The sequence below is a fragment of the Sander lucioperca genome, chromosome 18, assembly GCF_008315115.2.
Source record: "Sander lucioperca isolate FBNREF2018 chromosome 18, SLUC_FBN_1.2, whole genome shotgun sequence".
Classification (NCBI taxonomy): Eukaryota; Metazoa; Chordata; class Actinopteri; order Perciformes; family Percidae; genus Sander; species Sander lucioperca.
The window spans coordinates 18,090,165-18,159,043 of NC_050190.1; the positions used below are offsets into that span (position 1 = coordinate 18,090,165).

The 68,879-nt window shown below is 40.4% G+C and overlaps 5 protein-coding genes and 1 long non-coding RNA gene across 7 annotated transcripts in view; 1 reads left to right on the forward strand and 5 right to left on the reverse strand.

Annotated features, from left to right (window-relative positions):
• Window positions 1-6,836: 6,836 nt before the first annotated feature.
• On the reverse strand, window positions 6,837-21,351 carry eif4eb (eukaryotic translation initiation factor 4eb). Its single transcript, XM_031288602.2, has 7 exons — window positions 21,129-21,351; window positions 19,726-19,829; window positions 16,809-16,904; window positions 16,596-16,659; window positions 13,715-13,828; window positions 7,730-7,869; window positions 6,837-7,641 (listed from the first exon to the last, which is right to left on the reverse strand). Exons 1-7 carry the CDS (start codon window positions 21,300-21,302, stop codon window positions 7,527-7,529), a joined length of 807 nt encoding a protein of 268 aa, XP_031144462.1. The 5' UTR covers window positions 21,303-21,351; the 3' UTR covers window positions 6,837-7,526.
• Window positions 21,158-31,980, forward strand: metap1 (methionyl aminopeptidase 1). The gene is made up of 11 exons (XM_031288598.2): window positions 21,158-21,408; window positions 23,186-23,237; window positions 23,429-23,538; window positions 24,031-24,091; window positions 28,482-28,573; window positions 28,672-28,755; window positions 28,884-29,022; window positions 29,847-29,978; window positions 30,530-30,673; window positions 30,787-30,852; window positions 31,576-31,980. The coding sequence occupies exons 1-11, from the start codon at window positions 21,292-21,294 to the stop codon at window positions 31,740-31,742; spliced, it is 1,164 nt and encodes a 387-aa protein (XP_031144458.1). The 5' UTR covers window positions 21,158-21,291; the 3' UTR covers window positions 31,743-31,980.
• Window positions 31,981-34,675: 2,695 nt separating this feature from the next.
• Window positions 34,676-55,984, reverse strand: LOC116042449. The gene is made up of 3 exons (XR_004103229.1): window positions 54,463-55,984; window positions 38,484-38,488; window positions 34,676-34,687 (listed from the first exon to the last, which is right to left on the reverse strand). It is a non-coding gene; the product is annotated as an uncharacterized LOC116042449 (long non-coding RNA).
• On the reverse strand, window positions 39,470-45,480 carry LOC116042447 (alcohol dehydrogenase 1-like). The gene is made up of 9 exons (XM_031288601.2): window positions 45,323-45,480; window positions 44,142-44,243; window positions 42,938-43,079; window positions 41,767-41,854; window positions 41,000-41,219; window positions 40,496-40,756; window positions 40,166-40,298; window positions 39,901-40,039; window positions 39,470-39,795 (listed from the first exon to the last, which is right to left on the reverse strand). The coding sequence occupies exons 1-9, from the start codon at window positions 45,338-45,340 to the stop codon at window positions 39,762-39,764; spliced, it is 1,137 nt and encodes a 378-aa protein (XP_031144461.1). The 5' UTR covers window positions 45,341-45,480; the 3' UTR covers window positions 39,470-39,761.
• On the reverse strand, window positions 47,701-52,005 carry LOC116042446 (alcohol dehydrogenase 1). 2 transcript variants are annotated; one of them, XM_031288600.1, is made up of 10 exons: window positions 51,880-52,005; window positions 50,730-50,831; window positions 50,140-50,281; window positions 49,844-49,931; window positions 49,318-49,537; window positions 48,904-49,164; window positions 48,679-48,811; window positions 48,148-48,286; window positions 47,952-48,021; window positions 47,701-47,886 (listed from the first exon to the last, which is right to left on the reverse strand). In XM_031288600.1, the coding sequence occupies exons 1-9, from the start codon at window positions 51,895-51,897 to the stop codon at window positions 47,988-47,990; spliced, it is 1,137 nt and encodes a 378-aa protein (XP_031144460.1). In that variant the 5' UTR covers window positions 51,898-52,005; the 3' UTR covers window positions 47,701-47,886; window positions 47,952-47,987. The 2 variants fall into 2 exon arrangements, with proteins under 2 accessions (XP_031144460.1, XP_031144459.1); XM_031288599.2 differs by having other exon boundaries at window positions 47,701-48,021; window positions 51,880-52,004.
• Window positions 55,985-56,254: 270 nt separating the features above from the next.
• LOC116042444 (serine palmitoyltransferase 2-like) overlaps window positions 56,255-68,879 on the reverse strand; it is a 21,106-nt gene continuing 8,481 nt past the window's right edge. The window contains exons 5-12 of the mRNA XM_031288597.2: window positions 67,795-67,919; window positions 67,049-67,142; window positions 65,172-65,277; window positions 63,263-63,482; window positions 62,245-62,371; window positions 60,519-60,654; window positions 59,804-59,933; window positions 56,255-58,011 (exon numbers count right to left, since the gene is read on the reverse strand). Of these exons, the coding sequence (XP_031144457.1) occupies window positions 57,892-58,011; window positions 59,804-59,933; window positions 60,519-60,654; window positions 62,245-62,371; window positions 63,263-63,482; window positions 65,172-65,277; window positions 67,049-67,142; window positions 67,795-67,919 (1,058 nt within the window). The 3' untranslated portion in view covers window positions 56,255-57,891. The remainder of the gene's footprint in view (window positions 58,012-59,803; window positions 59,934-60,518; window positions 60,655-62,244; window positions 62,372-63,262; window positions 63,483-65,171; window positions 65,278-67,048; window positions 67,143-67,794; window positions 67,920-68,879) is intronic.

Below are 68,879 nucleotides of genomic sequence, written 5' to 3' on the forward strand. Positions count from 1 at the left end.
AATATGATGCATAAATATCTTTCGTTCTGTTTCTCCCTCTCTCTCATGGGCTAAAATATAAATTTCCTAAGTCATATTAACTTCCACTGCTCGCTTTTAATGCAAAGTGTACAACTGTTCGTTTTTGCAGATGACAGTGACTCAGTGAATGGTTTCAGTTAAGAGCAGTAGTTCATAAATGTATATATTTTTTTTTTTATCATTCAGTCGGTCCGCTATTATCTGCCACGCTTTTTCTCGCGTTTTTTTTAAATTTTTTTATAGAGGATGAGTTTCCTTCTCTACATATTATATGCCTTGCTCCCTTGTGGACATAGAAAATAAAGACACTGAAGAAATTGGACTCTAAAAACTAGAAACTATAAAGATAATTAAGTGATAAATTCCATGCACACTGTAAACATGAATGGAACAGAGTATATTCATCAGTTATCTCCCCCCCCCCCAGCTAAATATAAGGTCAAAAAACAGTTGTTACATGAATGTACAGTAGACTACATCACCAGATAGTTACTGGTCCAGTGAACTAAGACTATAATTTGGGAGGATTGTACAATTAGGATATGTTCTTTAAATTGTACAATCCTCCCCAATTATAGTCCCAGTTTACTGGACAACACAATTTGTGTGCTAAGAATGCCAAATACAATGCACATGGAAGTGGAACAAACATGATCCTTATTGTTAAAGAATTAAAAAAAAATGAATCAACTAAAATAATTCAAGGTGCATTGGTCAACTATAGAAATGTACAGCATTGTATGTATTGCCCTTAGTAACAGACTTCATTTAAAACACATTTGAAATTGTATCTAATTATCTCAACAACTGCCATAATATATTCATCAAACTTCTAACAACAATATGAACAGCAGTCTGCATACAGCAATATAACAGTAACGATGACTGTCACATGAATAATTATTAAAAAAAATAATGGTCACAACTTTAAATAATAACAGTACTTAAAGGAACAGCAATATGCACCTGTTGTATTTTAATCCAGGCTGATAACAATAGGGTAAAACCACTGCTGGGTGATCAGAAAAGGCTCCAGGATTAAATAAATCCTGACTGTTAGCCTGGTCGGGAGCAGGCTAGCTGCACAGAATAAATCTCCATGGTGATTTATGTGCCTCCACTTTCGTGAAACCGAGTCAAGGCTTAAATCATCCAGGATAACTGATAAATCCCAGTTTAATCCCTTATCTTGGTTTTGTGAAACAGGCCCCGAGATTGAGAAATCACTGTGTTTATTAGCACTATGCATACTACAATAAATGTCAACTTTTCAATTAGCAAAGGAAAGAAGAAAAGAGCAAAGAGGTTTGTTGCAATGATTAAATGAGAAAAAGTCAGATTCTGAAACTCACAAAATGACCACACACCAAAGGCAGTTGGGATAAAGATTTCCATGTCTTTATTTTTTATTATAAAGCAGGGGCCCGTTTCAGGAAGGAGGTTTAACAAACTCTGAGTCTAACCCTGAACTCTGAGTTGATTTACCCTGAGATGGGAAACTCTGAGTTTTCGGTTTCAGAACAGCTGATATGAGTTGGTTCAATCAACTCGGAGTAGGTTCACGCGCGTGCACCACCACAATAAAAAGGCAGCATGAATGGAGCCATGATACTACGATTCACCATGGTAACAACCACAAACAAACGGGTCGGCGGAAATACTCATGGGCACATACAGCGAGTTTGAACCAATACATCCATGGTTTGAACATGTTTTTATTTAAAAAAGCAACACAGCGGCTGCTGTAAAGGAGAGAGGATTGGTGGGGGAATTGCTGCTAGAGTAAATGCGTAAGTTCCAATATAGGTATTAATATCATATTTAATCATAAGTATAATATTACTGGTGAAATGGCATTGAAAAAGTCCTAGGCCTACTAACCCGTTCTGAGGCTGCAGCACCATCATTAACACAATTATAATTCCTAATCTTTTATATAAAAGGGTTTACATCATTCACCTGCAATACTGTGGATTTTCTTTTTAATGTCTCTTACTGGTTTGTGTCCAGGGAACACTACACTACCTGTTGAAAAAACATTTCAGAGCGAGTCACTCTTCTGACGGCGCTTTGTTATACAGTGGCTTTACTAAAATGCTCCACATCGCCAATGTTGTAAAGAAAACTGCTGTTTGCAAAAAAAAACGTAATGTGACACAAATAATCTACTGGGGTGTAGTAGAACATGCACGATGGGTGACGTTAGTGAAATGAGGACAGATAAGGTTATGTAGGCTACATAAGAATGGGAGGACGATACTGCTCAAATAGGAAGTTACCTGAAAATTAAGATGTCGGGGCCTCAATATCATCTCCCGACATGTGTTTAACACCCTGCGAAGTAATACAGCTTCTTCATCAACGGGATCGTCGACAAAAGGAAATACCATGTTTTGAGAAAAAAAAGCTTTATAGTCTGCTTAACACAGTTAATAAACCGACCGTTTTGTTTTTTTATTCATGCAGTTAACAAACTGCGGTAAAATGCGCCTGATACAGACTGAATGACTGAATGAGGAAATGAAAGAGTGCTGTGTCAGAGGGAGGAGACTGAGAGAAACTCGAGGTTTCTTGAAGAAAACCTGCTACCAGGTTAGGTTCACAGGCTCAGTTACCAGAGTAACTGACTGAGGTGAAGTTACCTGTCTTTCTGAAACGGGCTGGAGTTACCCCTCTCTCTCAGGTTTTATTAACCTCTCTTTCTGAAACGGAAAACTCAGAGTTTTCCTCATCTCAGGGTTAACAAACTCAAGAGTTTTCACTAAACCTGCTTTCTGAAACAGACTCCTGGTCTAGGTGGTAGATAAATAATGTGAAAGTATCATCATAACCCTAAATCCACAGAGAAACGCACGCGCACACACACACACACACACACACACACACACACACACACACACACACTTTCCTTGGCCGTGTACTGAGATTTCAGGCTTTCGGAATTTCATACCTTTTTTAGAGAGTGCATTAAAGCAAGACACACAGTTGGAATGTTGCCAAAGGGAACAAAAAGCTCTACTCATCCCCTAGGATCTCACAGACAGTTGAAAGTAAAGATAAATAACTAGGTGCTCCAAGATGTGCCTTAAAGGTGATCGATACAATGATAAAATCAATCCCACACTGCACTGTAAACCAGCAATGTGAAGCTAAAATGGGGGATAATACGGTGTTTCTTTATTTGGGACTTATATACATTACAGACGCTGGCTCAGGTAGTTGTACAGGGAGTTTGAATCAATACTTAAAACCCCACCATGTGTACAATGACTGCTTCACACTGCACGATTGTGTTCTGTGTTTATGCAGTGATTGTGTCTCATGGGTCCTTCATATACCATAAGTATATGTGTCCAGGCTTAAAATATAATCCAAGCATTCTCAAACACAAGGCTGCAAAAACTAAGGCTAATTGCCTCTCTGATTAACCTGTTCTTTAATTTAATCAGGGTTAACAAATCCCACCATTGATCCCTATACTGTTGGGAGAGATATGAGCCCCCAAACAGACCCTGGGGAAATTGATCAGCCATAAAAAGAATGGTAAGCTGATAAAGCATTGAGCTTCACTAATGGCCATGGCTTAGATCCTACACAGTGTAATGTCGTAATTATAGCTGCTGGCAACATCATATGTAGTACACATTTCCTTTCTGTTAAATGTGTAATCTCATTCATAGTATACACTGTTTCTAGACCTCACTATTCACCCACTACACTGCCAGTCATACCAACACACAAAGGTTTATGCTTTTATTGATTGTCTGAAATTCCCTCTTCACCTCTGCACCAATGCACACACACACATTTTTTCAGCTTGTGCTGCTGTCTAATTTCTTTTCCTCTGAATTGTGAGCTGCCACCATTAAAGCCCCACATAAGAAATACCGAGGCAGACAGACAAGACCACAGTGTAATCCACACAACACTGAGCCCCTAAACCACTGCCTTTTAAGTTGAAAGCCTGCAGTATGTAAACTTACTGCTGTAAACAAATCCATCCCTATACTGCCTACTGGCACTTACAAGTACCAGTTTAAAGTTATATTGGGCTGCAGCTCCCTCCAGTGTAAAGTGATGGACAGCAGTGAAATGATTACCTTAAAAACCTGCCTGGAGCCACAGCATCAACATAAATCCCCCAGTGAAGCCTTAAAACAAGTGAACTGGATAAATATTCCAGTGATACTATTTTGTTTAGGCTCTTTTCTGCTAGATTGAGGTCGGCATTTTATAAGATTGCTTTAGCAATACTATTTCTTTTGTAAGTGTATTCTGATTTTAGCCTTCATTTCATATTTCCCCTGCTGGATTATGTCCTTCTGCCTGATTGATTTGACCGGTTATCTCACATCGGAGGGTTTTGGGATTTTGTCTGTGTCTCTGATTGGAAAACAAGGAGGTCCTCCTGTGGCAACATGGGGCCAGCTGGAGACTGAGAAACTGTGCTCAATTCAGTTAACCTCAGATTGCATTCATTGCTGCCAAGGTTAGCCTGTAACCCCATTTAATAAAGTGACCGTGTCAGTGGCCTTTTGTTTACCTGTCTGCACAGACTGGAACATGTGGTTTTATTACTATTCACAGCAGAAAGAATCTGCTGGCCAATATAAAATCTGTATTAGTGGACAGTTTTTAATAAATGCAAGATGTGGACAAACCTGCATTTATTTTTTATGATTGTTGCAAAACACATTTCACTAATGCCGTAACTTTACAAATAAAACAATGTTTCATTGTATTTTGTATGTCAAAGATGCAAACCACAGCTTCTTAACACTGAATATATAGGTGATTAAATATTTTGTCCACTCAGCACCTCTCAGTATGACACAACTCAACATCACAACTACAGCCTCCAAAATGGCACTAAAGCCAAATCAACACCTCTCAGCTTTTTTTCTTTTTTGGGCATTTTTAGGCCTTTATTTGGATAGTACAGCTTAGACTTGAAAGGGGAGAGAGAAGGGGAATGAACAGCAGCAAAGGGCCACAGGTCAGAGTTGAACCTGCGGCCGCTGCGTCGAGGAGTAAACCTCTATATATGGGCGCCTGCTCTACCAGGTGAGCTAACCAGGGGCCCGCCGCTCAGCTTTAACAAAAATATGTATATAATAACCTTTATGAAGGTAGGTCTCATTGTGTCATTGGAGGGCTGTTGTATTACACTGCATCCGTTTAAGATAGGTGTACCTGCTGTAATAAACTAGCAACTGGGTGTACAGTATATGCCTTTTTTTTATTTATTTTTTTATACATACTTTATTAATCCCGCAAGAGGATTTTCATGACGATTACTAAACAGATGAATTAATTATCTGATATCCATTCTGCATTCTAAATGAATACCAATCACAAAGGATGAGAGGCATAGCGAAGCCGATGAGTTATTTGATATTTCAATTTTTAATATTTACACTTCAGATAACATTCTGTAACATTATGAAAATGAAGCCACCAGATCAGACATAAAAACATCTTAAAAATGTTGTTTATTGAAATTAAACTGAATGGTTGGTATTGTTTTTAATTAATGTTTAACTAACCCCCACATGATTTGGTTATACAGGTGTTAACTACCATATTAATTTCAGTTGGCATGTTGGAGTTTGCCTTATTAATATTTGGACTAGTTTTGTACACTCTCATATTGCTTTTATTTTGTCTGTTGCTTTTATTGCGAGGCACTTTGTGATGTCTGCTCTAGAAAGGTGCTATAAACATTCATTTCACTCACCACTGTGTTTATCATTTGAGTCTGTGCTTGCAAAGGATCTTACATAATAGATCAGCTGGCCTTTAAAGGTTACTGCAAAACTTCAACAAGGACCTAATGAAGCTTGATCAGTCACTTAATGCGTCATCAGATCAAGAAGGACCTGGTTGTAGATGCTTCGTCTGCTGGCTTAAAGAATGCCGATCCTTGAGAGTGTGATGACATTTGTCATGTTGAAGTGACATTTATAAAGGTGGCAATGAACTGAGATGGGAAGCCATGTTGCCCAAAGTAACCTTTTCTTTCAAAGTTCTTTTTATACTGACATTCTAAGGGATCTCTGGATGATGGGGTGGAGGTGGGTAGGTGTGAATTTGTCACTTTCACTAAGGCAGACGGTGAATCCCAAGCAACTTGGAAGCTGAGGAAGAGACTTCCTGTTTCCCTGAGATTTTCTTTCCTTTAGTGTTCTTATTTTCAGGCTGTTCTCATTCACTGTTCATATTTATACCTGTGAAAAGTAATGCACTAGTTAATTAGTATATAATCGTGAGCCAGGACGTGCAGGGCTGCCTCTAAAGTGGAAGTCAGGCGACGTAGTATAGAGAGCGACAACGTTTGAGTGGAAGAATGAGTCAAACAAACACAGGACTTTCACCCAGTAGACAGCTGTTCGTGTCCCGTGTGAAAGCAAAAGTCAGCCTTGACTCATGGTCATTTATTATTATTTTTTACATAACTTATACACTTATTTTAAACCAAAGCGCAATCTTTTCCTAAACCTAACCAAGTAGTTTTGTTGCCTAAACAGATTCTGAATTGCCGGGGCTTGCGCAGGCGCACTTATCATGTTGATGGACATTGGATAACACACCAAAAATTGTGCATCATTACGAATACGAACCGTTTTGATATTTTATACAGCGGGAAAGTAGACCATCGGTAGAAAACTATTTGATGGTCTACTATAAATGTCCTCAGCAACCAAAAGTCAATATCCTACAATACAGCATCACTGCAAGTCAAAAGGCAAATCATTTATAACAAGGAATGTACCAATTACAGGTTGCAAAAAAGTATTACACAGTTTAACAACTAATAATTGCAAAACCAATGTTTTAATTATATTAACACTCAAAAGAATATGAGCCATGAAGTACTTTTAAAAGGTTGATTACGTGCAACAGTTCAAGGCATAAAAAGCATAAAACAAAGGTCTAACAATCTAATCATATGCAAGCAAATTATTAATAAATTAGTCTGGCTCAATGGCTGTATATTGCTGGGATAAAGCCTGACGTCCATCAGATGTCCCTTCCGCTATCCCCACTATCTATGTTGCTAGACAGATAAGCGGTGTAGGTCTGGCTTTGCCAGACTAATAATAAATTAAAAGGGTTTACTGTCATTCAGTATTACGGCAAACCAACGATGCTGTAGTAAATGGGAGAGAAATACACTTTCTTTTTTGCATTTCAGGATTCCTTGACGTTAAAGAGAAAAAAAAAATCAACACATTTCTTCAGAAGAGTATGCAGCACTCTAAATCTCATCCACTACATTGCCTCTCATTGTTAGTGTTTTGGAAGATACATGTTCATCTGTTTTCCATGTTGTTTATGTAGTACAAGTCCTGGGCAGGTCATGGAAACATTTGGCACGCAGTCTTGGATCGTTTTTTTTTCTTCTTTTAGATTGCATTCCGCAGAGTCTTTGCAGCAAAGTAAACATATGAAGGAACAACAAAGAAGACAAGAAAATAAAAGAGGCACATAGGGGGGCACATTTCTCAAACGACAAATTTGTTCTTGGTGGTTGAACCGCTTTTGGTAGCTGTGTCTGCATGAGATTGGTAGCCAATAGTCATCTTCAGGGGAAGGCCCAAGCGCTCCTTGTAAACTCTCCTGTTGACAGGAAATGACACCATAAGAAGATGCAGAGAATGCTATCACCTGTATATATAAATACCTTGATACTGAAGACACGCCTCACCCTATGTGTGTTATAGCATCCCGGTTGTCATAGTCTGATGTCCAGACGGCTATTTTATCTCCTTTTGTGCGGATGTTGACCACAGCGCCGCAGACCTGGTCGCTGTAGTCGTCAAAGGCCTCTCCGACTAAGCACAGGAGCTGGTGAAGGGATGGAGAGGAAGAAAAGCCATTGTCATAACATGACATGCAGCAAAGGGACGCAGGTCGGAGTCAAACCTGTGGCTGCTGCGTCAAGGAGTAAACCTCTATATATGGGTGCTCTACCAGGTGAGCTGTCCAGGCAGCCCCCTTGTAAATTTTTTATATAAATATAGTAAAGACCAATAATTCAAACTCATATTATCCCCATGGTATGGCATTCCCGACAGAACCAAAAGGTCGTTTCAACACACAGTAGCCTAGACAAGAATATAAAAGCCATGCACAGGACTCAGACTGACAGAACAAAGTACAAGAAGGAAGATCAGCCTCACCATCCCAGATCTGCCAGATCTTAGACATTTCAGTCACAGATTCACTCATAAAATTAGTTTGGGGAAATGTGGTATGTTAGTGTGTCGGAAATGCAAACTCATTGGGTAGTAGGAAAACATATTAAACTAAGCTGGGCAAAAGCAACTTCAAGAGGCTGTAAAGTAACAAAAATGTAACTTTTCTCATAGAGAAAGGTTATTTTCCGTCTGTCAATACAAACCATGTAAAATGAATGATGGTGCAGGGCTCTTCTTGCTTACCGGCGGGAGTGCTGCTCAGCAGTGGAGCGCAGAGAATTTATAAATGAGATGACTGTTTTAATAAATAGTATGACCACAATACACTTTCCTGCCACCAGCGGCAGCACTGAGTGCTACGCTGCTCAGCAGCACTCCAGCCTCCTGCCATTTTTTCCTAGCTTATAGGTCGCTAAGAAGACCTACCGATTAGTTTGGATTTTCTACATTCTTCCTGTAACACATTGTATGAGCAGATCTGCAAAGTTCAGGCAGATATCCATGCAGGTGATGGACCAGGACATCACCCTCCAAGACAACCCAGTTTCACAGCTCAACATACTGTATGTTCATTTAAAACGGTCCACAATTGTTTAAAGGTGCCCTGCCATACAAAACATCTTTTACTTGTATTTTTTGAAATATATTAGGTCCATATGTGTTTGTGTTATGTCGTGAATGTGAAAATGAACTGCTACCTCCTCTGTCAGCTCTAGCCACTGAAAAGAAATAAGCGGAGAAATCAGGCCAATTACAAAAGCTGGTCAGTCTGACATCATGTTGCCTGAGCTCATTACTAATTCATGAGCTCGTCCAGTTGCGCTGGGTAAAGGATGCTGATAGCCAGGCTCTCATTGGCTAGCTGCTAGCCAATCAGAGTCAAGCAGCTTAGCTCACTGAATATTAATGAGAACTGGCACAAATCGAGCAGAGTCTTCCTGCAGGCTTTCTATACCACGCTAGAATGGCTCAAAACAAGGTAACCAAGGCATTTTTTCCACAAAAAAATGTTACAGAGTCCATGGTAGAACTTGGACATTACCACAAAGTAACGAAATACGTGTGGCAGGGCACCTTTAAAAATATTGTTACAGCTTTAAATCTGGTAAAAACAATTAGTGAGAATGTCATTGAAAAAGAGAGTGACCGCTTTCAGCCCAGTGGTTGGTTGCAGTATTGCCAATAAAGGAAGTGTCTGCTAACTGGCAAGTCTATACTTGCTAGATGACTGTATCACTGTCAGTGACCTTTAAAGCAGCAAGAGAGCTCGCCACAACACTGTGTGGACTGCAGATTTAGCAGCAAGCAAGCCAGTTTTCAGTTGCTCTCATTTGACTGTGTTGTGGCCCCTTATCAGCTCAGCAAACGGTCAAGGCAATAGTATATTTTTTATTAGTTTGTTAGATCTGTGGCTCACTGCACTGGTATGAAGATGTAATCATCACACATTTCTGCAGTGTAATGATAGAGTAGTATGCAGTAGTGCTGGGCGGTTTGTATCACGGTATTTTTTAAGATTCTGGCGGTTTCATGGTATATCAAGGAATTTTCTTTCTTTTGCTTGACTGGGGCTTGACTGGGTTTATAATGGTTTATTCTACTACTATCAGTACATAGAATACATAAAAAAATCATTTAAATGTCATCGTGTTTACTTAAAGCTTTGATTACTAAAGGCTCCACAACATTATACAATAACGTTATAGAATCTAAACTATTTTTAGTAAGTAAAAAAGTAAGTAAGTAAAATAAACTTAAATAAAACACATACCAACTTTAAAGGTCCAATATGTAATATATTTACTGTAATAAATCCAAAAAATAACCCCAATGCATCATCAGATATTAAGGAAACATGCTAAGTTGAAATACTATCTTTTCTGACAACAATGCTAATGCCAGTATTTTCTCCTTTTGAAATTTCCGTTCCGTGACGGAATTTCTGTTTGTGTTTTGGCCTGTGTGTTGTTATCAACTGCCCAGTTTGACAGCCAGGCCAGGTTCCCAGATATACCTGCAAAAACGTAAACCCAGCACGCTACAGCTGTAACGTTTGTACAGCCATGAAAGCAACAAACAAACAAACAGGATCAACGGAGATAGATTGTACCCGACCTAAAAAAAACCTTGGCATGTTTCTAACAGTTGCGTGACCAGAGACGTAACAAACCCCGGGTAAATATTGGAGATGTATTTGAAAGATGGAGACAGCTTAGAGCCCAAAAGAATGCAGAGTTGGCTAATTTCCTCCTGAACAGGTAAGCATTAGCTTCAGGCTAATTTATCACAGCTTCTAGAGACGGGCATTTTATGTCATTTCAACATTCGTGTAGCTACTCACATTGAATTATATAGCTAGAGTACCCGAGTTGGTTACTTGCAAAAACAACTGAGACACAGCCGGTAAAGTGATCCCGACTGGTATTCCGGGGAGGCAAGACATCTTAAATCCAGTGCTGCAATCATTGCTCTGAACCCGGCTTTCTTGACAGTCTGTAGCAGCAAGTAACGTTAGCGCGACCGGCAACAGTGGCTAAATTATGTGGGATTTTTTAAAAACACACAGAAACATGTTGTTCTGCTGTATCTCCGGTCTTTTTTCATCCTCTATCTTTCTTCTCTGTTCTTGAATGTGCAGTAACGACCAGTGCCTCTCCCAGCTTAACAGACTGTTATGCTACCCGGCAAGCTAGCAGCTATAATGTCACCCAGCATGCCGTTCGGCGGTGTAAATATACAACTATTAGTGTTAAAAATTGTTTATGTCACAAATTGTTGTGTGCTATGGTGTTTTATCATGTTAAAGTGAGTTAGTTATGGGTTATTAATTGTTGTGTTATAAAGTTCATAGGTGTGATTGGCAAAGGACAAAAAAGCAGGAAAATATACGGCGCACCCATGACGCTGCGACAGCCCCCTCCCCCCCTCATTTAAAAAAAAAAATAAACCATTAAATGGCACTTTCTGGAGAGTTTTGTGCAAAGAAATGGAGAAATTGAGTCTTACATGATATGTAGGTATTAGGGCATTTAGCATTTACATTACTGTTAATCAGTCATCACTTGATCACACATTGCATTACCTTGTTATAATATAAATAATAGTGCCACATGAAGAGACAGTGCAGCATATGACAGTAGCAACAGCTGAGAAGATTTGGGTCTGTGGTGACCAGGTCCACCTCACACAAACTTCCTTCTCCTATTCTTTCTCCTTACTACCACACCCACACCCACCCACATTACCACGCCCATGCAGCCCCACCCACGGACATTTACGGATTTTTAAACATTTAATGTAACTGGCAAACAATGCTTTCTACTTTTTAAAGAGCACACATTTATAACAAATTTTTATTTATGCCGTTTGTATGCTGTTACTGTCATTCTCTACAGTATGTAGGTATGTAGTATGTATGTTGTCACTGTCTGTTCAATTGTCCGTGTTTCTCTGTTGACACTGTACATATTAAGTTATAACTCTAACTCTGCAATTTAAATGTTTTTTATGGCTGTCTGTGATTATACTTCAGGGTTTTTCCTTGCTCAGAATTTGTCTTTGCGGGAACACACAAAGCAGGGGGGGGAGGGGGTCTGGGGGTCCTCCCCCAGGAAATTCTGAGGGTAAATGACTTCAATTCCTGCATTCTGATACATTTTTAGGCACCAATTTATGGTAAAAATGTCAATATTTATTGCAAGGAAATCACAAAATTCTGGTGGCAGGTAACAATTCAAAATACAAAATATAATGGAATATTATTATATTCAGTAGTCCAGTAAGGAGGCTTTCACATCCAGGACATGGGCCGGATACAACAACACTTGACCCTAAAGTCCAGTTGTTTGTTGGATTGACTTAGGCTACTTAATCAGTGATGTTGAATATAGCCTTGAGTGTAACAGACCACCACAGTTCATACATACATGTGAACCGCGGATTAATTGCAGAGTTTAATCTACATAGTGTAAAACTACTACGTGAATGGGGCACAGCAGAAAGACAGAGCAGAGCGACGCTGCTTGTTCAGGGTTTTCATGTGTACTCCTATAGGCCGACACTTTGCATCAGGCGTTAAAACCAACTGTACCGAATTAGACTACTATTTAACGCGAGATGTTTTTAACCGCTAATGAAACTGTCTCAATTTAATACTGATGCCGTCAGACGGCCGCGCGGACAGACAGCAGTCGGAGTTCCGGCAGAGCTCTGCGCCGGTCAGCAGCGGCTTCTCACTGTACAACCAGTCCCCCAGAGCAGCATGATCACCGGGAGGGTACAGCCTGAACCCTGCAAACAGAGATCCCGTTTGAAGGTGACATGATTGATTTTGACTGAACGTCTCAATTTAAGTAACCTCTGATCGGGTCGTAGCAAATTAAGTAGCTACACTAAGTTTAAGATTAGGTGTTGGTCATTCTCAACACCTTTCTACCCCCACACACACACACACACACTTATCAACTCTGGACTCTGTGCTGCTGCCAGCCTGTGTAACGTACGTTACTCACCATCGATCGACTGTTAGCTTCAGCTGGCTAACGTTAGCTGTCAACCTCCCGACTAGCTAGTGATCTAGCGAGGATTAGCCCTTCAGACCGCAGTGGACTTCAGTGGACTCTCCATCCAATATCCCGACTTCGTCTACCACAACTGCCGGACTCTTTCAAATACATGTACTCCCTGTCTCCGCCGATCACTTGGTAGCGTTGGTCAGCTGTCAGCTTACGCCAGCTAGCTTCTGTTAGCTTCGACCGACTGACGGCTCGCCCAGCACATCTTTTCGCTGTAGAGCTCTTTTAGCCATGTTTCCCGGCTCAACACTAAGTTAGTGTGGGCCACTACCTTTCTGCACTGCCGAAAATGGTGCTCCTAAAATATTCCTCACTGCAACTTCTCAACGTCATCTGCTACATCGCTTCAGCTTGCATTGCCAACATGCAACAATATTGTCCCGTTGTCGGCTTCAGCTAAGAAGATAGTTCGCCCCCACACGTCCAAAATTCTTATTCAAATAACCTTCCGCAAAGATTGCAGGCTCTTTGGTGGAGCTCTGCTTTGAATGAAGTTACATCGTGACAAATTAATGGACCACTTGCGGAGTGATATGAAGACATGAGTCAGAGTATGTTTACCAATACCCCCGACCTGTGCCTTGCGACACCATGCGGATTTGCATGATTTACGAGAGCTTCATTTTTCAGGTCAGAAAAGCCGGATTTCCGGAATTATCCGGAAGAATCACACCCCTGAAAGTTACTACCATGAGTGAAAAGGGTACGCATGCAGGGGTCCCGTTGTCAATTCACTCGCAGATTACATTGGCCCATATGGGAAATGAATACCGGTGTACGGTATAAACCGGTATACCGCCCAGCACTAGATGCAGGTGATATATGTGCTAGCGAGGCTCAAAAATCAGTAACAGCATCACTCATTTGAGTAACAGCACTGAGTAGGATATAAAGCACAGCAGCTATAGCCAAACCTACAGTTTCCAGCCAGAAGCGGTCCAGGTCTAATCTCCTCTGCTGCTTGTTGAGTGTGATCAGCCAGCGCCCGCCGCGCTTGTTCCTCTCGTCCTCCCACATGGGTTCAATGCCATCCTGCAGCAATGGTTAAAATTGTCAATACACATCCCAAACCACTTCACCAAAACTTCAAAACAACATTTCATGGTGAGATTTCAACACTGCCTGAAGAAAGGCATCTTTTTCAACTGATGACATTTGTTAATCTAAATTAAAGGTTTGCAGCTGGAATACTAAAAAGGTAGCAAGAACAAAACATGTGTGCAGTGATGGTTCAATACTGGGTTAACGTCTTTTTCTCAAGTTGCAGTTTTGCCCTTTCTCTACATAAGCTCTGCCTCAACAGTCATGACTCAGATAGCAGGGTTTTTGTAATGAAGTGTAAAACTTAAACTGTACAGGAGCTGATAAACTAACTCCCCTGCTATGAATACAAGTTCACTAGGTAGTCTTAGCCACAGGGGATCCTGCTAATGATTTAAATTAAAGCACACAGATAATAGACCGCAGTCATACTTGTTTGCTGCTTTTCCATTCATCATCACCATCACCTATCTCCCACGGTATAATTAGTGGCTGCTAGCCGCCTCCTGCCACTTAAATCACTACACTTCCACACACGCTTCTCATTTTCTATCATCACATCTGGTTAAATTAGCTCTTTTACTGATGAGCTTAGTTGGTTGGGACAGATTTAGTCAGAGAGACTCCTGTCTAGTAATAATGCTGTTGTCCTGACTAAAACTGTGTTGACAATTCAATCAGGTATTTTTCTGTTTGCATGAGCTATTGCCCATACATACAACAGGCAAAAGATGGCATTTTCTCCTTGTACTTCAAGTATGAATGTTATCAGCTGCCATACGTAAGGGCCCGGGCCTTGGCTTGGTTTGCAAAATATAATGTCTCATCATGTAAATATGGTCTTCCACTTTGAAACAAAGATGTTTATAGCCTTATAGATGGTTCTTTTATTTTCACTGAGTCAACATCAGAAATAAGAGAGAAAACACTGCTGTCCTTGTACATACTGTTAAATATAAACACAAGCAAATGTCGACGGATCTCAGCACCAGAGAGGATATTGGCATGCAAACATATTTAAAAAACAAGTTTTAATTAAAGCTGCAAGCAGCGATGGACGTGCCCTCGCGCCTCTGCGCGTGTCGGGGTTACTGGCGGACGGCGCTCCTTGCGACCATGCATTTGCGCGGCACTCAGACACCGCAAATCGTCACCAATGAAAAGGGAACTCCCTGCTGAGTTCAACGATACCTCACACAAGACTCTTCGTCATACTGTTCATTAGCTGTGAAAAGGGGCGTGGCTACATTTTAGGGGGCAGGTCAAACCATCATCAATTAAAAAGGAAGTCTCTGCTGAGTTCAAGGATACCTCACACAAGACTCTACCTTAGATGGGTCAGCATTTATGAAAGGGGCGTGGCTTAACCATAGGGGGCGGGCCAAACCATCACCAATGAAGAAGGAAGTCTCTGCTGAGTTCAATGATACCTCACACAAGGGTCTACCTTAAATGGTTCAAATGTTATGAAAGGGGCGTGGCTTAAGCGTAGGGGGCGGGCCAAACCATCACCAATGAAGAAGGAACTCTCTGCTGAGTTTAAGACACCTCACACAAGACTCTACCTTAAACGGTTCAAATGTTATGAAAGGGGGCGTGGTCTGAGTAAGTGGGCGTGGTTAAAGTATAGGGGGCGGCTCAGTATCACGTGTCGACCCCATATTATAAGTTTCATGTAAATCGGATGATGTTTGTCATATAAGGCGCATTTCCTGTTGCCAGTGGGGGGGCGCTATGACCAAAAGTAAATATTGGCCTGGAGATGTCCTCAGAGCTGGACCCTTGTCAATCGTGAGAAATTTCGGGCAGAAACGACAACGTACACTCAAGTTACTTAAGTAAACTATTTCTTTGTTCATCGCTAAACACTCAAAATGGCCGCCACGCCACACCCACACTGTATAACTTTTAATCTTTAAGGTGTTGAGATGGTACAGACCAAATTTGAAGTCCGCCGGATGAAATCTCTAGGAGGAGTTCCTTAAAGTATAGCACCTTGACTTTTAGGCCTACTTCCTGTTGCCACTAGGGGGCGCTATGACTTTAAGTAAATATCAGCCTTCATTTGTCCTCAGGGTTGGACTCTTATGAATCCTGAAAAGTTTTAAGCCAATTGGACAATGTACACTCAAGTTACACCCACTTCCTGTTTTGATGGCGAAACGCACAAAATGGCCGCCCCGCCACGGCCACGCCCTATGACGAAAGGTTTTTCTTTTAACAACTTTTCATCTTTAATGTCTTAGGATGGCACAGACCAAATTTGAAGTTGATCGGATGAAATCTCTAGGAGGAGTTCGTTAAAGTACGACAAGTGGAAATGGCCAAAATCGCACTAATTTCGAACTTTGAAATCAAAATGGCGGACTTCCTGTTGGGTTTAGGGTATGGCTCCAATGACGTTTGTTGTACATCTTGACATGTTACATATGGGTACCAACTTTCGTGAGTCTACGTTAAACGCACTGCAGGTGCTAAATTTTTTTAACTTTGTAGGGGGCGCTAGCGAGCCATTTTTGTGCACCTATTCCCGAAACCCTTAAAATACGTAAATCTTCACCAGACTTGATGCAACCGCCAATTTTGGTGAGTTTTTGAATATGTTAAGCCCCTCAAAAAGCCAATTCATTTGCAGAAAATAATTCCTTCAGTTCCAATAGGGCCTTCGCCGCTGTCGGCGCTCGGGCCCTAACTATACTTTAATCTGTACATGAACTACTCACATTTACATGAATGTATGAAAATAAATCAAATGTACCTTAAAAAGGGAGTAATCACAGCCTGACATGAGGTTGCTTGACAACTGGATATGGTTGTAGAGACTGAAATGAAGAGAGCACAGCATTAACAGAACATGTTGATCTAACAGTATTTCACAACACAGTCTACAGTTGTGACATTTCACTGCTTCAGTCACTCCATAAAAGGAAAAGGAAAAGAAAAAGACATGGAAGGATGTATTGCTCCTTACGCCCAGAAATCCTCAACTGTGTCGAATTTAGAGATGAGTCGCAGGTTGGCCTGCCATGTTTTGCTCTTGTCATTCTTGAAGAACCACAGGGACCAGCTGTTGGGCGAAAACAGAAAAGGAATTTGCATAAATGTAACAAGCCCCTAATTAAAACACGTGGTAAACAAAAGTAACCGAAAGCCATTGAGCTTCAGAGCAAATGAGCGACGTATGGATGCACCTGGATGATGCCGACACAAACTGTTCAGTAAATCACGCCATCACTTTCTTGGTCCAATTAATTGTGAACGCTGTGTCATACTTGTTCGATGCTGAATCCTCTAATGGCTCAGTGACTGCCTAAAGCTCTTTGGATTGAGGAATAATAAAGAAAACTGTGGCTGTTGACACTATTACAGAGACATTAAAGCAGCTAGTCTGTCAATGGGTTTGGGTTGTGTTTTTAAATGAGAGCACAGTCCCAATGAATGCCAGGAAATGGAATAAGGTAACTGATACAACAAATGTAATTCCCTTGAGTGGCATTGTATATGCATGACAGAACGTCTGATGACCAAATATGACATTCCAACAGTCGGTGAGCTTCAGTTTATGACACGTTTGTGTATTCCTTGTTAACTTGTCTGGTAAAATATTTGAATGTTTGATTAAAGGCCATAAACTGAGGCAACATATATTTTATAGTCTCTTAGATTAACCTCTACAAGGTTAGCCTCATGCAGCCCATAACCCTGACTGTACCAATGTATCCAATTAATTGTCAATTTGTGGGAATACGTAGCTATTAAAATGCCACCGATGTATTTCAAACCTTACAGCTGAGCTGTGAAACACCAGTCAAGTGTTTACGGTCCAACGGCTCCTTTAGCGGACAGACTTTCTGCTGAGTGTTTTATTTTTCTTATTTGACCTTTTTCGACATAGATATCCATGTGGAATTTAAATGTTTGTAAAATATTCAATCGTTGCTCATTTGTATTCAGCCTACTAGGGAGTTGGAAGCTATCCGGTTACGGATTGAGAGAAAAGCACTGAAACACTCTGGACAGGTCACCAGACCATCACAGACAATCAAAGTCTTACTGTGGGGAAATAAAGTCTCCCATCCGGCAGACTGCATTTGTTTCGAGTGTGAGAGAAAATCCACTTTTAACACATGAAGAACATGAAAACACACAGACAGAAACCGGGGGCCACAAGTAACGCAGCTAGCCTAACCACTGACTCACTAACTACAGGCATCATATTATAATCATTAAATTATATATAATATATTTTTGTATATTAAATTAGTTTTTACAATACGCCAAGAATTACATAAATTATCAATAAGTAATCAGTCAATCGTATTGATTTTATTTTGTCTTTATTGTGCGCTGTGCACAGACCATTTAGTAGATTGCTCAGCTTCCTCCTGGTGAACATTGTTTTTGGTGTATTTGAGCCTTCCACTCAGTTGTGTGGAGGTAGGGTCATTGAGTTCTTAAACTATGCTTAGAGATCAAACAATTACGTGACGCATAAGTCACCTTCTTTTCTTTGTTGTTGATGAAGCTCCACACGCTCACATCTGGGTGCAGCCCAGTGCAACCAGTGGGCGATCAGACACTGGTGTATCTGAAAAGTAGTCTAGAAATCTAGATGCACCCTAGCGGCAGCAAATGTAATTTGCAGCCAGGGTCAGTCTAGCAACTCTTTGATGGCTTGCGAGCTGGAAAAGCCAAACTCTAGCCGGGCCAATCACATCGTGTATAGAGTCGGTGGGCGGGCTTAACATAATGACAGCAGAGTTACAACGGTTCCGCGTGAAATCCCCGCAACTTGAAAACAAATAAGATGGCTACTGCTGCTGGCGAACAGCGGTCTTTCGAATCGGGTTTGGCCGCGACTCTGGAAGACTTGGAGTTAAGCTTTTCTTTGAGAAAAGAACAAAGAACGGCACTGAAGTCATTCTTAAAAAAGGAAGATGTGTTCGGAGTTTTGCCGACCGGATACGGCAAAAGTTTAATCTATCAACTAGCGTTGCTCTGGTTGGTTGTAGCGCTATCCTATTGCGTGCAGAGGGAATTTGAAAGACAACTGTTTATCCTGCCCCTCGGATTGAGCTCCGTCAATGGTGAGTTCCCAGACCCAACATCTTGATGTGGGTCTGGCTTGTCAGGCTATCTGAAAAGGGCCAATATATGTGATCTGATTTGCCTCAAAAGTGAAAGTCTAAGCAAATGGCAAATGTTCGCTTTAATTACATTTTTGACCCACATTGTGTCAATCAAAAGCCTTTCAATTCAACAGGCAAATCAAAGCAATTATTACAGTATTATTAAAACTAAAAATATTTTTAATACCAATTAATCAATTAATTTAAGTCAAAAATGTCCATAACACGTTCTTAAAGCCCACGGTCTTCAAACATCAACAGTAAACAGTAACATTAAAAATAATCGATTATAAGTATTGTTGCCAGTTCATTTTCTGTCAATCCACTCATTGATTAACTGATGAATTGTGTTCAGAAATGTTGGCATAAAAACACTAGACAGCCATTAACAGTTATGTAAAGGCAAAGGGAAATCCTGAAAATGATCTAAAACTCTATTTTCTTACACTTAAATGATCCCAACATTGCAAGGGATATTAATATGGTGGGTTTATGGCATAACATTTTTTTTTAATATTTAGTTTCTGTTTGCATAGTATACATATACTAGTATAATATATAAAAGTATACAGTAGAGTAAGTTCTGCAGCACTAAAACTAGATTATTTTTTGTCACAGAGCGAATATGATTGTACTGCTTTAGAGCGTGACCGGACATTACCTATCTGCTACATAATTTAAAAAAAATAATATGTGCAGTCTAATTATTGCCATAATTAAACTGGCTTCCTCAAATACATTTTAAAATGTGACCCTAACCTGTTCTGGAGGGGGTGTTTGATGTAGGCCTCTGGGTTCACAATCTCTTGTCCAGTTTCCTCAGCTCCATCTTCATCAGGCTGATTTGAACTTGGGTTGGTTTCCTAAAAAGCAGTGAGGTAGAGGGGATGCATTTAAGGAAAGTAGGAAGTGGTTGCTATCCCCAGTGCAAATGACCACACTTTCTAGTGTAGCTCTAACTGGGGAAATAATCTTGCAACAGTAGCATGGCGTCTAATCTCTTGAGCAACAACTTTCCATTTGTTGATTAAGTTACATAACTGAACCCTTCTGCCATGGCAACTAGATGGTGGTACACTTAAATACGAGATACAATTTAAACAGAGCCCATTTGACAAAAAAATAGGGTTGTTACTCGCAAATTAATTTGCTTTATCGTTAAAAACAAAAATCCGTGACGTAAGCGTTCACTAGTGAAACCCGATGTAACATATGGTACACATTTGTCATGTGAAGCTAGAGTTGAACTAATTTTAATTTTACTGATAACATTTACGTTACCCACTACAGGTGACATGTCATTTTTAAAAGTGGTGACGTTAACCTAATTATTGGGCACGTCATTATTATTCCCAAGATGTTTATTAATTAGCAGAAATAACACCACGCAATTTCCATTCATATATCTGCCATTTTAAAATTTCACGGTAACGTTAATTTGCTTGCTTGGTACAAAGTATCCGCTACATTATGACATGACCTTACAGCAACCAAAAAATTGGACCTAGTCTTCAATTTGGCATGCATTTTATACAGCAAATAGTGTTTATTTGAAGAAAAAAAAAACTTTTGTTTTCTAGCAAAAGTTTCTAGCTGTTTTACCATCATGTAGCGTTAGCTATGTTAACGTTAACATCAGCCACTAAGTACCTAGCTAACTTTGCATCGTAGAGGTCAGGGAGCACTGTCAACCAATTTTGACAGTGAAATTGTAGCTACAAAAACAAACTGCTATTTCTGTTTGGTGGCTTATATTACATGCCGAATTTACTGTTAGTTCATAATAATCATACATGTGATGAATAATCGTCACTCGGGTATATACTTTTGCGGTTAACCTAATTAATAACAAACAAACTAATTTTGCAATGGAACTTGGTGTCGTTCTCTATGCAAAGGTGAACGGCACGTCGGTTAGTTGTAACGTCAGCCTAAAGTTGGGAGATCTCGACTCACAAGCATTCCTCTGTTACGCTTAGGTCGTGGCACAGAAGACACACTTTAAACTAGTCAAAACAGCACGTATGATTGTAACAACTATCAATTTACTTTTGAAGACGAATGTGTAAAGGTATACATACACTTTAAATGTGAACTTGCCCTATAATAAAAGCAGGAAGCCCCCTAAATGTTTTGATATGTTCTTTAGAGAAAGTGCTCACCGGTTCGGCGGTCGCCATCTTACAAATCTCTGTTAGGAAAGTGTCCGTTGATTGGACGATTGGACCGAGCTGTGCAACGTGACGGCCCTGCTGCGGACATGCGCTGTGTGCAGTCGCTGGCTGGCTGCTTCTCTGCGACTCCACCCCTCCTGCAGACGAAGGCATGGCGAGCATCGAGGCTAGAAGGGAGTGTGAGACAGATGGCTGCGGCCAAGACGCCAAACTTCAGTGTCCCACATGTATCAAGCTTGGTATTCAAGGCTCCTATTTCTGTTCACAGGTACCGCTGCTTTTTCGGCTTCTCCGGTTTAAACGTCGGCTGTAGCCACATACCTAGGCCCTCTGTCCTATCACGAGGCTGCTAGCGTTAACTGTCAAGCTAGGTAGACATGTGTAACGTTAGGTGCTTTGTAAACCGATAATAACGTATTTGGTTAACGTTAACGGATGCCATCTGGCTGTGTAAATGTTATACAGATTGCATAGGATGAATAATGCACTCAGATACTGATGCTATGTCCGTAACGTTAACTGTAGGCCGAGGGAAAACGTTTTAACGTAACGCTAGCTAACTGTTGCCTGATTAGCTAAAGTAAGTGATATTGTGCCTGCTCAAAATGAAAAGCATTTAGTGTGGCGTTTTTTTTTTTTTTGGCTGACCGCGTAAAAGTGATATGAAATAAATGTGTATTGGGTAGGAACCAGGTATTCTAGCAATGCAATAGACTGCATACAATAAGTTGTGAAGTGCGGTGTCACGGTGTTTGACCCTCACCCTGGTACTTTCTCTTCTGCGAGATCAAACCCCACTCACAAATTTGTCAGTTTAAAGATGAGTTTCTTATCGTCAAGACCTTCATACATAGCCGAAGCCCTTAAGGGCTCAACAGAAGCTACTCTCCAATACAGATGTAAACATCAGAGTAAACACAGAGGAAAATGTGAAGATGGCTATGACCTATGGCTACGATCACGACTATGTAGACAAGCAAGGCCATCTCTGTGTCCATCTCCATCTCTACATTAGAGGGGGCACCGAAGCAGGCGTGGAGGAATTGAACACTAACTGCGAGTTCTCTGCTGGGCATCCTGCTGTCCAGTGTGCAGGCGCCCGATGGTGAGCTGGGTGGCCTCCATGCCTGCGTCGGTTTCCAGCGGGGATGTCGGGGGCTGTTGTGTCCTTTTGCTGAGACTTGGCTGGATCCAGAGTGCCGGTGCCATTCAACCAGGGGACTCTGTTTTTGTGTTTCAATCCGACGGCCACATTCTGCTTTATAATGAATCATGCATAAGTTGAAGGAGCTGATGGGATACATTTCACTGTAATTGTAACTTGTACAATTTCATGTGACAACTACAAATGATTGATTAAATTGACGAATCACATGTGAGAGTTGAATATCCTATTGATAAAGTTTGTGGATTCTGCTTTGAGGCTACATTTTCTTGCAGCAGACACTACATTGGAAAAGGTCTCTGCCAATAAAGCATTACACGTTACACTACAGCAATTGCTCCCTCTGCAGAAGGGCTCTGCAATGTTCTTTGAGTCAAAAGTTTTATAAATAGTTAGGTTGGGTGGCAGTTTAAATGAAGTTGTGGTGCCATGGTATTTGACCCAAGACATTTTTGCTGTGATTGCATTTTTGGGTGTGTAACCTGACCCTGCTTTCTATATTTCCTCTCTCTCTGCTGTTGACTTTCCAATAAAGGCGCACACACCATTGAAATAGCAATACATGGTAGAGACTCAGTCCGAGTGATTGTCTCAAGGGTGCATGTAGATGTATTTTTTGTGAAAGTCTCTACCTTTAAGGTACTATGGTGCAATATCTGTCACAGTGTGCAACCGAGGGAGTCACATTGTTTTTTTTGGTTGGGTTTGAATAGGTTGTGCATTAGAACAAAGTCGGTGACCACGCATGTGATTGTCAGACATCAGTTAAGTGTACTCTTGAGCACAATCTGTACTGAATCAGTAATAACAAATGCATAGATCTGCCTCTCTGTCATTGTACATCCCCATTTAGAGTTTCTCTCTGTGTTTTCATGTCCAGGAATGTTTCAAAGGGAGCTGGGTGTCTCACAAGTTGCTGCACAAAAAAGCAAGTATGTATTACTGATCATTGTCAGTTCTGTACTTTGGTAACATCTGTGGTGGACTCTTATCACAGTATATGAATAAGTCGCATGTTGTTTTGGTTAAAAGTGCTGATAGACAAGTCGAGGTTTTAGAAACCAACAATTAACTAACACAGTGGTGCCAGATGCTTCAGATACGTTGTGCTGTGTTTTGTCAGAGGAGGACAAGAACCAGAATGAATCTAAGAACTGTGTGGAGAATAACATCAACACAGACCCATGGCCGGGCTACCGCTACACAGGAAAACTACACCCTTACTACCCACTGGTAAGTTGCTGTTAAAAAATGATTGCATACATTTTGCTATGTATGATTTATTACACGAAAAAATGTAAGGAAGAAGCGCAGACATGCATAAGCTATGACACCCATTTTTGTCACAAGTCTCCCGATCATTTACCACTCGCAGCCGTAACAATGGTAGCAACTGGGAAGAGAAAGTTTCGATAAATATATGACTTTTAAAAAAAAAAAAAAAGTTTTATAACAATGTTTTAAATGTCAAACTTCTCCCTTGTGACACAGTTGTGCACTCTGTTAGCTGAAAGGATGTCACTATATTCAGAAAGGTTTCAGGCTTTGGACATTACATTAAGCAGAGATGATAAACAGTCACTGCCACACACAACACCATACATTTGAAAACATGGAAAAATCCAAAACGGGTACACGCGCTGATACCTGTCGGTGTATATTTGCTTTTGAATGTGTCATGTGAATGCCATAACGTTTCTGTCCTCTTCTTGGCCCCTGGTGTAGACTCCCATGAGGCCCGTGCCCGGTGACATCCAACGACCTGACTATGCTGATCATCCCAGAGGTAACTGTCCTCCTTTCTCAAGGAAATATGTTTTTATATAAATATGCTCATCACTTGGGAGACTTTTTTTGACCTGGTAAAATACACAAAACAGCAATTTTAGCTTGTTGTTGTTGTTGTTGAATTATGTAGGAACAACACCAAATCAATGCTATCGAGTGTAACATATTGTTTACCTGGAAGCATAGCCATAACATCCTAGCATCACCAGAAAAACTTTGTCATGCAAAAATCTGAGATTATAACTATAATAAGTATTTACAATCACCCAATGCTACCATCCACTGCCATTCCACTGGCAAAGTTGCTCTGCGACATTTACACTGCAGTGTTAGTACCGGGGAAAGCCATTGTTATCCAAATGGCTGTGCAGACGCAGGGCTTATGAAAGACTGGGTCAAGTTTTTTTTTTCTCTTCACCCTACCAGAGTTGGTTGACGTTTTGTAAAAGTGCAGTAGTGTGTGTTGGTCAGCCAGTCTCATTTGTTAGTGCCGGGGTTCAGTGCTCTGCTAATTTTAGCCTGTAGGTGATGGGGTACGAAGTACTCTCAGAATGCCTCACCTTTGTCTCGCAAAGCTAATTATTGAGTCATTAATTGTGTCCAAAGGCCTTTTTTGAGGATGAACAACGTAATGCTGTACTGTGCCTTCGCAATTGAGTTCTGCCTTTTTCTTTCCGTCAACATACTGTTATCAGTTTACGTTTTTACAAAAATCGATTTTTTGGCATTTGTGACTCAATTCAGAGTCTCAGAAAATAGGGAATAGTGATTCTTATGTAACAGATTTTTTTCCAACCACCTCTACTATTGCCTCATGCAAAGCATGTACACCCAGTATATCTAATAGCGCCATCGCTGTATTGGTGGAAGAAGAGGGTTTTTGTGCAACCCTGAATGACAACCAATCAAATGTATTGCCTACTGGCAGAGTGAAGAGTGCCCAATGACACCTCGGAGATTCGCAGATCTTTTTAGATGACTTCAACAGGACAGTTAGCCATTGATGGCGTAGATTTGATAGCATGTGAGTGCCCATTTTGAGCTGCAAGCTGTTGAAGGCCTGTCTGAGTGCGTTACAGTAGTAGACAAAGCGGTCATCCATGCATGTGTTTTAACTTTCTGCATGAATACACAGAAAATTGATTTTTGCTGAGTGGTATGCACATGCAGTTCCTCTACTAGTATTTTAACTACATACATACATACATACATACATACATACATACATACATACATACATACATACATACATACATACATACATACATACATACATACATACATACATACATACATAAAGTAGGTGCCTTTCTCCTGATGACATGTCTCTTTACTCTAATATTTTAAATCTTAAACTGCAATGACTGCAATCCATTTTGCTCTGTTAAACAGCCCAATAATATCTGATCTCTTGCCGTCGAGGGTTTCCTATTTATTGCAGGGAAAACATAGATTGCTGTCCCCCTGTGTTTTTACGACCAGTCTGCCTCTTGTGTGTTAATTATTAAACACCTATAATTGTAACCTGGCTTATTAACGTATGTTTCACTGGGCAAGTCATTCATTGTGCAACCATGGCAACCTCTACATCCTTGTCACGTGACTGCATAAATCCATACTCAGGGTAGTCATGGTTACAGTCTTCTTTCATTCTCCTGTGATGCCTTGTCAGGGACCGACGCACAATTGTTACAGGCTAATGTTTTTTTAATGTGGCATTGTTATCGAGCTGAAGTCAAATCTTGAACTGATTTTCTTCTAATTAACGGGCCATACCATTATGAAGACATTATAATGTGCACACGCTGTGATTCTCTCATACCTTTCTCCTCTTCTGAGCAGCTGTATCAAAGCGTAAGTGAAGTCTAATTGATTGTCGCACTCACGCTGTCGGCTCTGCAGGTCAAAAGCAGGGCTGTATTTGACTTGTACACAAACCTGTCTAAAGTCTGTGTTGCCAGGCAACTGTTCGTGTTCATGCAGCAATCATCTTGTTGAGTTGATAAATTATAGATCAGCGAATTGACTCCAGTGCCTTGAACAACATGTACTGTCCTGATGTGCTTTTCAGTCTAAGAATTATGATTTGATCGCGTTTAATCTATAGTTAAATTGCAGGTAATGTGTTGCCAAGGTGACTGCGCTGACACCTGTGCTTCTGCATATATATAACAGTAACAGCCCTGCTCTGTTCCTCTGAGTAGACAGCGCACGTGTCATTAGAGTCTGCCTCTGCTCAGGTGCTGATGCTGTAACTTATTCTGTGCAGGAGCAGCTAGTTGTCCATAGTACCATAGCACTGCAAGATGCTTTTACATTGGTTAGAAATGTGTGATTTGAGTTAAAAGAATGTCGTAACAAAAGTTCCTAATTTATAAATATTAGACGAAGGCCTTAAGTCAAAGATTAGTTTTGATGAGGCAATGTACAAGCAATCTAAAAACACGGAGTTCCACAGCTATGACACAAAATCAGACAAAAAAAGCAATCCTTTACTTTTCCTGGTAATTTGCAGTCTGTGTGGGTGGAATGTATGCAGATTTAACAAACAAGTTAAATAACAAAACTTGTTTGTGAAATGATGTTACCCTCCTGTTGTCTTCGGGTCCAATTTGACCCATTTTCACAAAGTTTCTATATCAGAAATTTGGGTTTTCTTTAAACTAAATTGTCAAAAAGAAATAACTTGGATGGTTTCGTACAACGCTGTTCACAATTAAAATAAATGATCAGTTCACTACTTGACTTTGTTTTATTCAATTTTAAAGCATTTGGAGAAAATTGATAAAAGCATTGAAAAAAGTGACAAAAATGTCGGAGAAAGTGACGAAAACGTCGGGGAAAGCATCAAAAAAACATTGGGGGAAGCGACGAAAGTGTGAGAAGAAAAAGTTTGAAAAAAAGTTAAAATTTTGGCCCAGAAAAACAAAAAGTTGCACGGTCGACGCAAAGACAACACAAGGGTTAGGTCCCTTTTTCAAATTTTGGAATTCGATCACTGGTTGGAAATTAGTCGTACTTACTTTTTATGTTCAACATTTATCACAGTAAAGATTTAACATCACCAGTATGGCTAAGTGATTTCAATAAAACCAAAAACTAAATATGATGATTTAAGTTTTGTCCTCCAGTCCAGTCTTACACTCTACACGCGCCTAAACCACCGTCTCGACCGCAAATGCACCGTCAGCGCCTTGCTCACGTGCCGACTGTGTTAATGCGACACTGAAGCAAATCGTCTATACTGGTTCCAGCTGGTGTGTGTGAATTTCAAAGCCTCAGCAGCAGGACAGGGAAGTGTTGGCGATCGGAGCAGAGTTGTCTAGTGGCAGTAATTGTACAGTGTAGGTAACAGTTTGTTCATGAATAAACACTGCAATATTTCGTTCTGTATTGACAGGTGCAATATTAGAAAATCAATTTTTTTTATATTACATTTATATCTGCATTTATATCAAAACCTAGAGACTTTCAAACATCAATTTATTTATTAATATGTATTTGTGTCAAAATGACATATAAACATCTTTTCCTATTCTATTTTGCCTGGAAACGCTTCCACCACGCTTGCATGTCGCGTGAAAAATAGGCGTCGGTTCTATTTATAGCATGCACACATTTTCCGCGTTGTGTCGTTGTGTGTTGAGACGTGTGTGTCACGCAGGCAGTGTGTAAGCTCTAACTTGTTACTAACATGGGAGCCGAAATATAAACGGACACACCACGCAGCTGACACGCTCACGCCACGCAGCCAGTGTGTAGCCGGCCTTAGGGTTAGGGTGAGACATGTGGGAAAAAGGCGTCTGAAACGCTTGCTGTTCTAGACATGGGGTTATGCTGCGAGGAGATGTGGCTTACATTGAAGAGAGCAGGTTTGGGCTACAGATGTGCATTTGTTTTTTTGAAAGATGTTTCTGTAAATTCATGAGTGAAAACAAAATCTCTTCTGTACTCATGGTCTGGAATTGTATTAATTGTGTACTGTGTGTTAAGCTGCCAGGAGTCACACACCCCAGAAGGTAAAGTTAATAATAAAGGTAAATACAATGGCTTGATATAATCCATCCACATGGTATACTTACTAAAAATGCATACGGTATTAGTTGAAATTGCACCAGCTAGCCTGCGGTGTAACTGCCAAATTACAGAAGAATTATGATGTTTGTGCCTTCTCACTACCAAATTGTCAACTATTACTTATGATGTAAAAACGCATTCGATTAGGAGTATGTAAATGTGGCTGTGGTAGTCCAAGTTGATGCTGCGTCTAGAAGTTGATAGATATACGACAGCTGCTTTGCAAGGTCCTACTTGAGTGGGCTCATCAGCTTCGCTGAGTATTGGCGTGTGAATGATGCCAGTTGTCTGTCCTTGTTTCCTTCACTCAGGGATATCTGAGTCTGAGCAGTTTCTGAAGGGGACGTCACAGATCAAGATCCTTTGTCCTGAGGACATTGAAGCCATGAGAGTAGTGAGCAAGGTAACAAAACTGACTGGCGTCGCTGTCATGATTTGCATTTTTAGTATTTCCATTTAATGCATTTTGGTTTTGACGTATGTTTTTTGTTGTTGTTGCAGCTAGCACGGGAAGTCCTGGACATTGCAGCCGTATTGGTGAAACCAGGTGCTACAACAGAAGAAATCGACCATGCTGTGCATCTGGTATATATATATATATACATACACACACACACATGCACGCACACACACGCACACACACGCACACACACAAATACCCCCCCCCCCCCTGCTCTGACTGTCTCTCTAACCGACATGTTTTGTCTGTTCAGGCTTGCATTGCAAGGAACTGCTACCCCTCCCCCCTCAACTACTACAACTTCCCCAAATCCTGCTGCACGTCTGTCAATGAAGTCATCTGCCATGGCATCCCAGACCGAAGACCATTACAAGAAGGAGATATCCTCAATGGTATGCTCATTGCACTACACATTTTGGGACGCTAGCGTCAGGTTCTACAAGTTGTTTTTCTCATATGTGGGATTGCGTTATATCTTTTTATTTGTTAGAATAGAGTTACAGTATCCACATTTTTATGTGACTTTGACGGTTTCGTACGTCTTTGTATGTAACAGTCCTAACAAACAAACCTAACACTGATCTTTCCTTTTGTTTTCAAACACCCCCATTTTCACTATTGCCCTATTCTCAATTTTAAACCAAGTCCTAGAAACAGTTATGCTAACTTTAGATGTAAGGAAACGTTTTATTAAGGGGGGGGGGGGGGGGGGTACATTCCTCTACCATGACAAATTATTGTACCAGCATCCTGAAATGGTGTCAGCGGGAGTTTGGCCAATTTTAGCCTCTTTTATGAATATTTCTGCTGAGGCGATGTCTTCCATCTGCCACTCCCCTCAGAGTGTCTGATGGAGCACTTGCCAACAACTCCTCTCTCGCTGCGTGGTCCGACAAGACAAATAGTTTCATTAACCTTTACCAGTGGGGACTTGCTTGTCAGATCTGCTGCTCTCTGTATTTCATGTTAAGTGGGGGGAAAAAAGGCCCAGTTTGCCCACTAGCGATTCCAATTTCATCAGCAGTTTTCAAGATGGCACATGTTGTTTGGCCTTGCAAATCATGTTAGATGTTTTATGAATGTATATGTTCACCCAGTACATACCTATATGTTTCAGGTTATCCATAACAGTATTCCTTTGTGTTAAACATAATAGAATCTAGTTTGTCGTGTAACACAATGGCTCTGACCCATTCACCATCTCACTCTTACGCAGTTGACATTACCGTCTACCACAACGGTTTCCATGGTGACCTCAACGAGACCTTCTATATCGGCGAAGTAGATGAAGAAGCAAAGAAACTGGTTCAGACCACATATGAATGCCTTATGCAAGCCATCGACTCCGGTAGGAATTCCAGCTGGATTTTCTTTCACTTCGCTGATAATGTGTGCATACAGAAGACTCCGGCAGTGTTATATGGATGTTATGGGGGCTATGGGGCTATGGGGATGGGGTATCAGCATATATGTCAATTATCAAGAAATCACAGTACAGAAATGCAGAAGATGCCTCTGAATTATTTTAGAAACAATGTCACCATTACATAGTTTGTCCACCAGAGAGCACTGACATTTCAGAGCAAGTTGAGTTTGAATGTTCATTTTTGACCTTGGAAACAGTAGTTTTCTGTTTTTGACCCTGTTTCCAAGGTCAAGAATGAACTTTCAATCTCAACTTTTAAGCTAACATGGACGACACTGTGGTCACAATTCTGTAATGGGCCCTTATCAAAATGTTGGCAATACATTGGGTTTCCGATTATTTATTTTAAACTCTCAAATAGCAATATCGCCCTCAGAATTCCAGTGCCCACGGGACTATAAACTACAATACAATACAAGGCCTAAAACCCTCATGCTTTTTTTATTTATTTATTTTATTTTTGTTTTTTACAGTGAAGCCTGGCATTCGCTACAGAGAATTAGGTAACATCATTCAGAAGCACGCTCAGGCCAACGGCTTCTCGGTGGTGCGGAGCTACTGTGGTCACGGTATCCATAGACTTTTCCACACTGCTCCCAATGTGCCACATTATGCCAGTGAGTAGTCACATACCTGCCACCCTACATGTTTTTAATCTGTGACAGTTACTATTGGATTTCGTACACGCTCTCCTACAACAAGATGATTTCTATATTCATTAATTTCCCAGAAAATAAAGCAGTTGGAGTTATGAAGCCTGGCCACGTGTTTACCATTGAGCCCATGATATGTGAAGGTGAGTGTAACTGCCTTTTGTATGAATAATGAGCACATTGATAATGGTAATTAAAGAGACAATAACTATTTCAATTGATATAAATAATGGTATTGTAATAGCCTTAATTCATTCATTATTGTTGTTGTAATTCAATTTATTATTTAGGCCGAGAATGTTGCATTGCGAGGTTTCAATGGTCTTTTGTTCTGCACTTAAAGAGAAAAATCCAATAAATATATTTTGGGGGGGAAAAAAATAATTGCCTTAATTAAACTGTTTATATGAAACAAATACCGCAGTCAAGAGGGTAAAATACTATATCAGTCTAAAACATCGCTGTCCTGTGAAAACTATGTCTCTCCAAATTATAATGCGAAGAAAAATGTCAGCTTTGTCACAATGCATTTTCCAGATAATTCATTGGGGTTAGAAGTAGGTTGTTTTCTCAACCTAAAAAGGAACACTTTCTTCTTCAGTTTATCTGGCGAAATTTGGAGATACACAAATTAGAGAGAGCAACACAAATATAACTCAAACCTAGACTCCAGAGTGAAAATTTGAGGCTGTTTACTGGCTCACTAGGGGTTAAATTATGTGTCATGCAGCAGACCCAGTCGTGCTTTAAAACCACTCTATACATCACAGGTATACAGTGCCAGACTTGGAAGTGCCTGTTTCTGCAGCTTCTGTTTAATTGATGCCGTGTAAGCCAAAGCCGCGTGTTTGTGCGTCATGTCTCAGGTGGCTGGCAAGACGAGACGTGGCCCGATGGCTGGACGGCGGTGACCAGAGACGGGAAGCGCTCGGCTCAGTTCGAACACACCCTGCTGGTGACGGAGACCGGCTGCGAGATCCTCACCCGCCGCTTGGAGGACAACGGTCGCGCTCATTTCCTTAACCAAGTGTAGGCCAGACTTGACCGCGCCAAGGACTGGATTTTCCAGACACGGACACCCAGCACCTCTGACACACACACACACACACACACACACACACACACACACACACACACACACACACACACACACACCTCAAACAAGTGGCACCACTCCTAGAGCTCAGTTTAACTGTGGCTTTCATTGTTCTTTGAATTAAATATCGGTTCCTCAAAATAAATGGAAGTACTTGAATGTGTCTTATATCAAACGTGGATCGCTTTATTAGTGAAAACTGTATCCTCTGAAGGAAATTATAAACATATTTATGAGATTTGGTTTTGCTTAGCGGTCGGGCTTGACATCAGGCCTGTTTTGAACTCTAGCTCATGTCACCCAGAGATTTTACTGGCTGGCTAGTTGTTGTCTGTGGTGTGTGGTGCTCAGGGCAAATCCAACTGGTACGCCATGCTTTGTTTCTTTTCTCTCAACCTCTGCTAACATAATCAGATTTCATATGACTTTCCCAGAGATGAACTGAAAAGAATCAGCAATACTAGAGACAAAACTGGGTCAACGAGTCTCACAACCTTAACAACTAGCAACTCAAAACGTATTTTAGATTATAAAAAAAAAAAAAAAAACAACACTAGATAGAAAATAATAATTTAAGTTTAGATTTCAGGCAACAAAAAAAACTATCTATCAGTTATCAGTCTAGCATATTTAAACGAGTAGTTTTTTATTTTAGGCTATCCACATAGTAGCTTTCTTGGCCAGAGTTAGATGAGAAGATCAATACCGTTGTCATAGCTGTCTCTTCAATATGTAGCTACAACCAGAGAGTCGTTAGCTTAGATTAGCTTAAAGACCGGAAGCAGGGGGAAACAGCTAGCCTGGCTTTTGAAAAAAGCCGTTTCCCTGTTTCCAGTCTTTATCCTATGGAAAGCTGAGCTAAGCTAACCTCTCCTGGCTGTCGCTTAATATGTGATGGTCCGATATGAGAGTTGTATTAATCTTATCATCTAACTCTTGGCAAGAATGCAAATTTAGCATATTTCCAAAATGTTTGGAAAATTTCTGCACTGGTTTTGAAAGATGTATTGCTTCATACCGGCCTGTTGGGTAGTCATCACAGTACCAGGGCAACCTATCACTGTCTTATTATCCTGGTGACGTGTCCAGTGGAAGCACTCTTAACTCCTTATATACTAAATGTGTCTATTATTAGTGCACCGTCAGTTTTCCAGTTGATTATGTCAGCCATGGTTGCTAGGAAAATTATGACGCAACCACAGAGCATCTACATACAGTAAATATCCAGAATGAGAATAACAACAATGAGCACGAAATCGTTCAAGTGCTAAGCTTGTTAATCCTGCTTTGAGGAATACTCTTTTAGTGTCCAATAGCCCTGGTGTAGCAGCCTTAATATGTGAATCTAGGAATTAAAACATGCTGGATTTCTCAAAGCACGTTGACTGATGTTTCCCCTTTATCTCGACATTCACCATTTACCTTGACGTGCAGATTTTCCTGGTGTGAGCAGCATTCATTCTTTCTATTTGCAGAGGACTAATGTGATCACCGTTTCTCTGCCATCTTTGTATTTATTCTAATGGAGTAATAAATGACTCTTCTGTAGCTCTGTGTGGGTGAGTCTGTCCTTGGATAGATTGGTTATCTTAATCCCAAAAGTGGTTTAATTTACAATGCTTTTATTAATAGAAATGACTATCTGGGTACCTGTGGGTGTCTGTGAGCTTTAATGCATTTTTAAACTCTGGAGTACAATGATGGTCTAAACTGCATTTGAGATTTGATTTGGACACTATTAGTTTAAGCTACCACTAGTGTGAATATATCGGTAAACCTTCAACTTCATGAAGTTACAATGACAATTTCTCTGCTTCTATAAACATGCGTGATTCTATCGGCCCATAAGCATGATTATTCAAAGCTTTGCCAATGAAGTATTTTGTCTGCCGTGACCAGTAGAAGATAATTCATGCATGGTCAGAAGTTGGCGGTAATTTAAATAAACCTGCGGAGATTTAAACAGTGTTGAAGATGATTTGTTTTGGCATTTTTAGGCCTTTATTGTTGATAGGACAGCTTAGACTTGAAAGGGTAGACAGAAGGGGGATGAAATGCAGCAAAGGGCCGCAGGTCAGAACCGAACCCGCGGCTGCTGCGGCAAGGACTGAGCCTCTGCATATGGGCGAAGAGTATAGAAGTACCAAGAGGCGAAACTCTGCACTCTTTAGAACGTTCCATTGCAAGCTGCAGCTCTGCCATGTTGGACTGAACGCAACAACGTTCTATTGAGTTTCGCCTCTTGGTACTTCTATACTCTTTGATATGGGTGTGTACTCTACCCAGGCGCCCGCCTTTTAAAGGAGACCTATAATGTTACAATGTCAGATGTTCATATTAAACATGACCAAAGTTTCAAATAATGTGCTAAACTTATGTAAAATAAATCAGCAAAAAACATCAGATTTCAGACCATCCTGAACACTCCACTTCCAACAGTTTTTTCTACTCTTCTCAAGGTGCCGTCAACCCATGCCAAATTTCTTCATAGGGTCTCTAATCTTGGTTGCAGATGTTGTTTATGATTTTTCCTTGTAGAAAGTGCTGCTATGCTGGGTTACAGTCATTCCTGGCGGTACAGAGTTGGCGAGAACTGAGCACAATGGAGACCCCTAAACGCTGACCAATCAGAGCAGACTGGGCTTTTTTTCTGGAGGGGGCCTTAAAGAGACACGCTGCTGTCCTTGCATACAAAGTGCAAAATCACATCACACATGCTGTAGTCTATATCCTTCGGGTTCCACTTCCGGGATTGCTCCGGTGCTGCAGGAAATCCGTCGGAAATTCGATGGATTTATGAGGACTATTGTTAACTGCTCCTCAGATCTCTGCAGGGTAAATTGGGACAGCTAGCTAGACTTTCTGTCCAATCGGAGTTTTCTCTCGCACGACTATTTTGCACCGGCTCTGTGCGGAGTTTAGCACCGCCCATGACAATTCTGATTGGTTTAAAGAAATGCCATTAAACCAGAGCACCTTTTCCTCCCATCCCTGAGTGCTATGTGGAGTAGCCAGACCCTCCTTCAGCGCTTTGGAGGAGGGTCTGGCAAAGCGAGGCTACACATGCTCAGTCCTCACAATGCAGAAACCTCACCTCATACCCACTAAAATGGAATGGAATGGAATGGAAATTAACTCCATAACCCCATCTAGCTAAAAGGCATGCTGTCCATTTCAATATTATGTGCCCTCATTGTCCTTGTAAAGGAATCCTTAATATGTTTGCCTCACAGACAGTAGACCGGTCTTCACCACAAGAGAAACAATAGCTTTTTTCAGCTACAGAGCATGCACTAAGCTGTTGGGAAACATGGCCGTTCACGTTTCGCCTAACTCAGTCTGACGTAGCTGAGTACAAGGCGTTGTAGTAATTCTCTCAAGTCTAAGTCTACAGTACATTTTGGAAATGAAACTGCATCACCCAAGCTTGGAGAGTCACGTTTAAAGTGAAAGACATTATGAAATAGACCACACTAAAACCAGCCTTGTTCTCTTTTGCAAGTGTTTCAGCAGGCTAGTTTTACTTTATCTGCAGTGTCTTGAACACGCTTTTTCACAACTTCATCAGGCCTTGATGTTCAAGCTGCTATTGAAAAGAGCCACTCAAAAATCCTCATCGATTAACAACCTTCCAACACTGATGCCATTTAGTTGTTTGTGGTTGTACTACCTTATTATTCATCCGGTCTTGATCAAAGAATATTTCTGAATAATCTTGTTTTGGTTCCTCTGTTTCCTTCACACAGTGTTCTCTGTGTACTGTATGTGTGTGTTCCTTCAGGGGCAGAATCCAGATCAAAGAGGTGTCTGACTGTGTATTGTTCAAATAAAAACACTCGAACACGGAATTGAAGTGTATTTATTGAGCTGAGCAGGGTAAACATAGAATAAGATCATGGTTTCCTGGGCTCCTCTGAATCTAGAACTGAAGGATGACGCAAATGCTAAAAGAAAAAAAATTGGGATTGATTTTTTTGAGGCTTAAAATACATTATTGACTGAATTAGTACTCCTATTTGAAGAAAGAACTCTCGGTGCAAATTATTCTGAAATCCTTTCTCACACGTCTTACCACATCTCAACTTTGTCCTCAACAGAGGGCAGCAGTGACGCACAACGCCTTTAACAGACAAAACCCAAAGAGACACTAAATCATGACGCACGTTAACGTAACAAACAACTTTAAAATGTATCTTAAATCGAGGCTTACAACATGCACGAGATCATGACCATTCGTGATCTTAAAAGGGCAGAGTGAGTCACAATGTTAAGATTCAATACTTTATTGCCATGCAACTAAGTTGCTAGGAATTTGGTGCAGTGTGCTCATTACACAAAAGCATTCATAGCAGGACAGTCCATACCCGTTAAAAAGACATGTAGACACATCTGAGCTTCTTGTTTATGTACTCCACCAGTTTGGGAACACTGTCAACACTCTTGTATCCTGGGAAAAGGATACATGTATGTGTATGTAAATGAGCTCATTAATTAGAGATAGTGATTTAAGATTTAACTTATCAGAACAAGTGTCTACAAGTTATTACAAGTGTACATATGAGAATGTGAGCAGAGCCATTTATCAGTGTAAAATGAGCCCTGAATCAAACTCCTTTAAATGTTATATATATATATATATATATATATATATATATATATATATATATATATATATATATATATATATTTATTTATTTTTTTAAAAGGGTAAGATGTTTGTACATGTGAAAAATATCTACTTCTAGAAATTTGGAAAAACTGAAGAATGATTGTTCTAAATCTACACCTACACATTTTTGTTCAGTGTACAAGTAAATGCTTGTGTAACAACCTGGCTTCAATTCAGAGGCACAAAGCACTCATTGTAGGAAATGCATGACTAGTTTGCTCTGTCCAGTACGTGCTCATTATGTGCCCCTGTATGATAGCTGGGTTCAAACCTTGCATTTTCTTGCGTTAACCTTTAACTTATCTGGATTTTATGTAATGGACCTACACAGACTTGTGAAAATTGGTGAAGTGAACAAAAAGACAAGCCCCTAAATAAGATCTGGTCCTCCCAAATTACCTTCAGAAGTCACATGGAGCACCATTAAACCAATTTTAACAATATGGAAAAAAAAGATGGCGCCACAAGAAACTGGCCAAGAGAGAGGTTACAGTTTTGCAACACTGTGTGACACGAGACGTAAGCCCCCGCTCCTGGGTGAAATACCAACTTTTAGAGTCCTATGACATGTTCAAAAAGAGAACCCAAATGCACAACACCAAGCAGGCAGGATGGTAGAACCAAAGGTGAACTTTCATGCAAAAGCTGGTTGCAGAGAGGAAACAGACAGGCAACTAAACTGAAGGAGCAGGCTGAAGTAAATCAAAGAACAAAGGAAAAAATGTACTGAGAACAAAGATGGCAAGATGAACACAGGGAGAACATCTAACAAGGAATACCAGCGACCAAAACTGACACAAGGGGAGCACAAAGACTAAATACAAAAGGAAAGAACGGAGATAACGAGGGACAGGTGAAACCGATCAGGGCGGGGCGGACAATCATACAGGTGGGAAAAAGGCAGGAAGCGAAGTTATCTGAACTGAGAAAGAGGAGAGTATTTGAAAATACAACAGAAAACTAAGAATAAATGACAAGAACCAAAGAAAACAACCTCAAAGCAGAGCGGGACATGACACACTAGGTTTTCATGGGATTTCTCAAAGGTCCGAGCGTGAGTCACAAATTCATTAGTCTCGCATTGCCAGACCTTCCTCCACTGCGCTGCGGAAGAAGTATTCCGGGATGGGAGAAAAACGTGCTCTGGTTTATTGGCATTTCTTTAAACCAATCACAATCGTCTTGGGTAGTGCTAAGCACCATACGGACCAACGGCTTCTCTGCAAAATAACCTTGGGAAAGAACTTGTTTGGGTGGAACATGTGTACGTTCAAAGATGTACGTTCTGTCATGCAACAGAAAACTCAGATTGGACAGATAGTCTAGCTAGCTGTCTGGATTTACCCTGCAGAGATCTGAGGAGTAGTTAACCATAATCCCTTATAAATCAATCAGAATTTCCGGCGGCACCGGAGCAATCCCGGAAGTGGAACGTTGTGGATATAGACTACAAATGTACCCACTCTGGTCGGGACATTGAGTGAGACTACAGAGTGGTAGTCTCGCATTGCCAGACCTATCTTCACAGTAGAGTCCGGATAGGGCCGAATTTTTCTGCCCGGCCCGCGTCCGACAGAGCCGTGACCGAACCCAGCCCGAGCCCAACAGGCATTAAGAAATTTGTATCAGAGCACGACCTGAGCCCGACACAGTTAATATCTCATTTGTTACTCATACTAATGACACATGTAGGCTACGTTTGTTTGTGTGGAAAGCCCACTTTTATTAAGCAACTGTAGGAAGGCATTTGGAAATATCAACAGATGAGCGCACGTTAATAAGATGTTTAATTTAAAATGTTCAATGCGTTAACCTTTCCTGATTGCTTTTTTTCCGACCGTGGCCAGAAAACCAGGGGAGACTCGTTACCTCCAGGGCCGACGTTATAAAATGAATAACGTCAGGGTTAAAATCCCGTTTCTGGTGAGCAAATGAATGAACTTGGCTTTCAGTCTGGGGTTTATTTCGAACACCGTACACACTGTGTACAAAACTTAAACTTATCCCACCAACTCTGCTCCGGTCGCATCTACACGTCTGCTTCCTCTTTCTCTATCTCTATTCTGCCCACTTTACACACACACTGAGCTCTCTTAAAGGAGCCATAGCACCATTTTACAACAAATGCCTTATCGCGCTGATGTGACCGAACCCGACCCGAATCCAACCACAATTTATAAATATCTGTCCGAACCCGGTCCAGCCCATCGGGTACCATAGAGACCCGTCGGGACCCGTCGTGCTCGGGTCGGGTATGCATGCCTTATTTCACAGCACTGTGGAGTAAGGTCTGGCTACACCACACATACATTATGGGATAGGAGAAAAAAAATGCTCTGGGTTGTTGCATTTCTTTAAACCAATCATATTCGTCTTGGCTCCTGACACAGCGATGGTGGCACTGCAAAATGGTCTCGGGAAGGAACTTGTTTTGGTGGAATATTTGCACCCTGTAAAAGAAAACACCACATACAGTATTAAATGAAGTTAACTGTTCAAGACATACAGTAACGTGAGTTATTTAAATTAGCAGGATACATGGTTAAATCTAATTTGCTCTTACTAGTGTATCGACGTGTGTATTTCATCCATAGTAATACAATCATTCCCCAAAAGGACCAAATGTTCTTCGAAAATTGACATTTCCAGCGTGAAGCTTGCTAGCTCGAAGTTTGTTGTTATTTCCCCAAGCAAAGGAAGTTTGACAATGACAACACACAGAGATCGGACGGTGAAGGACATCGTGCAGTTATCCTGAAAATGTACTTCCGTGGATCCAGACTAACAGAGTGGTGACCGACAGACAGAGAGAGGTCAGCTGCATGAGAGCCAAAGAAGCACATTTAAAAAATTATTTTATCAGCAATTGGATAAAAAGAAAAATCCCCAGAAAGCCCTTTTGTCACACTACACACAATGCAATACACACTTGAGTAATAAGATAATTTGGACACCAATGACATACAACAAAACAAAATCACAAGGAAGCCACAGACCCATTTGTTTAGACCATTTATTTAGCTTTATAAACGCACGTTTAGCTTTTTCCATATGCGAACACTACAGATCCCACATAATCCATGGAACACTATTGAGTATTCAAAGTCAGTCATGTATAGCATGCATCATTTGAAATTCCTCTTCATTGTGTGCAATGTATTATCTGTCATATGTTGAGACTTTGTTGAATTATTTAATTACTTTAGTGTATTATATGATCCCCATTCACTGTGCCTTTAAGCACAGCTAATCCTCCTGGGGTCCACGGACTTTGGACCACAATGTTCTTATTGTGGAGAAACATGCAGGACCGTCCGGATGCTGTGGAACAAGACAAATGAGCAGTCGTGCAACTGTTTGCACTGCATTTATCTGTGTTGTAGTTGAGTCATGAATGGTGGAGAAAGTATAGGAGTGTAAGTCTACCATTTGCCTTGCTTCATCAGTTCAATAGCATCATTGACTTGGTCCAAAGTCATGTTGTGAGTGATGAACTCATCCACCTTCACCTTCTTGTCCAGGTAGGCTTCAACCAGCTGAGGAACACCATACTTACCCTTAAAGCCTAAGCCATAAAATAAGAGCATAGAGTCATATGCAGAATACAGATAGAGAGTTGCAGAACATAAGCGCACAGCCATGTAGTTACCAGAGATTCATTTGTCAGTGGTAATGGTCACATTTGTCTCACCTCCAAACACAGAGCCCTTCCATGTGCGTCCAGCGATGAGCTGAATGGGTCGGGTAGAACAGTCTTCTAAGTTCGTCCAGCCAACAATCACGCTGACACCCCAACCTTGAACACAGGACTCCAAGGCACTGCGCTAGATGGAGAAACAGCACAAGGCTTGTAACCAGAAGGGTGCTGGTCCAAATCTCTGGATTAGCTGAGGAGATGTGGGCTGGGTAACCTAACTACTGCTTAAAAAGAGTAAGTGAGCTCAGGTGACTTTGATTGGTATAAAGCTAGGTAACACCTTTGGACTATATTCCTGAACCAGATTAAATCGAATCTCCCTACCATGACTCCCACATTCCCAACACATTCCAGAGAGAAGTCCACTCCTCCATTGGTCATCTCAGACAGCACTTGGCTGATGGGTTTACTGTGATCCTTGGGGTTCACAAAGTCAGTCGCACCAAACACCTTGGCCTTCTCAAACTTCTCTGGATTGATGTCAACAGCGATAATCTTCTTGGCTCCTGCAGCCTTGCAGCCCATGACTGCAGCCAAACCCACAGCTCCAAGGCCAAACACAGCACATGTGGAGCCCGGTTCCACCTAGAGTACAACAGACTTTGGTCAACACGGCCCTTTCGATTGACTTTTTAATGCTCCATACAGTAATAACCAATGGGAAGGTTTTCTGTCCCGTAATGAAAGATCGGTTACTCTTTTAGAGGCTTTCCAATCTGACAAGAATTTGAATTGAAAAGTCTTTTATGTCATAAAAACACAAAATGCTTCATTCCATTGTTGCAATCTAAAATAATGATGTAAGCTTTCTGCAACAGTCAAACACACCTTAGCAGTATTAACCGCAGCTCCATATCCTGTGCAGACCCCACATCCAAGGAGACAGACTTTGTCCAGAGGGGCAGTGGGGTCGATCTTCGCCACAGCCATCTGGTTAACCACAGTGTACTCAGAGAAGGTACTGGTTCCCGCAAACTGCAGAATCTTCTTCCCCTTACAGGTAAGCCTGTAGTTTGATGATGCCATCACATCATGACCAGTAGCAGCCCTGAATAGAGAATAAATAAATAAAAGGAGTTAGGAGTGCTCCTGTCCCATTAGAGGGTGCAACTACTATTTGTTAAAGTGAGCAATACGCCAAAAAATGAAAAAGAAAAAAGACCCAACACGTGAATAGAGATTGTATTATAATGGATAAACTTAAGACTCAATGTTTGCATTGCTCCTGTTCTTTTAGAGAGTGCAACAAATATTTGTAAAAATAAAAAAAAGATTCTTTTGATGTAGAAATCCTAAAACAAAATGTGAGTGCTGCTTTTGTCCTATTAGAGGGCTTACTGAATAATATGCTTAAAATGAAGAAAAAAAAAACAAGCCAACAAACAAGGATCTGAACTATCTGTCTCCTAAAGTTGCTAAACCGATGTGGAGATGTTGAATAAAATGTTTGTCTATAACTGTATGAACACACCCAAGAAGAATGAAATGAAAACTAGAGAATGAAGAGCAAATGAAGGGATGATGAGTGCTTATTGAGCTCACCATCCAGAACACATTCTAAATTAAAAGAGATGGGAAGACAAAGAAGAACTCACCATCCTTTCTCACACTGGTTGGTCTTTGGACTCTTACAGAAGCGACATTCTCCACACTGGGAGATGAATAAAGGGATAACCTTGTCTCCTGAAAGACAAAAACAATGTTGCAATGTGACATTAATCGAAGGCCAACATTTAGAATGGTGTAAAAAGAAATATTGGTTAAATGGCACACATAGGCTTCAGTTTACATCCCTCATACACTTCATTACATCAATTAATACCAAATTCTTTTTTGTGCATTTCTGTTAACTAGTGCAGTGCCCATTTGGGGCGTGTGCCTTTTCGGAATGGGCCAATTGCTTGGTTCTGAGGATTTATTTCCCACAACTTTAAATATAAGCGCGGTTCAAACAGGCGCGGCTCATCTAGAGATTTGGCGTGTCCCCTTTTTTTTCGTCTAGCTGTCACACATCCAGGTAGCGATGTGGCCCGGGCGGAGGAAGAAGGCAGCCCAGGTCAGAGGCTACAGCATGCAGAACGGCCGGAGATATGTGTGCTGCTGGCAACAAAATAATGTGCTGGAGAGCCCAAGAGCCTGAGCGTTCATCTAATGCGTTTGTGTACAATTAATTTCATCATTTGCATGTAGGGTAGACAACAATCAGTTTTTGGCGCATGATCAGTTTGTGACACGACACCTGTCACCCACTGCGAAGACATGCTTGGGCAACCCGTTGTCGTTCCCAATTCGTCAAATACTAACGCTTGGTCAGTGGCTCTCAGCGTCAGATACTGCACCCTTTAGCGTCTATATGGGATGCATCAGGCAGAGCAGCAGCTCAACCGTAGCGCTGTAAGATAACCTACTATGAAGAGCGACGGTAGCAAGTTTGAAAGACTGAAAATCCACTTAAGGAGGTAGGTCGGGATGGTGGATGGGTCAAACAACACCTGCAGCCCTATGCTGCGTGTCATTTCCTCTCTCTCTCACCCCCTTTTCCTGTCTACAGCTGTCCTGTCTAGAAATGACCAAAAAAATTATCTTTCAAAAGAACAAAGGCCAACCGTATTGGTCACAGTATTTACACAAAGCTTAGCTAAGTTAAACATGTCCCAGCTCCGTACTCAACAGACAGTAATGAAACAAATCAATCATCTCATCCCACTCTTGGAAAGAAAAGCAAATAACCATCTATTCCAAAATGTTGTAACATTTGAAACTGACCTGGCTGAAATTCAGTGACTCCAGAACCGACGCTCTCTACGATGCCGGCTGCCTCATGCCCGAGGACTACAGGGAAGCCGTCTTTAGACATACTCTCCAAAAGGTGGTGCAGGTCCGTATGGCACACAGCAGTCGCCACAACCTGCACCAAAGACAGGAACCAAATAATAAAAAAACCCCCACAAAGACAAGTAAGGGGCCAATCTAATCAGAGTGGTCACTCTCAGTGGGTTCAACATTTCTAGCAACACTTGCCTTGTCATATGTTTCAGGACAACAACATTAACAAATACACAGACCCAGTCATTGGTTAACACATTCTCCACCCTGGAGTCAATCCTCATAGACCCCCATGTTAGGCCCGTGAGAGGTGGAACCTGAATGCATCAGAGCAGGCCAGAGCAGGTCATTGACACCATTCAGAGTGCAAGGGATCCACCCGCTCTCTTTAAAGTGGAAAGTGGTAGGTTTTTGAGGAGTGGTGCGAACATAGGGATACCATCCCTTTTCAGTGTTCTGTGGTGGACCTGCTGTGTTTCAGCAGTACCTGATCGATAAAAGGAAGGCTTTTTCGACAATTAAGGTGTACTTAGCTGCTGTCTCAGCTTGTCATGTGGGTTTTGGGGATAAGCCGGCGGGGCAACATCCCTTAGTTTGTCGTTTTATGAAAGGGGCGTGTTGGACGCCCTCTCTTATCACCTGTTTGAGCCTATGGAGACAGTAGGGATGAAGTTTGTCTCTCTTCAAACAGCTTTGCTCTTGGCTTTAACCACTGTAAAGCGCGTAAGTGACTTACAGGCTTGGTCTATTCGCCCTACCTGTCTGCAGTTTGCCCCAGGGCTCTCTAAAGTCTGTTTGCGGCCCAACCCAGCCTTTGTGCCTAAGGTGGTGGAGTCAGGAATGACGTTCGTCTCTCTTAAAACAGCTTTGCTCTTGGCTTTAACCACTGCAAAGAGCCAACCTGTTGTCTTAGATTCTGATGTTTTAGATTCTATTCAGATTTTGTTCCACTGATGTTATTTTTCTTTCTACGGTACATTTTTATATAGGCTTATATATCTGGGAGAGTTGGAGGAAGCCTGAGATCTAAGAACTCCATTGCCAACAACTGCTTCATTGTAATTGTTGTGTACATGACAATGAACTTACTAGAACTTGAACTGTGTGTGTATACGTGTGTGTTCTGATAGTAGACGTCTCTCACCTTGATGCGGACCTCGTTGGCTTGGGGCGGGGCTACCTCAATCTCCTCAATCACCAAAGGCTTGTTGGGCTCCCACGCCACTGCTGCCTTGCACTTGATGACCTACAGGGTATTGACACGCCATGGGATTTTTCAGCATGAGATATGACAAATACTACTGGGGACTGTTAAACCATATTAAGAAGGGTTTCCAAAAAGAGCCACAGTGCCACAACCTTTAATATACTCAATCCATTGCTCTGAGTGAAGACTGAGATAGGTAAAGCAACATATTGTCAGCTTCTAACATTTACTGTAAAGGGCAACATGCTATATTAACAAGACCAGGGAGAATGTTGCAATCCTTTGTGCTATAAGTCAAGGCTATAATGTATTACTTTATTACTTATTTATGTTAACAGCAAGTGGTTTCAATCTCTCTGATACAGCCTATAGCCTCCTGGTAAAAGCAAACATGATAAGCAACAGTCTAAAGTCCACGTGAGTTATATATTTTTATCAGTAAAACTGAATGTAGGGTAAGCAAGTAAACCACTGAGTAAATCAGTTGTTTCAGATTTGATAAATCAAGTGGTTCCTCTTGAATTCAGGAGTAGTCCACGTATTCGTAAGTATTTATTTAATCCACTGTGGAAAGTTGATCGGCTTTATTATCCCCTTAGCTTTGCCAATATCAACAGTTACATAAAACAGATTGGATAGTTTCAAACTGTGTGTGCCAGGTCAAATCAGGAAATGAGATATTTCACTCAGACAGAGGTGAGTGACAGAGATAGAAAGTAAGAGACAGAAAGACAGGGTATTTTAAGGTTAAACAACCACAAAACGTAGCCATTACATATGATATGTAACATATGATATGCAGAAAATACTGCACAGGAAAGCATTGAAATGCTTATTTATAGTGTTGTGACCCAGCCACACTCCAACTACTGAATCAGCCTCATACTGTGTATTTATGCAATAAATTATAACTATTTTAATGAGATACTTGTTTAATTGCTTTTGGATGGTTTGTTTCATTATTGTGTAGAGCACCCCACTTGTTAGTGTTAGTGTGCATTTACACAGGTTTGTCAAACATATCATGTGACATAGGAAATATGCATGCACATATTCCAAAAAAGAAGAAAAAAAAACACCACATAAATATGAGCACTCCCATATTAGGTTACACTTACCTTACCAGCTGTGGCCATTGTTGCTGCCAAGATAGGAGTAATCAAGCGAGTAAGGAGTGCAGCTGCACAACAGGAGGGAGGAGGAGACCACAAGAGACTCTGGCCTCAAGATATACACTGTAGGCTGTAGTGGAAGTATACAACAGTTTGACATTCAGATGTGCAGATACTTGGTGTGCAATAAACAAGCACCAACCACCACAACTGTAATCTTTATTTATTTTTTATTTACCACCAGGCTTTAAGGGTCCGTGTACTTGGTGGCCAACGGATTTTCGTTTAGAAAGGAAAAAAACAAAAACGAAAAACGGCCAGTTTCCCAATTACCATTAGTAAATAGGAAAACAAAAAACGGAAAACAACCCATTATTCGTTTTTTGTTTTGATATTAGAAAACGAAAAACAATCTCGTTATCCGATTGTCTTTGATGTATTTGTAGATGGAACTCGGAAATTAAAATACGTGTGTATAAGTCGTATTCCTTAATTTTGCATTGGTATTTTTTCGTGACCCGGAAGTTACTCCCGCCACACCAAGACCTGCCCTTCAATAGCATTTATTGGCCAGTACCGCCTGTAAGATCCGTTCTGTGCATGCGCATAATTAACTAACAATGTCCATGTGCGATTTACAGTCTATGTTTGTACCATGTGTCAACCATGGATGTATTAAGAGAACACATTAACACTTTACGACCAAACATTACAACTTTTTTATTAAATCTTTTTTTTATTAAATCTTTATTATACAATAGTCATAGCTACAAACATTCGAAACTTGTCACTGATCCAAAACCGTGTAGCGACATCGTTGTTGTGTTTACGTTAATGTTTTTACCTTTAATACTTCGTCTTGACTAATAACCATAGACTGTCTATTATTAATGCGATGAAGTGTAAACGTACATTAGTGTCCTTTTGAAGATGGGATGACAGCTCTCCCAGCCACCATTGCTGTACACCACTATAGTAGCTATATGCCAACGGCAGTAAACACTATAGTAGCTACATGCTAACGGTCATCTTAGCTGGCAATGTTGTTAAATTCTCCCCAATTCCGGGTCACATTCCTGCTGAAACATGTCCGATTGTGTAGTGTTTGGTTCAGAAGCCTTTATCTGTGATTTTTGACGTTAGAAAGTGCTGCTTCGTTCCACTACAATCTAACGTTAGCATACTCATAGCTAACTATTGTAGCTGCATGCTAACGCGACATAGCGGAGCATATAGCTAGCTATTTACGTATGTAGCAGGACTTTGTACCGTAAAAATCACCAATAAAGGCTTCTAAACCAAATACTAAACAAATACAAATACAGTAAAGTGACCGGAATTAGGGGTGAAATGTCCAGCATTGAGCTACATAATAGTTTGCTAGGAGTTAGCTGGTCTCTCACAGAGATCTCATTTGTAGCCCTGTTTTTACCTGATACTTTCATAAAAGTACAAACACATGAAGTGAGAGGTATACACATGCTTAAACTTTATTAAAAGCATGATTAACCTGAAGCAGGACGGAGTCATGACTTAAAACACCAAAGCAAGGCTTCTAGCTCAGGCTAGCTAGCGTTAGCAAATTACCTTCAAAGTTGCAAAGAAATGATGAAACGTAAAATTTGAAGCCTTTATTTAATTTGCTACATGGTGTTGTACTGGATGGCCAGACGACGCTCCGTATATCATTAACAGATACTTTAGGCAACTCCAGCAAACACCTTGTAAACTTCATCTTTGCCATCATAACGGTCTACTGTCACGGTCTAATGTTTTCTTCCGGTAACCGGGAATGTCCAAACATCCTTACGCCAATGCGTGCATAGAGCTGTGAAGTTTGCCGGTGTTCGCGCAAGCGTAGAACTGATCAGGCAGTGCACAGAACGGATTTTACAGGCGGTACGGATCGGGTACTGACAAAGGAATAAGATTCATACACACGTATTTTAATTTCCGAGTTCCATCTACAAATACATCAAAGAAAATCGGATAACGAGATTGTTTTTCGTTTTCCGTTTTTTAATATCAAAACAAAAAACGAATAATGGGTTGTTTTCCGTTTTTTTGTTTTCCTATTTACTAATGGTAATTGGGAAACTGGCTGTTTTTCGTTTTTGTTTTTTTCCTTTTAAAACGAAAATCCGTTGGCCGCCAAGTACACGGACCCTATAATTAGATAAAGATTTATTAACTTCTTAAAAGAAAAGTTGGGGAACAGGCTTTAAAGGAATAGTTCAACATATTGGGAAATATGCTAGTCCACTTTCTTGCTGAGTTACATAAGATCAAAACCATTCCTGTTTGTACAGCAAATATGTAGCTGCATAGCATAAAGACTGCTAGCCTGACTCTGCCAAACATACATTTCTCAATTTTTTTTTTCCCCTCAAAAGGAGAACACAGGACAAATAGCTGTAGCAGACAAAAAATACAATTTGATTACAGTTGGACTTTAATACAGTTAAAACATTGCTCATGATTCTCACAAACTGCGCGTAATCCACTGTATAGTGTTGCGTGTTCACGGTCAGGCATGTTTAGTGTTCGTAATTTGATATATCGCTATATTATGTGCATTATATTGTGTGTATGAATATTGCATTGGGATTCAGTTCAGCGTAGCTTTAGGTCATTAAATGATTTTTGTGTCATTGAAAGCAACACAATGTTGTTATTGTGGAGAAACGCTCAGGACTGTCCGGATGCTGTGGAGAAAAAACAAAACAGAAATTAGAGGACTTGCACGGATTATTGTTTCATCTGTAATAACCAGCTGTGATGCTGGTTATTACATCTTGAATGGTGAAGCAAGTATAGGCTTGTAAATGTACCATTCGCCATGCTTCATCAGTTCAATGGCATCATTGACCTGGGCCAAAGTCATGTTGTGAGTGACGAACTCATCCAACTTCACCTTCTTGTCCAGGTAGGCTTTAACCATCTGAGGCACGCCATCCTTACTCTTAAATCCTGAGCCACAGAGAACACACATTATCAAATAAGAGCAAATAAAATAATACCGGTTGAACTATTGCAGAGATCAAGCCTACAGCCTTTTGGTTACTGTCACGGCACAGGTTGTGGTGGTAAAATGAGGGGATTTAATTACTACTGAGCCTCATGGCTGTACCAGCCACTAACGGGCCATACATACGAGAAATGCCTTTGGTTTTCAGTCAACAAGAAAAAAGGATGCAAGCCTTACCCGAAACCCATATGAGGTTGACTGACTTTTGCGGTATTATTACAATTAAGATCTCCCCTCTTGAAATTGACAACCAATCAAAAATGACAACCTGTGACAGTTATAGTAGTGCCATTAGTTACTGGGGATGGCTATATATGATTGACATGCGTCATACCTCCAAACAGGGAGCCCTTCCATGTGCGTCCAGCGATGAGCTGAATGGGTCGGGTAGCAACGTCGTACAAGTCCGTCCAGCCAACCAGCACACTGACACCCCAACCTTTCACACAGGACTCCAAGGCACTGCGCTAGATGGAGAAACAGCACAAACTCAGTGGGCTTGTAACCACAGGGTTTCAAATCTGCAGCTCAGATAAAGTGTGCATTAATAGTTATTCACCATGACTCCCACATTCCCAACACATTCCAGAGAGAAGTCCACTCCTCCGTTAGTCATCTTAGACAGCACTTGGCTGATGGGTTTGCTGTGATCCTTGGGGTTCAGGAAGTCTGTCGCTCCAAACACCTTGGCCTTCTCAAACTTCTCTGGATTGATGTCAACAGCGATAATCTTCTTGGCTCCTGCAGCCTTGCAGCCCATGACTGCAGCCAAACCCACAGCTCCAAGGCCAAACACAGCACATGTGGAGCCCGGTTCCACCTAGAGTACAACAGACTTTGGTTAACGTGGCTCTTTAGGTTGGACTTCTTAATTCTTAAAACATGTATTCCTCCTTACTGTGGTGTGTACTGTGGTGCCACTGGCAGTTGGTATGTTTTCTTTTCAATGATGTTTAACATGACATATACACACCTTAGCAGTATTAACCGCGGCTCCATATCCTGTGCAGACCCCACATCCAAGGAGACAGACTTTGTCCAGAGGGGCAGTGGGGTCGATTTTCGCCACAGCCATCTGGTTAACCACAGTGTACTCAGAGAAGGTACTAGTTCCCATAAACTGCAGAATCTTCTTCCCCTTACAGGTAAACCTGGATTCTGCTGATGCCATCACATCATAACGATCAGCAGCCCTGAATAGAGAATTTATTGAAATGAAAATACAAGTTCAGACTCAAGTTTTCCCATTGCTCGTGTTCTATTAGAGGGTCTTTGGTTTTCCATTTTTAGCAATATGCCAAAAAATGAAAAACCAAAGACCCAAACAATCTGTTCTGTGTCATCGTCAGACACCACCTAAAGTCGCTCCACTGACATAGTGAGCACTATGACATAGATGGAGACATAGTGCATTAAATGTTAATGAGCCCTGAAATGGGTCTATGAACCTATGAACACATTCTAAATTAAAAGAGATGGGAATACAAAGAAAAACTCACCATCCTTTCTCACACTGGTTGGTTTTGGGACTTTTACAGAAGCGACATTCTCTACACTGGTAGATGAATAGAGGAATCACCTTGTCTCCTGAAATTCAAAGACAATGTTGCCATGCCAAGGAATTATAGGCCAACGTACAAAACAACAAATCAAATGTAAAACAGGTTTGCCGGGATGAATGGCACAAATATGCATTGCTGTACCCATTGGCTGTTACTCATATTGCTGCCACAAAGTTTGACACATTAGCTGTTAGACAAATTAGGATTTGTTGAGGTTGTAAGCTTTAACTGACCTGGTTGAAATTCAATGACTCCAGGCCCGACGCTCTCTACGATGCCAGCTCCCTCATGGCCAAGGACTGCTGGGAAACCATCTTTATGCATACCTTCAAACAGATGATACAGGTCCGTGTGGCACACTCCAGTTGCAACAATCTGTGCCGAAGACAAGCATACAATGAAAACACTGATGCTCGATTCTTTGGAACCGTTGGGTATTTGTCTTTTAAAGTTGCATTCCCAATTAAATTCATAGCAAAGCAACTGTAACTGCTCTAAGCTCTAGGAAAACCCATTACTTAACTTAAAACCTTTGACTTTAGTAAGTACTTGTATACATTTACTTTTATGGTTCTGGCTATTAAAGTTGTCTGACCAAAAAAAAAAAAAAAAAAGCACTTAAAGTGAAGTTTTAGTGCTGTACCAGGTATGAACACAAGTGGAGCTCCATCCTTCACTCCCTCCACTGCACATCCAGATGAAGACTTTAGTTTTATGATGTCACTAAAGGATTTACCGTTAGTGAAGTCCTAAAAAACTTCAGTAATGCAGCAAGACATCCCTGTGTGTGTACATGCAAGTCTTGAAAGTGGATGTCTCTCACCTTGATGCGGACCTCGTTGGCTTGGGGCGGGGCTACCTCAATCTCCTCAATCACCAAAGGCTTGTTGGGCTCCCACGCCACTGCTGCCTTGCACTTGATTACCTAAAGGGCATTGACTCCAGCATTACATACTCACATTAATGGGTGCTACCACAGTTAAAATATACTAGGATGCTTCCGGAAAGGTTTAATGGCAGTTTCAGGAAACCCTTCAAACTCTGCATTTTACTATGCCAAGTAGAGACATAGATGAAATGTTACTATCCTCTGTACAATGATTCAAGGCCAACAATCATCTAGAGGCGCCATATTAAGTTATAGCTCATGCTACCATGCAAATGATCATCATAGCAAACATGGGTGCAGTGGTTTCTCGGAAACAGCGGCTCCGGAAAAAAGCAAACATCACATAAAAAGCAACAGTTGAAAGTCCACACAAGTTGTTTGGCAAACATGCATTTTATTAGAAAAGTATAATTAATTGTTGGCAAAATGACGAATGAGAAAAGCATATTTACTATCCCTGAGTAAATCTGTTGTTGCCACACTTGATAAATTACGGTTCTTTGGTCATTATTTTAATTCCATTGTGCAGCTGCAGAAAATTCTTGGTCTTCTACCATGATCTTTTTTGGCTTACTACCCCCTCATCTTTGCCAATATCCAGTTAAGCAAAACTGTCTGGAGAGTTTCAAACTATGTGCCAAGGTCGTGCAATATTTCACTGAGGCAGAGGGGACAAAAGGACAAAGAGAATTGTATTTTATTATACATTGTTTATTGCAGTAAAAATAACAATTCTAAGTCAATTTGAGTGAAATAAACATGCATGTGCAAAGAGAACTACATTAACACTTCACATGCTAGCACCGAAAGACATCGACAGGCATCAAATGGCATATTCCACCCATCCACATTATGAAAACATTACCTATGAGTCTCATAATATGGAGAGCCTTGGTAGCAGAGTGGTTACAGCACATGCCACATTAACACAACGTCCCGGGTTAGATTCCAGCCTCGGGGACCTTTGTTGCATGTCATACCCTTCTCTGTCCCCACATTTTCAGTCACTGTACACTGTGAAATGAAGTCAAATGCCAAAAAGAAAGAAACAAAAGAGTACTCCCATATTTAAATATGTACCTACCTTACCAACTGTGGCCATTTTGAGTGTCAGAAAGTGAGGAAGGAGTTGAAGAATAATCTGCTGCAGAGTGAGGATGAGAGAGACCTTGGATTGGAGGTTTAAATACTGCTGCAATGAAAATATTCAGATGGGCAGGGACTGATGTTACGTGGAGTCAGTGGTAGTAAAAAGAAAAAAAGGGCCACATGTGCAGAGGCTGTATAAAAATGACTTGGCACAAACAAGCAGCGACCAGCAGCGACAAGCAGATTAATGCCTGTAAATCATGCAAATACCCTTTTTAAGATGACATTTTCTTGATAAAAACAATTTTCTAAACTTTCAAAAGATTATCACATTACTTAGATAAAGTCCCACTCACCTACTCCCACTCTGTACTTTAAGTTATGATTATAATTTAATTGTTAGTGAAGGTTATCAATGGAATGAGGCAGTATAGTTAGCAGTCCAACTGCAATCCATCAATTATAAAGATCCTCTATTGATGCTATGGACCTTTTTCACAGCAGACATTTTTGACTTGTCATAGTAGGAAAAGCACAGCTGAAATTGATAACCTTAATGATGACTCAATTCCATCAAGTGTCCCAGTAAGCTATTTCAGTGAGTCAGCATGCACAATACCAGGGCCTCTCCTAAGTGGAATGCAGCCATCATTAATGGTTTTGAATACACCTGTTCTTTTCCTACTATGACGTGTCAACATGTCTGCTGTGAAAAAGGTCAATTGGTCTCCCATCAGAAAGGCTAGGATTAAATGAGAGATAATATGCTAGCTTGTTAGCCTTCACTAGCTTGGTAGCTTTAAGCCAGGCTTCATTTGGCCTGCCTCAGCTCCACCTATTAGCCCATATTTGGATTAGCTGGGAGCAGGAAAAGTCAGGCACTGCCAACATGGCCACCGGGAGCTGGCAACTTTCATCTTCATTCTGGCTCTTCAGAAACCTATGGGTGAGCGGAGACTACATACATATAATGTCTGAAAAATCCCACTGTTAATATACTGTATGTACATTCTGTTTTAATGGAAACGCCTTCTATAGGTATTCATCAGTTACAAGATTTTTGTACACCAATCTGAATGGTGGCCAGAGAAAAAAGAAGAGATAAGACAATATGGGATGTCTGTTAAAGATGAGTCTTAACAAAACTGAAGGCAACTCAAAACAGCTTTCGTTTTTATTGTTTTAATGATCTACTGATATCGACATGGGTGACACTATACATGTTAATAACTTGCTGATACGTTGCAAATACAGGTGTGCATTTTCTATGATCAAATGCATGGCAATTAGTCAACACAGAACACATCAAGTATTATTAAAAACAAAGTAGTAAAAGAAGTCAAACAAGACTGTAAAAGATGAAGAATCCAAGGTATGCCACTTACTATGATCACAATTCTTAGAAAATCATTTGCTTCAAAAGGCACTATATCAGAAAATAATTATCTCTGACGTGTGGTAACTTGCACTCAAAAGAAATGATTGCCTCTATTAATGGCACGCTTGATCGCTTTCAACAAAAGCTGCCAGTAATAGTGATAACCATTGTTCCCAGGTTACTCAATAGTAAACAAAATATTCTGAATAGCTCCTTTTCAATGAAACAATATAAACGTTGTACAAAATTATTGGGACCATCTTACACTAACAAAGCTCACAGGTTTTCCTGCCTTTGTGCAGCTGTTTTTCAAGAGCAGGTGGTTTAATGGTTCCGATTGTTAGCAGAACATCAGGCCATATGGTCTTTGGGTTTTACATGAGTCTAATTTTACAGTATATTATAAAATGCCCGAAATGCCTGTTTTTACTATCATTTGATGACTTTCCTGCGTGCAAACTTAAAAATACATAGAGAGCCATTCTGTATCTATAAGAGTAACACTGTAACTCTTAGCTTCCAAGATTTAGGTTGATATTTTCTCCATTGTCGAAGAAACTAAATAACACAACCACCATTTACACAAACAAATAAACACTAATATGAGAAAAAAAAAACCTTCCCAGAGCCCAGACAGACATGGTAATTATCTCTGGAACGAAGATGTTTATGTCAACGTGTAAAACATGTCACACCTAGCAAAATAGTTTATATCATTGAGCACCACTGGCTGTGGTGCAGAGCAGCTTCAATGTCTAATTTTTAATGTACATGCATTATTATGAGGAATGGGTGGTCACTGTGTCAGTGTGCATACATGCAAGTGTGACTGTATGCATTTGGGATTTCTTTGTACAGCTGCCTTCCTTTTAGGAGTGGTATTGTCCCAAAGGTCAGTTGCACGATGTAAAAGATAAACCAAGAGTTCAAAAAGACAGGTGTGTACATGGAAGAAAAGCAAGGTAAAAGTGCAGTAACGTACGTAAATTAATACCCAAAACCATGCAAGCACACACACCCATCCCTCAGTCACACACTGATTGAAAATATGACTTTTTAGGGGGCTTTCACACCTGAAAGTCCGAACCAAGGTCCAGACCAAGGTTCATGTTTTTTTGCATTTGATCCGGTAAGTTTTGATTTCACGCTGCAGTTATGCAAGCACACTAAAGATCTATACGTAACAAAACTACGTCCTACGACTGCTGCTCTCCCCTACTGCTGCGGCTTTTTTTGTTTTGTTGCGATGTTCAGAAGCAAGACATGGGAACTTTCTTTCTGCAGCATTTATTCAGACATTTACTACCACTTAACAAGTAAACTGCTGATGTATTCTAAGCTCTGATAGCAGAGAGCTAAGCTATTCCTTAAAAAGGAGCTTCCACGGTCTTATAACACAATGATAGCCTGCCAGTTTCCTGAATTTGGTCCGAACCATCCAAAAAATGCTTTCACCCTAAACGAACCAGACCATGGTTCGGTCAGTGTGTCAGTTTGATCCGGATACCACTTTTGGTCGGACCAAATTTCGGCCGTTTGGTCCGGACCGTGGTCCGGGGAAGGTTTCACACCTGTAATTTTGGTTCGGATCAAACTGAAAAGTCCAAAGGTCCGGACCAGACGAGGCAGGTGTGAAAGTCCCCTAAGTCACAGCACAAAGATAGCACTTTGTTTTACAAGGCATTAAAACAACGTAGAGCAATAAGCACCTAAGCGATAGGGTTGAAATGAAGGATATTACAATCAGCGGTGAATCACATCCAGACTAGACTTAATAGTTTAGATGTTCTTCTGTCTTGCCTGGAGATATAATTATCTAAATATAACCTCCTGCACCTCCCAGAGTGACTAAAAACTAGAGCTTTGATAAACTGAACCAGTATAGTATATTGGGCAGATATTGGTCTTTGAATAAAAAAAGTAAGACTAATTTGACAGTCACAAGTTTGTGGGTCATATTAAACTTCATGATTGAGGTCATCTGTAATACATTAAACTGTACAAATACACACCAAGTTGATCAAGTAAAAAAATAAACATACAATAACACTGAAGGATGCCAGTGATGGTGACATGTATCATAGCTGTGTGAACGAGCGGCCAGCCAAATCCATGTGTAACGGACAATTAGGGTTTAAAATTCCCCATTCAAGTTTCAAAAGACATTTCTTTGCATTCCTTTTCAGTAGCTGTGATTTACTATTCGACTGACTTACAGTGTTGCTTCCTTAAAGCTATAGTGCGTAGTTTCTGCTGCCCCCATGAGGAATTCCAAGTAATGACAACAACACTGTCGGCGCGTCCACGTGATACAAACCTTCTGTGACCGTGCACCGCCCCCTCCCCCCACCCACCCCACAATTAGCTTTGTAGCAACTCATTTGGCAATGGCTTGAATGTAACAGACGTTCATCAATATCAAAAAGTTACGCACTAAAGCTTAAAGTTATCACACTGTATATGAAAACTGGTATTTTTATTAGTCAGTAAAATACAATTTCTTTTAATAGTTTAACCACTGACAGGCGATAGATACACTCTATTGTATCCTTTTAAGAGCTTTTTGTACTTTTAAAATTATATTCCATGTGTGTGTTTGGTGTAGTGCTTATTTATTTAAGCTTTATTTAATTATGTACTTGAATGTTTTCACTGGAAAATGCTAAATAGAATTTGTTGCAATGTCAATGGAGATGCAATCAAATTATGCAAATTGATAATTCTGTAATTGATAATTTAAAATTGTCAAGGTATGACAAAAAACTTTAAGCCTGTCGTTTAAGAAAAAAAAATCACTTATAAATTTAAATAGTAGGCTAAATGAACTTGTTTGGATAAAATTGATAATTCATTTACTGAACAAAAGATGCAATGAAATGTTTGGCAGACTAATGACTGACTAATTAGCTGTCCACTTGAGTGTTACACTACAAACAGTGTTTTCCATCCTGCATTTGGAATTGATGCAGATGTGCTTGCTGATTTTGATGGATTTTGCTAATGCCATGTACAGTCCATTTAAGAAGATATCAGCCTCTGATTGTTGGGGCTATACAGCATATGTTTGTTTTCCTCTGTGTGTGGGCAATTTACTCTGTTACACTACGATAATATGGCTAATGACATGATCACTACTTTTTAAACCATTTCCATTTTGGCACAGTTCCACTGATCCAGAGCTGGTGTTAGTTGAGGAAAATTAAATTGTCGAGCTGTAGTTCATGACTGTTTTCACAAGTTTTTTAATGGCTTTTAAAAAATGCAAATTATGCTTAGTAGATTAGCTTACTGTAGCAAACATTAGACATTTAACCTGACCTGCACTTGCACCATACTGACCTGAATTTAAAGAAAGTATTTTTGGAAATACACTTTGCTTTGTTTTAAATTTAGAATAGGGGATTGATAACACTCTTGTGACTGTATGATAGATATGAAGCTAGAGCCATCAGGTAATTAGCTTAGCTTGGCATAAAAAAACAACTGAAAACAGTTTGTTTTAACGGTACAAAAACCAAAATGTAAAAGTTACAATTTTTGGTTTTAAAGAAAGTTACGGGCTGGAACTATTTTCCTTTAGGCTGGGGTAAGCTAAGCGCTTGCTAGCTGTAGATTCATATTTACCAAACGGTCATGAAAGTGGTATTGATCTTCCAATCTAACTCTTGAAAGAAACAAAAAGAATAATCATATTTACCCAAACATCAAATTAATTCAGTCCTTGCATTGATCGGGGTAATTATCTTCTGACAAACAATATAACATGATCTAAAATGTTGGTTGGTTCAAAAATGTGTAAAGTCAGGTTCAAGGTGTCATCAGCAGGGCTTTTTTGACTAGTCTTATTCCCTAAATAAAAAAATAAAAAAATGGGAAAAAAGTTCTACCTGTTTGAATATACAAAAACCAACTTGGACAAAACTAGAAGCCCCCTAGTAGAGTGTGCACTGCCACCAAAAACAAGTCTCAAAAGAATGCCAGGTGGATGTTAAGGTTCTCCCATTAGCACATTAATAGAGTAAACTGTAATGCTATAGTCGTCCAACGGCAGTCCAGATCTGGATCATTATTTACATAATCCTTAAAATCCATTTTACTTGGTACGATATCTTGCTAACAAAACAGACAGGAATGAAATCTGGTCACTCACATGGCCTTGTGTAAACAGTGCAACATCCAGTGCTTTCGGCCTATGGCAGTGATCACTGATCTGAACGCTACTGGATGAAAGAACAAGCCTTTTGATTAATGTTTGAAAGTAATCTCTAACTTTACCCCGATGAAGTTCACTTTAGATCTATATTCCCACACACACACACACACACACACACACACACACACACACACACACACACACACACACACACACACATAAAAAGTACACAAGAAAAAGCAGAAGTGTGGTGTTTCAGTGCACCACCAAGTTTGGCATGGTTATGTAAGGCAAAGTTGAATAAGACAATAGTTTTAAGTAGTTTTCTTTTGTTGGGGGTTACATTATGGAAAGCGAGTGACAAGGGGCACCTGCGCACATCTCGGTCCTTGTGGAAGACTTGTGATCCATCTTGACCTGTTCTATGTTTTCTGGGGTTGTTCTGGTTCACGCCACTTTAGGAGCGGAGTGGTTCATCAGTCGTCAATGTCCTCATACACATTATCATCAAAGGGCCGGGCCAAAGACGGCTGTCTTTTGCGTCGGGAATACTTGAGCTGAAGAAGGTCTCCTACCTCATTGATGACACTCAGCGCCTGTGGAGACATTTATATAATAAATAAGCTGTCACCATGAAGGGCAATATGTGGCTCAAGGAACATTTAAAGCTGCAACAAGCAAGAGTTTTATGGAAAAACACACGTCTTGTGAGAATAAATCACAAACTTGGGCTGAAACAAAAAAAAAAAAACACCACTGACTTTTAATGCTACAGACGGACCCAATCTTTCCCATTTTTCATTCCTATTACTTGGGTGTGAAGTGAAGTCACCAGTGGGGCATCTTGTTATGGCACAGGAGGCGACGAGTTCATACAGATATGTTATTTAAGACAGCAGGAAGTGCTCATTCTGGCTCAAACTCTTCACCCAAAAAGAAGTCTTAAAAAAAAAAATATATATTCCTTAAATATTTACTTTCCTTTTGGCTCTTTAGCTGAACCAAAACCGTAAAGTTGCGAGCTAAAGAACCAAAACAATGAGCTGAGAAATGTTAAAAAGGTCCATAGAGCTGAGTCGGGTGATCGTTCTCTGTGGGTTCGTTACTTTCGAGCGACACCTTTCACTTTACACATACTAAAAAAAAAACAACTAAAACATAAACATATTGATTAGTGCAGCTTCAACCTGATGGGTCTTTACATCAGTTTGTGGCACTTATAGTAAATCTGCATCTATTCATCTCTATTATTGTCTTTCAATTGACTTTGTATGCATTTACATCCAGTCCTACTGTTGCCATGCATTGCAGTTGAATGGCATTATTATACCCCTTTGGCCACAGAAAGCCCCAAATAAAGTCAATTTTCACTTCAGGAGGACAGTGGAGATTAGTATGATTTAGCATTTGTTTCAGGTTTAGGATATTAATGCATTCAGTGAAATAAAAGGTATTCAGAAGGACACAAGTAAAAGAATTGACGTCTATGCGTACATGCGTGGGGAAAAATTGTGAAAGCTCACCAGGAGATAAAAGAGACACAAATTGACATGACGCATCAACGTACGAGAGAATGATACAGAGAGAGAGGCTAACAAAGAGACGTTAACATCGTGACGGATAAAAGCACTACAATACTCCCACTCCCTGTCTTCACTTTATTTATATTCTTTTTTTTTTTTTTTTTTAAAGAGCAAGAAGAGGAATGGGAATGGATAACGGCAGCACTTCCTGGAGACAGAGTATGCATCTGAGCCACAAGGACACCCCAATTAGACGAGAGAAGAGAAGGTTCAGCCACTGTGTGAAATGATCCATATTTATGCTGAAATGAGATACAGGCTGAAGTTGAAGACGGTGACTGGAAGAGCACGAGCATGCAGGTCTGCAGTGAGCTCAGCATAGTAGAAGAGGAGCCCTTGTTGTGAGTTGAGTGGGTGGCTTTTTGATGTGTTGCCAAGAGCGATCAAAGCTGAACAGTCTGCACTGACGTAGAGCAACACAATGAGGAAATAGGAGGGTTAGAGTGGCGGTCTAAACTCTAAACAAAAAATGGAATATAGTGTGAATACACTGTACATTAACCTGCGGGGTTAACCAGCTGACAGACAGTGCTGGGACGGATTCAGCGTGTCTGAAGTGGCTCAAAGACATCTCTAGAAGAAGACATTTGGGGTCAGAATGGAGTGTCCTTGCCAACTACTGACAGTTTCCCCACCATTAGACTGATTGAAATTGAAAGTCATTTCACCAACTTGGAACAGGAGAGCTGTAATTTGTTTTAATAAATGTTCTCAAATTGAGATCTAATTCTTTGCCATTTTAAGTGAGAAATTTTGTCTCCCCATCTGTCTAAACGGTTGTACAGTAGTAAAAGCGATTAGTTACCGTGTCGAGCACATCTTTTGTGTGGGCGGCCGAGATGCAGAAACGTGCCCGGGACTCGATGATGGGTGTAGCGGGGAAGCCAACGCCCACCACCCCGATGTTCCTCTTTAACATCTCCCTGGCAAACGCTCTGGGGGGACAAACATGTGGAGACACAAGAACACACTATGGGTTTCATAAACGCATTAAAAAGGGTTAGGGTTAGAGACTACGCCCAATTTCAAAAAATCATACGTGGTCTAAGACAGTCTAAAAATATTAGTGAAAATGAACAACTCTCGGAAATCCACAAACTAAGGAGTGCTCAAAATGTAAATTTGTAATGTCAAGTCTATCTATCTATCTATCTATAAATTGTTTTGATCTGGTTTCCACAAAAAAATCTAAATCAGCTATCAGCATCTATTAAGATATATTTAGGCATATTTATAATTGGCCTATGAAGAGATAAATTATGTAACGTACATGTAAAGTTTAAAGTCTTACACTGCATTCAAAGTATGTTTCAGACAAACAAATGTATCTCCAAGATGAAAATTAGCTTAAAGCTAACTCTGGTACTGCTAAGGAGCTGTGCATTGTCGCTGTAAAATGTCAGAAATCAAAAAATATTATCAGCTGATATCCAATCATATGATTTGATCACACTGCGTTGATCCAGGGGGGAGTTAGTGCATGAAGTCTTAACAGCAGCTGGCCAAAGCTCGAGGCTCACCCTATCTTGGCGGGCATGTAGAGCATCATGGGTACGACAGGTGAGCCCTCATTGCCGTAGATGATGAAGCCCATTTCTCGAAGCCTCTTGCGGAAATAGACCGTGTTCTTTGCCAGCTGTCGCACACGTTCACAGCCTGGGGATGATGAGAAGACATTTTGAAAACATGAGAGTTGACAGCAAATTCGAATGGAAATTAAAATCACTTCTATCAAAGTGTTTGATCATTTAGTTTATCAAGCTTCGTCTATATACAGTACAATGTACAACTGGGTCATTCTGTGTGGGTCATTGTTACAAAGACATACAGGTCCATAGTGTTTTTCTGACCATACAAATGATAGTCTATGCCAGCAACAAAAATGACAGTTTGGGGTGAAGAAAACAAAGGCTAAATCTTACATAACCAAGATGTTTCTGGACTACCCTTGCAATCATGGATGAGTAGAAGAGATATACTATTTACTTTATCTAAAATTGATGCAGCTTCAACTCTCTTTGAGGAATAACTGGTCTAATAAGACTATTGTGACATTGAGTCAGTCTTAGATTTCAATAGTGTGCACTGATTCCCGGTGGCATCTGATGACAATTACAGCAGCTAAGGTTAGATTCACTTCACCCAGACAACGGCAATGCTAATCTGATGGTCGTCCCTCTTAAAGGATTAGCTATAAAAGTATCTGACGCATGTTCATCATTGACTTTGTTGGTCCCGTCATGTCATAATTAATTAGCCTGGCAGTGGTACGGTTTGAGCTGTAGGCTACTTTGAAGCAAGCAGCTTGAGCATTTGAAGCTATTTTAATAAACCCTTTATTTCTGAGGACATCAAGGAGCTTCTCTTTGTAGTCGGGATACGAGGACTCCAACAGGGGTCTCATTTTGTTTGTTTGTCACGGTTAATATTTAAAGACACAAGCTGTTGAGATGTTTGCTGTATGTGACAAAAAAACGTTGTAGCCTAAAAAAATGCGTCACATCGCTTAGAGCACCTTTAAGCATTGCTGGGAGGTGCACTCGTAATTCCGTTGCATTCATTGTAATATAATGACAAAGTTGTCTTATCTCTTACGTCCATGAACCATTAGTTGTATTTGTTGACCCAACTAGATGTCACTCTTGGTTTAAAAATACAAACAACAAAAACAAGGTTCAAGGAATGGCAATTCAGTGTGCTTTCAACTCTTTGTTGAACAGAGAGCGCTTATCTATCGGCCTCAGAAAATAACAAAACAAAAAAATAGGTACAGGACATTGGGGCCTAGTTAATACAGTCAAAGACATATTGACACATTATGTGTAAATGAAATGGGTAGACTTTTCATTACATCCAAGTCTTAGTCAGGGAGCTTTCTAAGCATTAAGTTTAAAAGTGCCCTGAGGAGTTGTCTTGTAAACCAATAAAAGCTATGTTTACCTTCAGTGTTTCTTTTCAAAACACATTATGTGTATCTTTTGAGTTCTTACAAATGTGTTGAATGCTTTTTCCTTTCTCATAAAACATTTGCAAAGCCAAACATTTTAAAACCTGCATTGTTTACATTAGTTTCATCCGTGTGAAACCAATGGTGCGACCGACTGAACATTAATATTATTACCCACCTGCATGTGTGTCAGACAAACAAAACGGGGACCCACTTATTTAAAAAAAAAAAAAATGCTTCAATAACACTACTAGGTCGAAAACTCCACAGGGTACCTTTAATATTGTTGTAGGACTCACCCATTGTTGTGCCATCCTCTCCCATAATGCACTTCATAGAAGTGATGATTTGCTCCATTACCGGAGGAGACATGGAGGTGGCGTAGACCGCACTGTGGGAATGGGAGCGCAGGTACTCAATAAGCTCCTAAACCCCAGCAGATACACAGGAGATGTAAGTAGATGTGCATAAAAAGATTTAATTACTTCACAAATCTGACCATGGAGAGTTCAGAGCTCTCTGTAACTAAGGCTTGACATGGCTTCCTTAAGATGTACTTTACTGTGGGAAAATGACCCTTATTCGCTCTATTAGCATTAAAAAAATATTCACAGTTGGTTATAATCATTGACATTTCAAAAGATCATGGGAAGTATACTGTTTTGCACGTTGTAAGAATATTATAGGCTCTGGACTCCAAAGCAAACTACATTTTATGCAGTATATTTAGGGAAAATGTGATGTAGTACTGATTTAAAAAAAAACAAAAAAAAAACACTGTTCAGATGTTGTCCTTCCTCTTAGAAAACAGAACTTTAAACTATCATCCATAGGTACGGTTTTGTCACAAAGTTTGAAAGACATGCAGGTTATCGACACTTTATTGTAAGCTTCATCCTAACTTGACACTGACTTCATGCCTCAATGCCGGCTTTCTTTAAAAATGAAGGGGGAAAAAAAAAAAATCACAGAGAATGCAGTGAAGGTGACGGGAGTCGGTGACAAAAGCCATTTAACAGTTTGTCATTTTAAAACTTGGTTACACATCTGCTGAGACTCCTTTTTTTGTTTTGTTTTTTGTTTATTTATTTATAAAACGTTGTCACTTGACTGTTTTTCCTAGTTTAGTAACCCAGTAAGAACACTGGGTTACTGAACTGGAAAACTATCCACGTCTTGTCACTACAAGAGCTAAAGTTCAGCTCATTCTACGCTGCCACCCTTATCTCGTCTCGTGTACATCTTTCTTTAGAACCCTGCTTTCAAAAACAAATAAAAACGGCAATAAAATAAAAACGTACAATCCTCCATCCTCACCCTTTTCCCTGCGATGTATCCCCCTGCAGCGCCAAAGCTCTTGGTAAATGTGCCCATCATGACGTCCACATCACAGGGGTCTAGGCCAAAGTAATCGACCACCCCTCTCCCTCTCGGCCCCAGTGCCCCTATGCTGTGGGCCTCGTCCAGGTAAAGGTAGGCCCGGTAGCGCTTCTTCAGGGCAATCACTTCTGGCAGGCGCACTACACTTCCCTCCATGCTGCAGGGAGGAAAAGGCAAGGGATAGCCAGTGTCAAGCAAACGTTCCCGATGTGTTCATGTTCATTGCTTCCCTGACAACCCAGGAAATCTCAGCTCAGGGGAGTGCTATCTGTTCCCTACTCAAGGTCTAAGTAAACTGCTGGGAAACGCATGTCTCAAAGATTACGTCTCAAATAGCATGCCTCAAATATGTTAACATAAAGGTATGCTAACTCGTGGAAATAACGTAACTGTCACAGGCAAGTGCATGATTTGCTTGCACCTTGTAGCTGCAGATTGCTTTACTGTATAGTGCAGCTTCTTGCAGCACCAACGTTGCAACAACCAGTAAAAGCTAACCAAGCACTGAATCAGCTCTGTCAACCTGCAATCCAGTCCCGGGAGTGTTGATACTGCTGAATCTAATGGAACCACATGAACCATCAATAGAAGATAAGGTTGTTTTTTTTGTATGTGTTTGTGTAAGCCTCTTACTCACATACATGCTTTGCCCGATGTTTAAGCTAATACAGAGAAGTAGCTTTAAAAGAAGTATAGAACTTCAATCTAAAATCTGTTGATTTGAAACAGTTACCAATGCACAAAATCTGATGAATCTTCTGCTTGTGCAATTAAGATGTTAAGGCGGTGTTCACGTTGAAACCAGTAGGAACATCATGGGGATTTTAAAGCTGGTAACTCCTATGTTCCACTGCTTTTTGGCTAATTACACTTCTTAGCCTAATTTGTGTAAATGCTGTAAACCTTGATGTCCCTGTCCCTGAACTGACAACACGTCCTATTATGTTGTATGGATGGGGAATCACCAGAGGCTTCACGATATATTATCACGATACTTATGTCACAATACGATATTATTGCGATTTTAAACAGATTGCAATATTCTGCAATTTTTTTTCACCTTTTTTCCAACTTCAAACTTTTCCTAATTTCAAATGATGTCCCCAAAAGGAAACTTTGTCAACATCTGTCTGTCTGTTCATCTCACTTCAATTTTATTGAATGGGATTGTCAAGCAGACAAACTGACCAACACATATGTAATAATAGATCGATACTGTGTATTGATACAGTATTGCCACGGAAAATATGGCGATGCTATGCTGTATCCCCCCCCCCCATTATGTTGTTATCTTCACCAACGCTTTACCATTTGAATAACTTCGAAACACAAAGCTCAAAAAGGTCAGAAACCAAATCAAAAGAATGAAGAGATACTGTACAACGACAACAAAAAGGTTTCATTGATGACACTTATCTAGAAAAAAAAATATTTACAAAAATAAATAATACATCCACAAAGCTCATAGAAAAAGTGCGGAATAAAGTATCAGTTTTTTTAAAAAAAAAAAATTATATATATATATATATATATATATATATATATATATATATATATATATATATATATATATATATATATATATATATATATATATATATAATTTTGATTGTGAATTTAAATTTTTTATCTCTGTGTAAGATGTCTTACATTTGGTTCCAGCTTTTAACAAGGCTTGTGAGCCAATAGTAGTTGCCTGGCAACCACTTGCAGTGACGTGAATGCAGTAGAACGGGGGAGTGCAACATCTAGTGGCTGAATGTCATCAATGTTCTCAACTGCACCTTTAAAATGCCTGGAAGGTTTTTATTAAATATCCATCTCATGAAAGAAATGGGTAAGCTACCTGTAAATGCCCTCTACCACAATGAGGATCTTCTTCCATGGTCTGTGAGTCCTGGGCTGCCCGTGAACGATGGCCTCTCTCAGCAGTTTCTCAAGGCTCTGCATATCTGACAGGAGAATCAAGAGATCCTTGCATTATACTGGGGAAATGAAAGTTACGGTATCAACAGTGGTGGCAGAAAAACCAAACAATCGCAGTCTGTTGTCAACTGGAGATTGTTTAGAAGAAAGTGAGACACTCGACAACAGTTTCAATCGTTGAAATTGAATGAGAGTAGAATGAACATTGAACTGTTTTCCGTGTTTGCCTGTTTGACTAGTTCCAAAGAAAATGGCGCTCAGCACTGTACATTGACCACAGAAATAGAATGAGTTTAGGCCCTGATTGGACAGAGCGCGTTAGAAGGATGCAAAACGCGACGTAGACCAAACTGCCTATTTGGGCGCACTGATCAGACAGAGCGATGCCAGTTGCGTCTTTTTGTTATTCTTGCGAGACAACCACCGAATCACCCGTCCTCAGATAACCACTACGTTAGCCAGCATGCACAGTACCTGAAGCAGACATCATTCATTTTATTATTTACACCTGTGCTTTTCTTAATGTTACATGTCAAAATGTTTTCCATGAAAATGGAATATTACTTCAAATAAGCAAAAAACAATGTGGGTTGGTCAGACTTTTCTAAATACTCAAATTACGATAAAAGACTTAAAGGAACACGCCGACTTATTGGGACTTTAGCTTATTCACCGTAACCCCCAGAGTTAGATAAGTCCATACATACCCTTCTCATCTCCGTGCGCGTTGTAACTCTGTGCGACGGTTCCACCGGTAGCTTAGCCTAGCACGGATCCTGAAAGTAATCGGTTCCAACTAGCCTACTGCTCCCAATAAGTGACAAAATAACGCCAACATGTTCCTATTTACATGGTGTGATTTGTATAGTCACAGTGTGTACAAATAACAAGGTCACATGAGACACAGCCATCTTCTAACCGTATATAAACTGGGAACTATATTCTCAGAAAGGCGAAGCACTGCTGATCTGCTCGGGGCTTCTCAGGTGCTGCAAAGCATATCACTCCGCCCAAGTAGCAGAAGTAGAAATGCTTCACCTTTCTGAGAATATAGTTCCCAGTTTATATACGGTTAGAAGATGGCTGTGTCTCATGTGACCTTGTTATTTGTACACGCTGTGACGTTTATTTTGTCACTTATTCGGAGCAGTAGGCTAGTTGGAACCGATTACCTTCAGGATCTGTGCTAGGCTAAGCTACCGGTGGAGCTGTCGGACAGAGTTACAACACGCACGGAGATGAGAAGGGTATGTATGGACTTATCTAACTCTGGGGGTTACGGTGAATAAGCTAAAGTCCCAATAAGTCGTCGTGTTCCTTTAAAACAAGACATAGAATGCAGAGCTAACGCCGCCATAAGTGTGCGTTTGCGTATTGCAATGTATTTCTACCACTGTATGAATCAAAGTGATGAGAATAAATTACCTCACAGTGGTGACATACAGCATGTGGAAGGATATGGAAGAAAATCATTACTGCTTAAGTGTGTGATGATAAAGGAAATAAAAGCTGTAGAGACTTTTAGAGAAGGAAGCAATGAATGAAAAAAATAGAATTAGAATACCTAATTCTATTTTTTTCTATTTCTTATAATACTTTCTGTATATTTGTTTCCTATGTCTATTTAATGTGTATTTTTCTTGTGAGCTGCTGTAACAAAGGCATTTCCCCAGTGTGGGATTAATAAAGTCTATCTTATCTTATCAACTAGGGGACTGAAACATAAATAAGAACAATAAATGGACCCTATAAATGCAGGTAGGAGACATTCTTATAAGAGGATGATCACAGACTCACTGTTGTGTTTGAAGACTCTGATGGTGGACCCGGAGAGTCTGGCACCCAGGACCAGAGAGGCATGGTTCAGTTCATCACTCAGAATCAGACAGCCCTGCAGGATACCGGACAAACCTTATTACGTACAAATGCCTCATACAGAGTTGTTGTTGTTATCCATCTGACATAGTGGATAGTGTTATACATACAGACCTACTTACAAATCACTTTAGTAATGTTAGGAATTTCCGGTGGCACCAGAGCAATCCCAGAAGTGGAAAGGTCTTGGATATAGACTAATATCTACCAAACAAACAGCATCAACAGCATTGTGACTCTGTCATTTTACACTCTGACACGTAGCCAAGCCACCAATTGCTTGTGTGAACCGGAAGTGGGTCCTCCTGATATGAGGCCACAGGGTGGCTTTGTGTCTCTGTGTACTTGGTGCTACCGGTGATCTGTTATGGCGTGATGTTATGGAATGGTTAGCTAAATCTACTCCACAAACAAAAGTGCCTGATAGAAAATGCATTTCATCAATGACAACTTAACATTCATATAATATATGGAGAGAGACAATGAGACATAGGACAGACAGAGAGAGAGAGGAAAAAGAGGAGAGAAAGTGCCGTGACAACATACAGGAAATCTGAGAAGGAAACAGATAGCAGATTAAAGAGCGGAGACAGCAAATGAAGGGAGAAGTGTGCAGCAAGAATACATCGCAGCTCTACCAAGGAAACATCTATCACTTGTGGTCTTACCTTGCCAGACAGTGCCGGTATGTTCATGGAGTTGGTTGCAAACCCCATCCCAAACGTCATGGCTGACTCCACGCCCAGGAACTTAGCCACCAGTTTCTCCATCTCCTCGTGTCTGTCCAGGTTACCTGAGATGCAGACATACAGGAGATCACTATAAACACAATCACAACCGCGAAGATCTATGCTAATATAGATAGCTTAAAAGTTAAAAGAATAGTTTGACATTTTGGGGAGTACGCTTATTAGCTTGCTTGCTGAGAATTACATGAGACGATTGTTTAATATTTGTTTAATGCTCTTTTGCACTAACTCCATCTGCACAAACTGTAGAATCTGTACTACGCTCAGTATTTTTACTTGGACTACTGTATTGTTCTGCGTTATTGCCATACTACTTAGACATCTCATTGCACAAACTTTTTATTGATTTGATATTAGATCTGTATTTTTGGTAGAGTCTTCACTGTACTTTTGTATGTTTGTATTTCGCGTATTGAATGTGTAACTTAATGTTGTCTTGCACGTTTATGCTTCGTCTTGGCCAGGTCGTTGTTGCAAATGAGCATTTGTTCTCAATTGGCCTACCTGGTTAAATAAAGGTTAAATAAAATTTAAAAAAAAAATATCGACACCACTCTCATAAGCTGTCTGTTCAATATTAAGCTACAGCCAGGAGATGGTTAGCTTACCTTAGCATAAAAGACTGGAAGCATAGGGAAATCAGCTAGCCTGAGCCAAATTTGAAAGAAAATGCCTTCCAACACCTTCAAAGCTCACTAATTAACATGATGTATCTTGTTTGTAAAATTCGTACAAAACACTAATTGTAAAAACGACAAAGCCAGCCATTTCCCCCTGCTTTCAGGCTTTGTGCTAAACTAAACTAACCAGCTGCTGGCTGTTGCTTTATATTTAGTTCAATTCAATTCAATTTTATGTGTAATATCAAATCATGACAGGAGTTATCTCAAGACACATCACAAATAGAGTAGGTCTAGACCACACTCTATAATTTACAAAGACCCAACAATTTCCCACGAGCAAGCATTTGGTGCGACGGTGGTGAGGAAAAACTTCCTTTTAGG

Coding starts and splice junctions, on each gene's coding strand:
- metap1 (XM_031288598.2), top strand. CDS start 21,292: ATGGCGAGCATCGAGGCTAGAAGGGAGTGTGAGACAGATGGCTGCGGC. Junction 28,574..28,671: donor CCATGAGAGTAGTGAGCAAG/GTAACAAAACTG, acceptor TTGTTGTTGCAG/CTAGCACGGGAAGTCCTGGA. Junction 28,756..28,883: donor TCGACCATGCTGTGCATCTG/GTATATATATAT, acceptor TTGTCTGTTCAG/GCTTGCATTGCAAGGAACTG.
- eif4eb (XM_031288602.2), bottom strand. CDS start 21,302: ATGCTCGCCATGCCTTCGTCTGCAGGAGGGGTGGAGTCGCAGAGAAGC. Junction 19,830..21,128: donor AGATGGCGACCGCCGAACCG/GTGAGCACTTTC, acceptor ACTGCTTTTTAG/GAAACCAACCCAAGTTCAAA. Junction 16,905..19,725: donor AAACACCCCCTCCAGAACAG/GTTAGGGTCACA, acceptor TTCGCCCAACAG/CTGGTCCCTGTGGTTCTTCA.
- LOC116042447 (XM_031288601.2), bottom strand. Junction 43,080..44,141: donor CCAACGAGGTCCGCATCAAG/GTGAGAGACGTC, acceptor TCTTTGGTGCAG/GTTGTGGCGACTGCTGTGTG. Junction 40,757..40,999: donor CTGCGGTTAATACTGCTAAG/GTGTGTTTGACT, acceptor GTTGTACTCTAG/GTGGAACCGGGCTCCACATG.
- LOC116042446 (XM_031288600.1), bottom strand. Junction 50,282..50,729: donor CCAACGAGGTCCGCATCAAG/GTGAGAGACATC, acceptor TCTTCGGCACAG/ATTGTTGCAACTGGAGTGTG. Junction 48,022..48,147: donor CTGATGAAGCATGGCGAATG/GTACATTTACAA, acceptor TTTTCTCCACAG/CATCCGGACAGTCCTGAGCG.